The following is a 71,915-nucleotide window of genomic DNA, read 5'->3' on the forward strand; positions in this document are numbered from 1 at the left end:
TGGCCAAGCGCGGTGGCTCACGCCTGTAATCCCAGTGCTTTGGGAGGCCAAGGCAGGGGGATCTTGAGGTCAGGAGATCGAGACCATCCTGGCTGACATGGTGAAACCCTGTCTCCACTAAAAATACAAAAGTTAGCCAGACGTGGTGGCGGGCACCTGTAGTCCCAGCTACTCGGGAGGCTGAGGCAGGAGACTGGCTTGAACCCGGGAGGCAGAGGTTGCAGTGAACCGAGATCACGCCACTGCCCTCTAGCCAGGCGACAGAGCGAGACTCCATCTCAATTAAAAAAAAAAAAAAAGGTTCAGAAAAGGCAGAGATTCTTCTGGCGAGTTGTTCCTTTCTTTGGTTCTGTGACCCGCCATTTAGTAGCATCGTGCAGATGGACTGGCTTGTCCACCTGGTGGCCCTACCAGGGTATACCAGCTCTGCATGGAAAAAGCCTCTGCTCCTTGGATCGCTAATATTACCTTGATCATCATCATTACCTGACTACAGCACTAGACACAGTTTCATGAAGAGAAAGCAAACCCTTTCATCCTGAAATTTTAACTCAGTTGCTCCTCCCATGGGGTGATTCTTGGTGCAGGGGAAATATCTATTTGCAAATTGAGGGGCATTTGTGTCTACCTTCTTGACTTAGGTGGTTTCTATTTTGTTTTTCGTATGGTTGTTGGCTGTCCTTTCAAGATTGTTTCTAGGCATCAAATGTAAAAATGAAGGTCTGTGAGCTAATTTTAACATGTCAGGCATCTTACTGGAAATCACACATTTATTCTGAATGAGGCTACAACATACCAACTAAAACTAAGTTTATTTGAACTATTCAAACCATTGTGGTCATCTCATTGTTATTAAAAACTCTTTTTTGGTAAGTTTTATTCATTTATTCATTTTTATTAATACAAATGGGAAAATAAAGTGGTAATTCGTAGGTATGAATATTAAATGGCAAAATTTCTTCAACAGTTGAAATTATTAGTACTACCTGAGAATTAAATCAGGTCAAACCAGCATTTGGTAAATAGTAGTCACCATTTGTAGAATTAAACCATCAAAACTTCTCATCTGTCAACTAGGGCTAAGGACTTACAGACTTCAGCTCTGGGAACCAAAATGCCGGCTTCAGGAAGCATAACGATTTCAGCCTTCATATGATGATGGCATAATCAATCAAGTTGTATCCTGCCTCTTTTCTCCCACCTAAATTTGATTCATGTTATTATTTATTGCAGACAGTTTTGCAAGCTGACTTTTTTTTTTTTTTTTTTTTTTGAAGAGCGTGAGACGGAGTCTCGCTCTGTCGCCCAGGCTGGAGTGCAGTGGCCGGATCTCAGCTCACTGCAAGCTCCGCCTCCCGGGTTCACGCCATTCTCCGGCCTCAGCCTCCCGAGTAGCTGGGACTACAGGCACCCGCCACTTCGCCCGGCTAGTTTTTTGTACTTTTTAGTAGAGACGGGGTTTCACCGTGTTAACCAGGATGGTCTCGATCTCCCGACCTCGTGATCCGCCCGTCTCGGCCTCCCAAAGTGCTGGGATTACAGGCTTGAGCCACCGCGCCCGGCCTGCAAGCTGACTTTAATCCTATCTTGGAACAAGGTGGAGTATAAAAGAATACAAATCAACAAGCATGCTAATGTATTTTAAGAAGGAGATAGGAGAGTTTGGAAATTGGAAAGGGAAATTCTAAATTATGAGAATTGCTTTCTACTAAGCCATCATTGTCCAGGAATAAGACAGTAGCTCAGTTCTTAATTTCAAGTCAGAAATATTTTCCCAAACTTATCCTGGCCTGAAGGAACTGTGACACTGCTGACCACTGATACTTACCAAGCAATCATCTCTTTGAGGTTTGGTCTCCCACTTGAGTCAGAGAGAGAATGTATGGGGCAAGTTTATTTTCACTGCACATATTTTTCAGTGTAGATCTTGTTCATAATTTTAATTGGGGATTGGTTGGTGTGAGTCAGTCACATGAAACTGAAAAACTTGCCGGACACAGTGGCTCATGCCTATAATCCCAGCACTTTGGGAGACCAAGGCAGGCAGATCACCTGAGGTCCAGAGTTCGAGATCACCCTGGCCAAAATGGTGAAACTCCATCTCTACTAAAAATACAAAAATTAGCCAGGTGTGGTGGCGGGTGCCTGTAATCCCAACTACTTGGGAGGCTGAGGCAGGGGAAGCTTGAACCCGAGAGGCGGAGTTTGCAGTCAGCTGACATCACGCCACTGTACTCCAACCTGGGCAACAAGAGTGAGACTCTGTCTCAAAAAAAAGAAACTGAAAAACTCAGATAAGATCAAGTTTGCCCCTGTAAGTTGAGGATAGGATCTAATGTATCTTGGATAATTGTGCGACCTCCACCTCTCGAAACCCTTTCTGGGTGGCCATCTGGCCTTTTTGGACATGGTCCCCCAAATACATTTGTTAAGTTACAACTATTTCTTAACAAATATTTATAGGGGCCTATGGGGACTGGGAATAATAAAAAGGGTCCAATAGGTTGGGCAACCCCATCTCTACATCTCTACAAAAAATAAAAAAATTAGCTGGGTATGGTGGTGCCCACCTATAGTCCCAGTTACTTGGGAAGGAATTTTTAAAATTTTATTTAAAAAAAGGAAAGGGGCCGGGCGCGGTGGCTCAAGCCTGTAATCCCAGCACTTTGGGAGGCCGAGACGGGTGGATCAATAGGTCAGGAGATCGAGACCATCCTGGCTAACATGGTGAAACCCCGTCTCTACTAAAAAAAATACAAAAAACTAGCCGGGCGAGGTGGCGGGCGCCTGTAGTCCCAGCTATTCGGGAGGCTGAGGCAGGAGAATGGCGTGAACCCGGGAGGCGGAGCTTGCAGTGAGCTGAGATCCGGCCACTGCACTCCAGCCTGGGCGACAGAGCGAGACTCCGTCTCAAAAAAATAAAAAATAAATAAAAAATAAATAAAAAATAAAAAAAGGAAAGAAAAAAGGACCCATGATGATTAAAAGATTAGAAGCTACCAGTTTAGCTGATATATCTTCTTCAGACTTTAGAGATTTTGTCATTTGGATTGAACGCAGTTCCCACTAAAATTTATTTCGCCACTATCTCAAGTTGAAATATCACATCATGACAATTGTTTAAAAGTTTGGGCTCCCCTTCTCCTGCCTCCTCCTCAGCTCTGAGTATTTCCACTCCCATCTACTCATGGCAGTATCTGACCACTGCCCAGTCTCAGACCCGAAAGGGATCAGGAAAAGGCCAGAGTGTGGAGTGAGGCTGACTTCGAGAACGCGAGCTAGCTCAAGGCCACTGAGCACTTCCCTCCCTAGGGCTCACTCTTCCTCAAAACTGCTAGTGTTTTACAGATCCTCTCTCAGAACAAAAAAGGAAGTCAGAGGTGGAGCAGGGAGTGGTTTCAACTACCGGTTTTACTGGAAAAGGATTCCTGTCCCAGACCTCAAGAGCAGGTTCTTCGATCTTGGGCAAGAAAGAATTAAGGACAGGGCGCAGAGTACAGTACAGTTAAAACAGTTCATTAGAAACTACTCTATTACAGAGTAGGGCATCCTCAGAGAGCAAAAGGAGGAATGCCCCTACCTTAAATGTAATGCTTGCTTATATAGGATATTAAGGTTAAGAATAGTTTACTTTATTATAAAGGCTTACAATCAAGTTGTGACAGGCTACTAGTATTGTTATTCTCTGGTGTAACTATTGATTTCAGCAAGCATTTATGAGTGTAGTATTACCTTTAAAGTGAAACCCATTTTTATTTTTATTTGTTTATTTGCTTACACCTTCACCACCGCAAGAAACCCTCCCACCCATCACCCCCTCCCCCCAGCCTTTTTTTTTAAGACGGGGTTTCACTCTTGTCACCCAGGCTGGAGTGCTGTGGCGTGATCTAGGCTCACTGCAGCCTCCACCTCCTGGACTCGATCCTCTTCGATCCTCCTGGATTCTCCCACCTCAGTCTCCACACCCAGCTAATTTTTATTTTTATTTTTATATAGAGACAGGGTTTCACCGTGTTACCTGTCATGCATGTCCGTTTGAAGAGACCACCAACAAGCTTTGTGTGAGCAATAAAGTTTTTTAATCACCTGGGTGTAGGTGGGCTGAGTTTGAAAAGAGTCAGTGAAGGGAGATAGGGGTGGGGCTGTTTCACCGGATTTGGGTGGGTAGTGGAAAATTACAGTCAAAGGGGGTTGTTCTCTAGCGGGCAGGGGCAGGGGTCACAAGGTGCTCAGTAGGGGAGCTTCTGAGCCAGGAGAAGGAATTTCACAAGGTAATGTCATCAGTTAAGGCAGGAACCGGCCATTTTCACTTCTTTTGTGATTCTTCAGTTGCTTCAGGCCATCTGGATACTTGTACGTGCAGACTTGGGCTCAGAGGCCTGACATTGCCCATGGCTGGTCTGGAACTCCTGAGATCAAGCAATCTACCTGCCTTGGCCTCCCGAAGTGCCGGGATTACGGGTGTGAGCCACCATGCCATCGAAGAAACCCATTTTTAAAGTAAGAATGCCTTTTTCCATTGACTCATTTCCTCAACCATAAACATCTTGTGATTAACAGTGCCCAGTTTCCTGGGAAAGTAACCCAGCAGGTTTGGCTTCATCTGGCCTTTATTCAAGATGAGTCACTCTGATTACGACACCTGGAACACTGGTCCAAAAACCCGAAACAAAACAAAACTGCCTGAACTTACTCATGACCCCCTTCCTTACAAAGTCAGCAGACTTCCTTTTTGTAATTTCCTTCCCCTTCAAGTTTCCTTTCCCCTTCTTTTTTTTTTCCATTCCTTTTTCCTTTCCTTTCTCCTTTCCTCTTTCCTATCCTTTCCCTTTCCATTCCTTTTCTTCTTTTCTTTTCTTTCCTTTCCTTTCTCCCTTCCCTTCCTTCCTCTCCCCTCCCTTCCCCTCCCCTCCCCCTCCCCACTTCTCCCCTTTACCTCCTTTACCCTCCCTTTCCCTTTCCTCCCCTCCTCTTCCTTCCTCTCCCCTGCTCTCCCCTCCCTTCCCTTCCTTTATCTTTTCCCTTCCTTTTCCTTTCCTTTCTCTTCCTTTCCATTACGGAAATGTTTAAACATGCACTTAAGCAGAGAGAAGAGTATGATTAATCCCCAAGTACCCATTACATGCAACTTCAACAGTTATCAACATTTTGCCCATCTTGTTTCATCTCTTCTCCTTATTTTGTTATTTTTATGTATTTATTTATTGCTGGAGTATTTTAAAGTTAATTAGCAGTTTATTTTTAATGGAGTTTCTGTCTCCCCATGGTACAACTTGAGGCTGGGCAGAGGAAACCGAGCTTGATGAGTCCAGCACCTCCCCCTGCCTCCCTGGCTTTCCATTGCTGCCTCATGGTTGGAATCAGGTGCAAAAGCTATTCCACAACCTGATATTTATTCTTCTCATAAATGTTGTTGACTACCTTCATTGTTCCAGACACTTTGCTTGTCACTGAGGACAAGAAGAGAGATGGCATAGAAAGCTCCCAGCTCAGTGTGACAGAAGGTAAGTAAAAGGGCAATCCTGATAGTTTGGCCTGATTATTTCTACAGGTGGAAGAGTTTTATTTACCATATAGGCCTTCTTAAGTTTGCTTTGTAAATCTAGAGCCATATACTATTCACAAGGCCACAGAATGAACTTCTTTCTAGAAGTTTTCTTAAGAAATCTCAGACTGACTTTTAAAAGCCTCTATTATTTGCTATTGTGAGTTTAGAAAAACCAAGCTCAAGAATCTCTTTCCACTAGATTTTACCCACAGTACCGATACATTTGGATGAATTTCTTTCTTCTCAAGGTTCTCACATTTTCTGAAAGTTTCTTACCTGCCAAGAAGGTAAGGAACCAAGAACTAGGAATTGAACTTCCTGACCTTCTGCAAGGCTGGGACTCTGTAACCAGATCCCAGGTGGGTTTTCCTGAGAGGATTTTGTAGGCATTGGCTCATCAAAGCTGATTAAATGAGCACCATTCTCAAAAATGACATTCTGACCCACACCCTGGTTGTGTAACTGGTTTTCTGTTATATCCTGGTAAAAAAGAAAAGATTCTTGCTGAACCTATTCAGATAACTATACTGTTATAAAAAGTAAGAAGGGTGGTAAGAGTTTCTGAATTCTCATTTGGAATAAGTTCAGTAAGAATCAGATATCATTTAAAAATATTTATGGGCCGGGCGCGGTGGCTCACGCCTGTAATCCCAGCACTTTGGGAGGCCGAGGCGGGCGGATCACAAGGTCAGGAGATCGAGACCATGGTGAAACCCCGTCTCTACTAAAAATAGAAAAAATTAGCCGGGCGCAGTGGCGGGCGCCTGTAGTCCCAGCTACTCGGGAGGCTGAGGCAGGAGAATGGCGTGAACCCGGGAGGCGGAGCTTGCAGTGAGCCGAGATTGCGCCACTGCACTCCAGCCTGGGCGACAGAGCAAGACTCCGTCTCAAAAAAAAAAAAAAAAAAAAAAAAAAAAAAAAAAAAATATTTATATTTGATAAATATTTTAATTTACAAAAGCTGCTAACGTATGAATTAGAGAGATTTTTAAGAAGAAAAAAAACCTTCTTTATATATTCTGAATAGAACATTAAAACAACATCAACATGAAGGCAGAACTTTAAAACAATGTTCCAAACAAATAACTACAACGTCTCTTTATCAGTTCATTCAGTTTTATGTAATTAATTCTTATTCTGTTGAAACTTGAGTTAGCTGTCATTAGGCAGTTTTTGTTTTTTTTTAACTAAAATGAGTTTTGGAAATCTGGAGTCAGTCCACAGGTTTGATCTAAAACAATTTTTTTTTTGAGATGGAGACTAGCTTTGTCACCTAGGCTCGAGTGCAGTGGTGCGATCTCTATTCTCTGCAACCTCCACCTCCCCAGTTCAAGTGATTCTCCTGCCTCAGCCTCCCAGGTAGCTGGGATTACAGGCCCCCTGCCACCATGCCCAGCTAATTTTTTTGTATTTTTAGTATAGACGGGGTTTTGCCATGTTGGCCAGACTGGTCTCAAACTCCTGATCTCGGGTGACCCACCCGCCTCTCCCTCCCAGAGTGTTGGGATTACAGTAGGCATGAGTCACTGCACCCAGCCTGATCTAAACATTGTCTAAGTGATGTTACCTCAAAAGCCTATGTCCAAGTGTATGCTTTAAAGTATCAGTAGTTTGAAATAACTGGTACAATTGTTTTTCATGAGGCTTTGAGACTGTCCTTCTTTATTGAAGACACAAATTCTGGCCTGTAATTTATAGCAGAGCCTTTAGGCAAAATTAGAGTAAAGTAAAAACTATCTGTAGGTGACAGAGCATTAAAATGACTGTGGTTAGTTTATTACCAATAATTTTCAAATGTGAAAGGTTATGCAGGCTCAAAATAAGAATAATGCAACTTACAAAGAAATTTGGTTATTTCTTCAACATATGCAACCAGATAATAAAGTCATTTCCAATAATTTTTAGATGAAATATCTCTAAAGATAATGATTAAGCCTATTTCAAAGAAGGCAGTGAATATTACTTACACTGATAAAAATGTTTGAACATTTCTCTTTTTTTTTGAGACATTCTGTTGCCCAGGCCAGAGTGCAGCAGCATGGTATCAGTTCACCGCAGCCTCAACACCCTGGGCTCAGGTGATCTTCCCACCTCAGCCTCCAAAGTAGCTGGGACTACAGGCACGCACCACCGCACCCCGCTAGTTTTTGTATTTTTAGTAGAAACAGGGCCTTTCCATGTTGCCTGGGCTGGTCTCAAACTCCTGTGCTCAAGTGATGCACCTGCCTCAGCCTCCCAAAGTGCTGGGATTACAGGCGTGAGCCACTGCGCCCGGCCTGAGCATGATTTTTATCGAGGATGCCACCCAGAATATCTGAGAGCTGGCATCTTTTCTAGCAGAGGTATAGGCTGTGAAAAAACAAAGAACTTCTTGGCAGGAGTGATTCATAGGTTAGATGTGATTTTGGGGAGCTCCTTTTGTAGACTGTTGGTTCTGGAAGTTTCTGTTGCACCAGAGTGGTTGTGGTCTAACGGTTCATATGTTATTAGCAAAATTCTTCCAAGATTGCAGAAGCTACCCAAATCACTCAGTTAGAAAGAACAAGACATAATGTGGTAACGCCCCCAGAGAGTAATCCATGGACGGAACCCGTGGCTATGCAGGGCCTGAACAGGTAGAAAGCTAGATCAGAGGAACTACAATGATTAGAGAGGGGGAACAAGGATCATAAGAATAAAGTAGCAAGCAGAGTTAAGAAGGGTTGGGTTCTACAGATTGTGAGCGGGTCTGTGTAGTTCATTTTACAAATGTGAATTGTGATTCTTAATAATAACTAAAAATACCTATCTTATATATTCAAGATTGTTTTTGGAATCACTGGTAACCAATTGTTCTCTAGGTCCATGGAAATGATTTCAACTGGAACACATTATCAGAGTCTAGGTAGATGCTGAAAAAGAAAAAACAATGGGTGGAAGTCAGCAGATCAGGGCCTCATTCCTGTTCTGCCACCCGCTACCTATGTGGCCTCAGGCGAGTCACTTAACAGTTTTATTGTAAAACTAAAGAAGTAATTTGAGACTGTCTTACTTGGTGGGGAAGTTGTGAGGATCACACGAGGTTACTTATGTGAAAATGAACTAAAATGTAGAGCCGTCTGTTTAGGTCCCCAGAAAGCCCAAACAGCATTTTCGTATGAATGAGAAGAAAGGCTCTTCCTCCTGGTGAAGTCAACTCAGTGCTAGTTTGTACGGTCTGTTTATAGAGTATAGGTTAGGTTTTCATTTCTGTTTACCCCCTTTGCTGGCTACCCTTAAGCAAAGTGTAATCTTCAGAAATGTTTCTGTAAGAAGAATTATACTACATAATATCATAGGAAAGCCTGTACTAGGAAGATGTTAAATAGGCTAGGTCCCTTTGTGTTTGGTGGGTAGACTGACGCTGTGATCTGCACACAATCGAGCACTCTGGGATCCTGATGGAAGACGGTGTTTAGATACTGGGTCATCTCAAATAACATGAAGGTTTCTGAAAAAGTGGCCCCCCCTCCCACCACAGACTTTATCTGGTGGGCATGTGAATGAGAAAAATCCGTAGGAAAAAAGATAATGGCTTCTTTGGGACCCACAACAGAGACTAATTCCTTATTAGAAAAGCATTGCTCAGTATTCTTTCCCTTCTGCTGTTCCCATGTCTCACATCCCAAGAGAGACCTCATACCTGCAAAGCCTCCATCCCACAGCTGAGCTGGATTCTTACATCCAGTCAACTGGAGCAGCAGCAATTGAAGAATTAAGGAAAAACTCATGCGTACACAGTGTAGCAAGACCCTAACCATTACTGATTCTTCCAAACCACTGGTTCTCAACCACGTCACCAGATCCAACCTTTCATAGCAAACATGTTGTTTCCCTTTTACTGTCCTGAAGTGTAATTCATAGATAACATAACACATTTACACACATAAACCCAGGCAATCTATTCTGTCTGAGCACTCAAACTATTGCTCTAACAAATATCTTCTTTCACTCCTGCATTATGTTTTTCCTCTCTACTGTGTCTTTACTATCAACAAACAAGCTATTATTTCCCCCATCTTAAAAACAAACAAAACAAAGTTAAAAAAAAAATCTTCTCTTGACACTGTCATCCAGTCTCATGACTTCAGATACACAACCATATGCTGATATGTCTCAAATTTATATTTCCAGACTAGACTCTTCTGAACTCCGGATTGCTATATCTACTATGTCCAACTACCACTTGACATCTCAACTTGCAGTTTTCTTTTTTCTTTCTTGTTTTTTTTCCTGGTTTTTTTTTTTTTTTTTTTTTTTTTTTGGAGATGGAATGGAGTTTTGTTTTTCTTGCCCAGGATGGAGTGCAATGGTGCAGTCTCGACTCACTGCAACCTCCATCTCCCAGGTTCAAGTGATTCTCCTGTCTAAGTCTCCAAGTAGTTGGGATTACAGGTGCCCTCCACCAAGCCTGGCTAATTTTTGTATTTTTAATAGAGATGGGGTTTCACCATGTTGGCCAGGCTGTTCTTGAACTCCTGACCTCAAGTGATCTGCCTGCCTCGGCCTCCCAAAGTGTTGGGATTATAAGCCTGAGCCACCGTGCCCGGCCAACTTGTAGTTTCAATAGACATGTTGAACTTAACATCAACATGGGGTTGAGTTGGGTGGAGGAAGATTGCAAAGATACACATCAAAATGTAAATAACAGTAGGATGAGGGTCTTGTGTGTGTATTTGTGTGTTTCTATATACTATTATGTAAAACTTCTATAATGAGCATTAACACTTTGAAAAACTTTTTATTTTGAAATAATTATAGATTCACAGAAAGTTGCAAAGATAGTATAGAGAGTTCCCATGTACCCATCATCAGTTTTCCCCAGTGGTTTTATCTCAAAGAGTACAATATCAAAACCAGGAAATAAACATCAGTGTGATGTGTGTGTGTCTGTGTGTGTGTGTGTGTGTGTGTGTGTAGTTACAAGTCATTTTATTATCTGTTTATTCCTGTAACCACCACTGCAATCAAGATACAGAACTATTCCATCACCACAAAGATCTCCCTGGTGATACCTCTTTGTAGTCACACATATATCCCTATCCCAATGATCCTTGCCCCAGGAAACTATGAATCTGTTCTCCATGTTATGTAAATGGAATCATACAGTACATGGCTACTTGATGATACATTTTTTTCACTTAGTATAATGCCCTTGAGATGCATCTAATTTATTGTGTGTATCAATAGTTCATTCCTTTTTACTGCTGAGTCATACTCCATGGTACATGGTTTGCTTAACATGTCACCCACTGAAGAACATTTGGATGGTTTTCAGGTTTTGAATATTATGAATAAAACTGCTATTTTATTTCTGTACAGGTTTTTATGTGAAAATATGTTTTCATTTCTCTGGGTTAAATGCCAAGGAGTGCAATTGCTGGGTTGTATGGTAAGCACACACGGTTAGAAGGAGTAAGTTACAGTGTTCACTAGCACAGCAGGATAACCATAGTTATCAAAAATTTATTGTATATTTCAAAATGGTTAGAAGATTTGGAATGTTCTCAACATAAAGACATGATAAATGCTTGAGGTAATGGATATCCCAATTACTCTGATTTAATCATTGAACATTGTATGAATGTATCAAAACCCCACAAATATGTACAACTATTATGTATCAACAAAAAAAGGAATCTGACAAACTATTTTACAGAGTGGCCATAACACTTTATATTTTCACTGTTAATGTATGCATATACCCAGTTTCTCTGCATCCTTGCCAGCAATTGGTATTTTCGCTGTTCATTCTTTCAGCCATTCTGATAGATACGCAGTGGTATCTTGTCACTCCAGATCTCTGAAGTTCTCTCTGCAATTCTGTCCTCTCTGGTACTGTGCTCTGTGAACTCCAGTTGCCTTGGCTTCTTTGGTCTCCCAATTTTATCTCCTCAGCTCAGGAAGACTGGCAGACTCTGCCTGGGTCTCCCTGTCTGTGCCACAGCCTGAAAACTCTTTCTAGGAAATAAACTGGGAGAATTGTAGGGTTCAGTTTTAACATCAATCTTTTCTACTGCTATCTCTTTACACCTATCTATCTGTCTACCTATCATTTATCCACCATCTACTTATTTATCTGTCATAAATTTTTCTTAACTGCAAGTCAGGGGTTTTAGTATCAGAACTGCTATTAGTTATCTGTAGCATTTGGGATATTAACTTACTTGAGCCACTTCTTTATTTGTGAAATGAGGGTCATCCTATATCAGCCTTCTCATAATTCCTTCTATAAGATTCCAGGATACTGGTTGACTCTTCTAGAAGATCCAGTGAGCAGTGTTGGTAGCCACGGTCCTTAGCATGTGCTATTTCTAAACAGAAAATGATATTGATTGGGTGGGTAATGAGCATGTGTTGGTAATCACTATGTAAGAGCAATAACAACAACAACTACTACATTTAGCCTTTTACATGCAGTGTCTTATATAATATTTACAACAGCCCTGTGAAGTAAGTGCTACTATTATCCAAATTTATTCATTTTTTATTTAAACTGTTTTTAGTATTATAAACCATTTTATGTCCAAGAACGATTCAAATTTAGAAGATGAGAAAACTGTAGCCTAGAAAAAGAAAAAAAAAAAAAAGAAAATAAAAACCTGTCCGGTCTAAAGGTTATACTTATACAGACTTAGATTCTTTCTTTATATTGAATTAAAGGTTAATTTCAAATGATCTCTAGCAGTAACAAAACACTTTAGTTATAAAGAAGCAGGTGATGTGTGGTTGCTGAATCCATTACCCCTGCTGACCTTAAACTGCTACTGGGCTCAGTGAACAATTCTTGATTTTCTTTTCACATTGCAAATAGACCTCACCAGAATAAATGGGCAGAATAGACACCAAAGAGGGATAGCACAAGCAAATGTGAGGGTGAAATGCAGTAAGTGCCTTGAGCAAGGAAGTGCTCAATACTGGTAGTTGGTGTTAGTGTTCTTATTGTGAATTATAAACACCAGCACTGCAAAAAGTCAGCCCAGGAGACTTTGTAACTCACAGAGGTGGCTCCTAGACCACCATTTGAAAACTTCTGCCTGAAGGACTAAGGAAAACATCTTCTTTTATTTTTATTTTTTATTTTTGTATACCACAGTTTAGGAAAACATCTTAAAAGATCGTGTCTATGTCTACAGAGGTTTTTTAATAGTGCTTTAACAGTCTCCAGGGTGATTTTATTTTTTTTAATTTATTTGTTGTTTTTTTAAAAGGACAGCCAATAAGTCTTCCAACAGTTTATTAGACAGAATGTAGACATTTAAACCCCCCCCGCCCCCCCCCCTTCATGAACATAAACTGAGGTTTTCAGCCCTGGCATAAGCTGAATCAAAAAAATAAATAAATAATCCAATAGTGTATTAAACATTTTTCACTCATTTGCCATACTTGACAGTGCAAATACAAATCTGGTCTAAATGTACAGACTCTTAAGCAACAATGTACAGCTTTCTTCGTCCTCCACGCTAAGAGATATAAAAGCTTAAGGGTCAAACAATACCAAATGTATAGGCTTCAAAAACCATCTAAGTTAGGGCATTTTCTAGTTTTAGCTAAGATACACACTTACATAGAATGATGTGAAGGAAATTTTTTGAAAAATAAATTTTAGTGGAACAATCCTGAAGGGTAACACCAGAGGAATAGCAGGTTACCAGTAAGGTGTCAGCCAATTTGTTCCAGCCACTTTTGAATCCATGTTCTATAATCTAAAATTTAGTTCTCTTTCCCTAAGCTGAGAGCTTCCTATCATGTCAGTATCTATGTTATGAAGAAAAGGAGACTTAGGTGAGATGTATGTATTTATCACAACAGCTGCATCAATTGCCTAGGACCTCAACAGCTTCATGAAAGTCTGGGAAATGTTCATGCATAAGGTTATTGCCTTAGCTGACTTAAAATTGCCCCATACAATGGTACATATCAACCCTTAGTGAAGCCTTTTAAAAAACAAACAGGTTGAAAAATGGGTTAAAGTAGGCAAATACAACATCTGCCTTTAGAGCTATCAACTCAGGAATTCTCTCAATTAGGAAATCTTGCAAAGAAGTTATTTTCTTTCTCAAAATCCAAGTGATGACAATATTCCTTACTCCAGATGTGGCATTTTTTCATCATCACTGTCTTGTGAATCATCATCTGTTCCATCTACTTGTGGTAAATCTACATCCTCATCCCCACCCATGTTGTTCATCATTTCAGAGAAATGATCAAAATTAGACATGTCTTCATCTGAATCATCTTCCCAGTCTTCCCAATTATTGAAGTTGACACTAAGCCAATTAAGCTTTGCCCTTTATTTTGTTAACCTTGGCCATGACTGGCCAGATTCCCCTTTTCGTAAACAACATAAAATTGATCTGTCCGTTCTTTCATGCTTGGAATCATTTGGATCAATACAGTGAAAAAGATCAATTCCATTTAAATGCTTAAAATTATCACTTCCTCCGAGACACCTGAATGTAAGTTTGGATTTTTCAAAATTTACATTAACATCCTTACTGTCTTCAACACAAAATTCAATGAAGACATAGCCCCTTCGATCGTACCACTTTGCAGAAGCAGGCTGCACTGTGAACGGGGCAGGGAGACGGACGAACGGGTGGGCGGGCCTCTCTGGTGGCGGCTGCTGGTAGGGAGTCCGCTTCTCTCTAGCGGCGACTCCGCGTTTTCTCCCCGGTCCCGGCCTCTTCTCGCTTCCCTCAGGCAACGGCGACAGCGGCGTGCTCGACCTCGGTCCCCAGAATGCACCGCGCGGAAAGAGCGGCTCCTCCCGTCGGGGAGAAGAGGAAAGTGTCTCCAGGATGATTTTTAAAATATTATCTCATAATGTCAATTTTTGCTCAAGAAGTGAACCTTAGGATCAACATTGTAACCCTCCTGGTTTTATTCACCCAGACTATAGGGACTGATAAGGATAGTGCTGCTTTGGATAGTCTCCTATCTAGGGCTAAATGATCAGATTTGCAAAATCTGGATATTTTTATGGGAATGTGATTATCGGCTGGGGGAATGGAAAGAGGGAGTAGAGAGTGAACAACTGGAATAAAGGTATAGGTAAAGATATGTGAAAACTCATGATTGACTCAAATACTCTAAATCTTGTCATAATACACTTGTAAAGTGTGAAAAGCAAAATAATTATGTTGGAGAGATGGCCAAATAAAGGCCAAAGATCTTGACACTGCAGAAATTATAGGAGAGAATTAAAGGAAGTACATGTGTACATGTAGCAAATACAAGAAAAGACTAAACTTGAAACTCATGCACAAGATCAGGCTGCATAAACCACAGGATAGTGGGTGTAACTCAGGAGCAGAACAATTGATCCATGAAACAAAACTGTCTGCAATTTCCCAGGCTGGAGACATTTCCTGTCTTGGATGTCTGGATCTATCTCAGTGCCCAGATAGCCTCACTTCAAAGTGTTTATGGGAACAGAAACAATTGGCTGAGTGTGTTTGATCAGTGCTAGGCGGAGGAAGTGAAAAAGGGGGTGGGTTTAGGAAGTAAGTATGTGTTTAAGAGCAGGTGGACCACCGAAGATAACCACTTTTCTTCAGACTAGCAGCCAGGGCACTGCTCAGGAAGACTAGCAGCCAGGGCACTGCTCAGGAAGAAGGAAACCCTGGGAGGAAAGAACTTGGGGAAAGAGAGGACACAAGAATCTCTGCAGCTTCTTAGGTATGTAGGTAAGTCACAGAGGTGTTGGGTGCCTCAAGAAACAACATGGAGCTGCTCTCTCTTTTTAAAAATAAATACTTTTTAAAAAATATTTTCAACTTTACAGAAAAATTGCAATAATAATTCAGGGAACTCATGAATATTCTTTATCCAGATACATTATTTTTTTAAACTTCCCTTATTTATTTATTTATTTAGAGATAGATTCTCACTCCAGTTGCCCAGGCTGGGGTGTAGCAGTTGGATCGTGGCTCACTGCAGCCTCAACTTCCTGGGCTCAAACCATCCTCCCACCTCAGCCTGCCGGGTAGCTGGGATGACAGACACACACCATGCCAGGCTAATTTTTTTGAATTTTTTGTGGAGACAGGGTTTCACCATGTTGCCCAGGCTGGTCTCAAACTCCAGGACTCAAGTGATCTGCCTGCCTCAGTCTCCCAAAGTACTGGAATTGCAGGCATGAGCCACTGCGCCCAGGCTCCCCTATTTATTTTTTATCATTTTCTTTCTCTCTCTGTAAACACACACATGTATACACATCCATATATCTATATTCTGAAGCATTTGAGAGTATATTGCATACGTTGTGCTCTTTTCCTCCTTCATATTTCAGTGTGCATCTGCTAAGAAGAAGGATCTTTTCTTAAATAATCAAGGTACAGTTTTACATTCAGTATATCAAACACATATATACAGTGGTTCTCCCTACCCAGCTTCAGTTACCCATGGTCAACTATGGTCTGAAAATATTAAATGGCAAATTCTAGAAATAAACAATTCATAATTTAAAGTTGCATGCTGTTCTGAGTAATGTGATGAAATCTCTCACTGTCTCACTGCATCCTACCTGGGATGTGAATCATCCCTTTGTCCAGTGTATCCATGTTGTAGACACCACCCAGCCATTAGCGACTTAGTATCCATTATCAGATGCACCATCAAGGTATCTCAGTGCTTGTGTTCACCTAACCCTTATCTTACCTAATAATAGCCCCAAAGTGCAAGAATGATGATGCTGGCAATTCAGATATTCAAAAAGAACCCGTAAAGTGCTCCCTTTAAGTGAAAAGGTGAAAGTTTCTCAACTTAATAAGGAAAGGGGGGGAAGCATATGCTGCAATTGGTAAAATCTACAGTAAGAAAGAATTTTTATCTGCAAAATTTGAACAGTACATTGTTATAATTGTTCTATTTTATTAGTTGTTGTTAATACAGATTGTTTAATTTATAAATTAAACTTATGTAGATATCTATGTATAGGAAGAAAACAGTGCATATAGGGCTTTAGACATTCACTGGGGTCATGGAACATGTTCCCTGTGGATGAGGGGGACTGCCATAATACTCTTATCTACTACAGAGATTATAATTTTATCAATTGCCTCAATAATGTTCTTCATAGCAATTTTTTTTTTTTTTTTCTGGCAGGGAATGTCTCTCTTTGTTAAGGGGATGAGACTGGCCTAGCAGGACGAAGATGCATGCTCAGCTCTCCTTAGGATCTTTTTGTTTTTTTTTTTTTTGAGACAGAATCTCATTCTGTCACACAGGCTGTAGTGCAGTGGCACCATCTTGGCCTTCTACTGGGTTCAAGCAATTCTCGTGCCTCAGCCTCCTGAGTGGCTGGGACTACAGGTGTGTGGCACCATGCCGGCTAATTTTTGTATTTTTAGTAGAGATGGGGTTTCACCATGTCGGCCAGGCTGGTCTTGAACTCCTAACCTCAGGTGATCCACCTGCCTCAGCCTCCCAAAGTGCTGGGATTACAGGTATGAGCCACCAAGCCTGGCCTCCTTAGGATCTTTATGAGTAAGGGAACCCGCAGCAGGTCAATTGTTTGATTTTCTTTGGTTTCATTCTTATTCCATTTCTTCCCTGAGAGTACAAAGTTAATCAGCAAGACTACCCAGGTGTTAAGAGATCTTTAGTAGTAGAAGGAATCTGTCTTGACAAGATACAGCTTCAGCAGGGGCCTGAGATGTAAAATTGGACATCTTCCCTCCAGCCTCGGCTTAGGAGTAAGAATGGTCTGTGGTACTTTTTCTATTCCTTTTTATCTTTTGTGGAGAAGGTGGGTAGCAAGAAGAGTAATAGATACTTGAATGAGCAAAAGCAAATTTGGGATAAAAATAAAGAGCTGGTATTCTGTGGTAAATCTAGTCCTAGGTTGAGAATAAGGCTTTCTACAAGAATTTCCCTAAAGGAGAGTGTGACACTGTACATACTTGTCTTCTCAATCATTCTCTGGTTATTTGGAACGAATTTCTGTTTAAGAATCAATTGATGTCAGGAGCATGGTGGCTCACACTTCTAATCCCAGCACTTTGGCCAAAGTGGGATGATTAATTGACCCCAGGAGTTCGAGACCAACCTGGGCAACATAGCAAGACTCGTTCCAAAAAAAAAAAAAAAAAGAGCTGGGCATGGTACTGTGTGCCTGTGATCCCAGCTACTTGGGAGGCTGAAGCAGGAGGATCACTTGACCCTGGGAGATTGAGGCTTCAGTGAGCTATGATGGTGCCACTGTACTCCAGTCTGGGTGACAGAGCAAGACCCTGTCTCAAAAAGGAAAAAAAAAAAAAAAGAATTGGTTGATATCAACTTTCCTCACTGATTTACCATATGTAAATTACCCCAGAACTGCTTCCCCTGGTCATCTTCCTAGTCTTCAAGAGAAGGAACATGAGGAAACTTCCACATTTTATTACACAGCAACAGGGAATGTGGTGGGGAAGAACAAGAGAAATGGGAAAGGAAAGAGAAATCACTGCCTTGAAGAGGGTAATGTGGAGAAGGGAGAGGAGACCCCAAATACAATGCTGTAGGGCTTAGGGAGACTACAGTCTCTACTGGAGCCAATTTTGATCTCAAAGTCATGTTCTTCCATTTCCCGCTTCCTCTCCAGGCAAAATGAAGCTGAATCTGGTGCAGATCTTTTTCATGTTGCTGATGCTGATGCTGGGCCTGGGGATGGGCCTGGGGCTGGGGCTTCAAATGGCTGCAGCAGTCTTGGAGGAGAGTGATCAACCGCTCAATGAATTTTGGTCCAGTGACTCACAGGACGAAACTGAGGCCACTGAGGAGGGAGAGGGCACCCAAACCACAGAAACGCTGGTACTTGGCAACAAAGAAGTGGTGCAACCTGGCTGGCCGGAAGATCCCATCCTCAATGAAGATGAGGTTGGAGGAAACAAGATGCTCAGAGCCTCGGCTCTCTTTCAGAGCAACAAAGACTATCTTAGGCTTGACCAGACAGATAGAGAATGCAATGAAATGATGGCACACAAGATGAAGGAGCCCAATCAGAGTTGCATAGCCCAGTATGCATTCATCCACGAGGATCTAAAGACAGTCAAAGCTGTCTGTAACAGTCCTGTCATTGCCTGTGAGCTCAAGGGGGGAAAATGTCACAAAAGCTCCCGACCTTTTGATTTGACATTGTGTGAGCTGTCCAAACCAGACCAGGTCACTCCTAACTGCAATTACCTAACTTCTGTTATAAAAAAGCACATTATTATAACCTGTAATGACGTGAAACTCCAGTTACCAACTGGATAATGAAGCAACTCATCATCTTTTTACTCTTCACCTTCTCCTGTTCCTCTTCCTTTTTTACTTCTTCTTTCGCATGTAGTTCTCCTGGTCTTAGGTATTATGCAGATGTAATTCTTCCTTGCCTTGTGGGTCACCCAACTTGCATTTTGTTCCTAGGATTACAGATGGTAGAATAAGGTGATGATGCCTCGTTTCTCTCAGCTCTCCGTCTCTCCTTTGCCTTACCCTGGAAAGGAGTAAGTGAAGAGCTGCTGTAGTCCCTACTGTAATCCTGGCCATCGATTTGTCTCCTTTTCTAAGTTTGTCTCTGGATGTGGACTGGAAGAGTTTAGTGTATCCTTTACCCATGTTCTTCCCTGCTACCCACCCTGAGCCTCTACAACAATCACATAACACTCTTGGGTTTTGCACAATTGCACTTCTGTGTTGTGGATGCAGTTAAAGTGATTCTATCCGTGACGGCTTCTGGAGGACCATGTGGATCAGGCTTCCTTTTCTGAGCTGGCAAAAATTTAGGGACTAGGTTTGGGGGTCTGCTGGGGAGGTGGTATGCTGCTGTAGACCAAGATAGAACATGGGCTGGAGCAAGGATAGAACTCTTTTTTCTTGACCCTTCACTGCCCTTTTCTCTTTCTTCCCATCTTTTACTACCAGCCTCCTTGCTTTGCTTCTTGTTTTTATCTCTTACCTTTGCTTTTGTCCTTTGCTTCATTTCTTCGTTTATTTTTCCTGTTTTTCTTTTTTTCTTTTCTTTTTTTTTTTTTTGAGACAGAGTTTCACTCTTGTTGCCCAGGCTGGAGTGCAATGGCTCGATCTCGGCTCACCACAACCTCAGCCCCCCGGGTTCAAGCGATTCTCCTGCCTCAGCCTCTCGAGTAGCTGGGATTACAGGCATGCGCCACCACGCTCAGCTAATTTTGTATTTTTAGTAGAGACGGGGTTTCTCCATTTTGGCCAGGCTGGTTTCGAACTCCTGACCTCAGGTGATCCACCCACCTCGGCATCCCAAAGTGCTAGGATTACAGGTGTGAGCCACTGCGCCCAGCCTTTCCCTTTCCTCTTCTTTTTCTTTTTGGGCCTTCCCTTTTCTTTATCTGGGTCCTTTTAGAGATTTAGTCAGCTGATACTGATCACTTATGCTATGTTTGTCCTATAGTCAGTCATGTAAGCAGATGTTAGTCCTATAGTCAGAGTCTGGCACAGGGAGTTGGAAGAGGGTGGGTCAAGAGAGTGAGAAAAAGAGAGAGGAAAAGAGAGAAAGGGAAAGTGAGAGTGAGCAATCTTTTGAATTATGTCCAGAAGCAGAATAGTGCTTATATTAGGTGCCCAGTAGATGTGGAATGAATGGGATAAGAGACAGGCTTTTTCTCATTTAGCATTATTTCCGCTTTCTTGCTCTAAAGAACAAGAAAGTTGGTGAAAGAATAATTTCAGCAGAGAAGGTATCACACTTAATCAAGGAGAAGAGAAGCTGTGTGGCTGGATACGTAGAAGATGCAAGTGGCTGCCCTCAGCCTATTTCCTGTAAATTCAAATGAGAAATAGTGTAGTTAGTCATGCTTAGGGAGGAGAGGAATCTGAGAACATAGCTGTAAGGATTCACTGTGTGACTGGATTTTGAGATTTCCTTCCCTTAGAGTTTTTCTCTGCTTCACATTCCTAGACTATTATAGACCAAGTCAGGGACATACGTAAATGGGAGACTGAAGAGAAGAACGGTTTGCTTTACTCTGACCTGGCTTGCATTTTTCTGTTCTTTCTTTCTTTATTCTCCAGTTTACTTTATTCTTCCTGTTTTCACAGACAGGCAACCACTCTAGTAACCTCCTATACTTCCCTGATTCAATATATCCCTTATACCTCTGACTCACTTCCAGCAATAACCTCTTAGGAACAGTGTTGTCTCCCAAGTAATTCTAATAATAGTGGACAGGAAGTATGTGTCCATCTTGGGCTACCCTGATGTTTTAGAGGTGGTGATGAAGTGGTGAAAGGTGATGACTCAGCCAAGGCAGATTCCTGAGGGCGAATCCCTGTCTGGGGAAAGAGACAAAAGATTATCTAAGGCAAGGGAGAAAAAAATGAGAAATGGGATGGGAAGAGGGGAAAGAAGAATAGGCGTCAGAGAAAATCGGCCATGTTAGTGATCTGTCTGGTAGGTGAACCAAGGATTTAGGAATGAAATGTGAAAGGTCTCCATTGTATGGAGTGAATTATCAAGAGAATGGAATTAGCCAGGGATTAAAGCCTGTATTCTGTAGTATTCTGATGTGGCTCCATCCTCTTCAGGTTCCCTCCAGCTTCTCTCCCTAAGGGTTCCGGTGCTGTTTGATGAGTATGCTCATCTCCTCCAGGTCTTCACTTTGGGCAAATCTCAGTGGTCATGTGTTTTTTTGTTTTGTTTTGTTTTCATTTTTCTGTTTAATCTGACCATGTAGACTATCTCAGGAAAGCATTTACAAAATACAGGCCTCTAGTGGCTCAAGCAGGAAAATATAGCTTCCATGGCTGATAATAGGGTGACAAGGCATTGTGGGACCTCACCTCCCAGGGACAGAAAATTAACTCACTGTAGCTCAAATTCTGCCTCATTCACAAGACTTTTGCCAAGTCTTCTAATTCCAATGTCGCTTCCTCTCTATACTTCCAGGATCTATGTTGAGCCCATATGACAGATCCCCAGTCCCTTATCTACAGTACCCAAATCTCTAAAGCTCTGAAAATGGAAAGTTTTTTTTTCAAAGTGGCCCCCAAACTCATTTAGATATGACACCTGACTAGACTGACAATGTGAGGCTATTTATCTTCTTTATTTATGCTATGTGACCATTACATATTTCACTGTGGTTGTATCACTGTGTTTTATTATGAGTAGGCCCTTCTAAGAGTGTGTTAGTCATATATGATATAAACATACACACTTTAACATACAATGGTGCTTTTTAAAATCTGAAAATGTTGGCCAAAATGTATTGGCCCCAAAAGTTTCAAGTAAGAAATTGTGGGATCTATATATAACTATTTAATTAGCCCTTAATTAATTTGAGTATACCATATATGATCCTAGTTAGGCCACTAGCATCTTTGTGGAAGGATCTGTATTATAAGTTTCTTCTATATTCTTCTTTGACACATTTATTAATCAATGACTATCTACTTATTGGCCAAGGGATGTCTCCTCTGCTGTTTGGAAGACACTCAAATATTGTCTTCAGAACACTCTGTACAAGTTTTTGGTCAGGTGTGATGGCTTATGCCTGTAATCCTAACACTTTGGGAGGCTGAGGTGGGAAGAACACTTAAGCCCAGGAGTTCAGGACCAGCCTGGGCAACACAGGGAGATCTCATCTCTACAAAAAATATAAAAATTAGCCAGGCGTGGTGGCACATGCCTGTGATCCCAGCTATTTGGGAGGCTGAGGTGGGAAGATTGCATGAGCCCCAGAGATTAAAGATGCACTGAGCTATGATTGCACCACCGCACTCCAGCCTGGCTGACAGATTGAGACCCTGTCTCAAAAAAAAAAATGTGTTTTAAGTTGTTCTGAACTTTGCTGCTTATTAACATTACTGGCCAGGCATGGTGGCTCACGCCTGTAATCCCAACACTTTGGGAGGCCGAGGCAGGTGGATCACCTGAGGTCAGGAGTTCAAGACCAGCCAGGCCAACATGGCAAAATCCCATCTCTACTAAAAATACAAAAATTAGCCCGGCATGGTGGCGCAAGCCTGTAGTTCCAGCTACTCGGGAAGCTGAGACAGGAGAATCATTTGAACCTGGGAGGTGGAGGTTGCGGTGAGCCAAGATTGCGCCATTGCACTCCAGCCTGGACGACAGAGCAAGACTCTGTCTCAAAACAAGCAAACAAACAAACAACAACAAAACATTACCTTGGGGAGTTTAAATTTTTTTTAATTAAAAACAATTCCAGGGCCCTCTTCTAGCAATATTGGTTATTTAATTAGTCTGAGTTGGAGCCTAGACATCAGGTGGGGTCCAGGCATCTTGGAGCCTACCAGTTTTTCTGTGAATTAATGTTTCAAAACTGTTAACAAAGATGTTGAACTGCTCAGGTTATTAACTAATCTGATGTGGTGTGCTGTAGGAGAAAAGAACCAATTCTTGGGATAGATGTGAGAATATCTCAGCTTTGCCCCTCGAAAAAAACCAGTTGTGACTCTGGGAATTGCCCTCAGCTCTCAGAATCTGAGGTTTCTTATCAGTAAAGTTAGATAATGATCATACCTATTTTATAGGGTTGTTGTGAGGATTAGATGAGATTGAACAGCCCACGGTAGGGTTCAGTGAATGGCAGCTGCATTTGGTGGTGATGTTGCAGGGCTCACTGCCCATGGTATTTTGACGGAGTCCTTCTGGAAGCTGCACTGTAACACGAAGGGCAAGACCGTCAGCACAGGTTTGAGTTTCAGGTTGTTGGCAGTATGCAGATATGTGGGATCTTTTTAAATTTCATTCCTTGGATGGCCACAAAATTTATATTCTAGGGCCAGTAGAGTCCTTAGACTTGAGCAAGCAGGGCCACTGCCCTCAGGGCTCCCCTATACTTTGGAGTGCCTTCCACATAGGAAGTTCCCCCGCTACAGTATCTGGGACTGGCTGAGGTTGCCCTGCTATAGTATCTGGGACTGGCTGAGGCCAGCAGCCATGTGGTTAGGTTGCTCTGAGCTTAGCCTGGATCGGTGTGGGCCCGGGTCCCATTTCTCCCCTTTGGAGCACTGTCTCCCCACTGCCATGTGTGATCAACTGGGTGCCACAAAAGAGTTCTGAGATTTGGTCAGGCATGGTGGCTTATGCCTGTAATCCCAACACTTCGGGAGGCTGAGGTGGGTGGATCACCTGAGGTCAGGAGTTCGAGACCGTGCTGGCTAACGTGGTGAAACCACGTCTCTACTAAAAATACAAAAAAAAAAAAAAAATGCTGGACGTGGTGGCGGATGCCTGTAATCCCAGCTACTTGGGAGGCTGAGGCAGGAGAATTGCTTGGACCTGGAAGGCGGAGGTTACAGTGAGCAGAGATCTCACCACTCCTCTCCAGCCTGGGTGATGGAATGAGGAGGCTCTGTCTCAAAAAAAAAAAAAAAAAAAAGGAGTTCTTAGACTTGCACCTAAGAGGGTCCTTCTGGGGCCCTAAGGCCAGGGCCTGGTTCCAGGAGGGGGGCCTGGTAAATGGATTTCTCCTTCTGGCTGGTGTGGTATTTTTTTGTGTGTGAGATCACCAGAGTGGACCATCAGAAAGGTGCTAACACTTGATTTTGGATGATTCAAATATATCCTGGACACAGGATGCATCCAGGACTCTGGGCCACCGGTGACCATTTACTACTGATCTTAAGGCTTGAGCTGCATGTGTGGAGGCTTTTGCTGTTTTGCTGGCTTTTGCTAATTCTGGTCTATAGCACCCAGGGGTAGTAGCAGTACATGTTCTTACCCTGTGAACTCCCCACTGCTGACACGCAAACAATTACTTCATTCCTTTTGTAAGATACATACCATGTGGAGGTGTGGAGTGACTACTCCTGTCTTCTGTAAGGATTTTGAGACTCTGCTCCTCAGTGCCAATGAGGAATTTCTTCTTTTTTTTTTTTTTTTTTTTTGAGAGGGAGTCTCACTCTGTCGCCTGGGCTGGAGTGCAGTGGCACCATCTTGGCACATTGCAATCTCTGCCTCCCAGGTTCAAGCAATTCTCTGGCCTTGGCCTCCCAAATAGCTGGGATTACAGGCGCATGCCTGGCATGTACAGCTGGACATGACACCATGCCTGGCTAATTTTTGTATTTTTAGTAGAGACGGGGTTTCACCATGTCTGTGTGTGGATACATACAGGCCGGTCTGTATGTATCCTGGCCTCAAGTGATCCACCCACCTTGGCCTCCCAAAATGCTGGGATTACAGGCATGAGCCACCGCTCCCAGCCCCAGTGGGGCATTTCCTATCAATGTTCTCTCTTGCCTCCAACTGGTAGGTGATAACATGCTCTCTTGGGTTGGTCTTAATCTGTGCAAGATGAAGGATAATCACTCCTTGCATGAACGGGATGCTTTTTTCACTCTGCTAACAGGTCCCTTGCTGGTGGCGATGTGTGGAAGGTAGGAATGTGATTAGTTGTGAAAGAGGTCATGTTCTAGGAATGCAGTAATTATGGCTTAAAAAGTTCAAGAGAAAATATGATTAGAAGATATGTTTTATGTTTATACTACAAAATTCCAAATGGCAAATTCTACATTGCCTGAAAATTAATCATCATTCTCATTTTCTTGCATATTCTGGATAAGACTTGCATATTCTGGATAAGACTTGCATTTGTGATCATCATCAACAATGTAAAGTAATAAAGTAACCTTTGAGAGAGTCATTGGGAGTTGGTATTTAGGCCATACAGTGGATAATTCCCTGTCATGGGTAACACTATAACCGGCATTAAATGGCACTAGGAAACTACAGAGGCAAGAAGATACAAATTGTTTCAATTTAAATAGGTTTTGAAGAGCTGTAGCAGTGCTATACACTTTTTTCTTGTGGTTGGAGACATGAAATTATTCAAGAATGGTACTTTTCACAATAAAGAGCATGAAGAAATGATTCCTAGATTTAACAGGAAGAGATGATATCTGGACACCCCAGAGAATCTCCATATACACTGATTGGACAATATAGAAATATATATAGTATCTCTTCTTTTCTCATTATTCTAAAACTTCATTGACAAATCATGATACTTCACTTGAGCTCATAAATTTTGTAATATATTTAAACATGAAACAGTTTATATAGATAGGGCCCTCTTCCTCACCCTTCCGCCAAAAAAAATTTAGCCCAGGGCCACACACAGTAGAGGCAACTCTGGTTGTGGCTGTATCCAAGGTAATGTCTCATGTGTTATGTCCTTATTAGGCCCTCGACAAGAACTCACCTCCTTGCCTCCCTCAAGTGCTCAGTCTACCAAGCAGGGTAGACTCAGTTAGTTCTTTTCAAGCCTTCTCCTTCCCATGGAATGAAGTTACGTTATCCAGCAGAGATTCATTGCTGGTGGGGTCAAAAGGAACTCCAGGGCACAGAGTTGCTGTCATTTTCAGCAATGCTTTGATTTAGTGTGGAATTTGTTGATGTTCCTGCCTGCATTCCCTGTATCCTACCCGTAGACCTGCCTTTCTCTCCTCTTCACATTTTTGCACTGGGCTGCACTTCGTTTTCAGAAAGTGGTTCACATCCCGGAGATGTCACTTCCAGGAGCAGCTGGGCTGATTCTTTATAAGAATTATGATTCAGAAACCAGGTAAAGTTTGGATTTAGGGGAAAGGTAAGGGGAAGAGGAAAATGGTGGTATTAAGGCTAAGCAACAGGGGCAATGAGGGAAATGTGAGTCTCATGTTGAGACCTAATAGTCCATTTACCTATGGAAATAGGATTTCAGGAGGTACTGGGATATCCCAGTGTTTGAAAATGTCAGCTCGCCAGCACTAGCATGAGGTTAGTGTTTGGAATTATATCCTTCTAAACTTATTGCATAATCCTATACACAAGGATATAAAATTATTAACTTCAAATAATGGAATCTTCAGCACATTTATAAGGTGACAAGAAGAAGAGAAAAAAGCAAAATAAGCCTTATTCTATGAATGCTTTTGCATGCGTTTGGCACTGTGCTACCTACTTACTGAGTACACAGTCATTAAAACAAAACAAAACAAAAGAAACAGGCTTTGCAACATATCCACAAATGAGATCCAGAGGGGAAAATTGTGATAGGAAGAAGGAAGGCGATGTGATTAGAGCCAGCCCTGGGAACTGCGCTGGAAAGCTGGTCTAGCTAAGGACCAAACATACAGCAAGCAACCGTATTAGAAGACTGGGGTTAAAATGATATATTTGTAAGGTTGAGAACAGTTGATACATACAGATCTCCCTTACCAGGGAGGTGCAGCCATCCCGCAGCTGCTGACTGTTCCCTGTCAAAAATTCACAGGTGCATTCTTCTCCAGAGCATAGCCTCCAGCCTATGGGGGTCTCCTTGTTGACAATGCCTAAAAGGTTATGTCCTTCCCCAGGAGTAGCCCACAGCCAATGACTGGCTGATATGGATGTGTAAGAACTTAGACCTCTTACCTCAATCTTATGGCATCTGTCATGTTTTAGAGCTCCCCATGGGGTCAGGCTTGAGACGAACCTTTAGCTAAAATCACTTCTTTGTTTAGCTTTTTACGTACAGGTTTCTCCTAAGAGCACTCCTTCAATAAATCACTAACTCAAGAACATGCTCTAAGGAAGGAATAGGGAATTCATTTTTCTTGAAGCCCTCCAAGAGCTGAAGGTCAAGGGCCCAGGTTGGAGATCAGTTCAGGCAGGTGGGCAGGGTAGACTCTAGAATGTTAGGATAGCATAAGGTTAAGCACATGGAATCTGGAACTTCAACTGAAAGTTCCAGAACTTTCATTGAAATTGTACTTCTAACATTTACTAGCTTATCTTAGGTAAGTAACTTCGATTGAAGATTCCAGAACTACATTAAAATTGTAGTTCTAACATTTACTAGCTTATCTTAGGTAACTTCTCTGGTTATACCCAGTAGAACTAACACAATGCCTTGTGCATTGTAGGTGTTCAATGTGTGTATATCTAGTTGAATTCACAATTTTTTTTTCTTTTTTTTTTTTTTTACGTAGCCTATTCTCATACATTGACTAATATGCCTTTTTTTTTTTTTTTATAGAGTCTCGCTGTGTTGCCCAGGCTGGAGTGCAGTGGCACAATCTCAGTTCATTGCAACCTCTGCCTCCCTGGTTCAAGCGATTCTCATGCCTCAGCCTTCCGAGTAGCTGGGATTACAGGCACCTGCCACCACGCCAGGCTAATTTTTGCATTTTCAGTAGAGACGGGCTTTCACCATGTTAGCCAAACTGTTCTTGAACTCCTGACCTCAGGTGATCTGCCTGCCTTGGCCTCCCAAAGTGCTGGGATTACAGTGCCACTGTGCCCGGCCATGACTTGCTCTTCCCTGGTCCAAATATTCTGGTCCCTGAATCAGTGATGTTTTCATTACACTATGTTTCCAACTTCCTTTTTCTAAATCTAAATTTAAAAAATGTTTTAGCCTGGGCATGGTAACTCATGCCTATAATCCCAGCATTTTGGAAGGCCAAGGCAGGAGGATCACCTGAAGTCAGGAGTTCAAGACCAGCCTGGCCAACATGGCGAAACCCTGTCTCTACTAAAAATACAAAACAATTAACCATGCGTGGTGGCACATGCCTGTAATCCCAGCTACTTGGGAGGCTGAGGCAGGAGAATCGCTTGAACCCCCGAGGCGCAGGCTGCAGTGAGCCAAGATCGCACCACTGCATTCCAGCCTGGGCGACAAGAGCGAAACTCAGTCTCAAGAAAAAAAAAAAAAAATCTTTTAGAGATGGGGGGCTTTCTATATTGCCTAGGCTGGCCTTAAACTCCTGGCCTCAAGCGATCCTGTTGTCTTGGCCTCCCAAAGTGCTAGGATTACAAGAGTGAGCCACTGCACCTGACCTTTCTTGATCTGTGGTTAGTTGGCCATCTGTCATCAACATCTGAGACTACAGAAGCTCTTGATGAGAGCTTCATGTTTTTTAGCTATTATGGTGGCCTTAAAATGTGTCCACACCGTCACTAATGCTCTTCCCTTCAAAAGGTGAGCTTAGTCTCTCTCTCCTTCAGTGTGACTGAACTCAGTGAGAGAATCTGCTAGAAATGAATTCACTTCCAATAAACAGAATGTGATCAAAGTGATGGCATGCCTCTTCTGAAATAAGTCCAAAAAAGGATTTGGCTTTCTCCTTGCTCTTAAGCTCACATCACTTGCTCTGGGGGTAAGCTAGGTGCCACATCATGAGAACACTCAAGCAGCACAATGGAGAGACCCATGTGGGAATTGAGGTCTTCTGCCAACACCAGGAAGGAATTAAGACCTCCTCCCAAAGGTCATGTGGGTGAGCCATCTTGCAAGCAGCTCCTCTAACCCCAGTCAAACCTTCAGATGACTGCAGCCCTAGCTGACATTTTTACTGCAAGCTTATGGGAGACCCTGAACCAGAACCTATCAGTTAACCTTCTTCTAAACTCTTGACCTTTAGAAACTGCAACATGATACATATTTGTTGCTTTAACTGCTAAGTTTTAGAGTAATTTGTTTCACAGCAATAGATAATATAGTTATGAAATGCAAGATTTTCTGGTCTGGAATGGCTCATTGTAGTGTTTTTTCCATCTCTCCACTTATATCATTTTTTCTTTATCTAGTAACTAAAGAATTATTTTACTTCCTCTCCCCTTCCCCATCCCCAGGCTAATAATTGACCTACTAACTTAGTTAAAAACCATAGACTGTTTATCATTTTAGGACATTTATAAGCTTATGAAATGTATTTGCTTATCCAGTTATCTCCAGGAATATTAAAGATTACTGCTTATTCTGATTATTTTAAGTTCCTCACATAGAAAAGAGACACTATTTAACGTTGTCATGGGTTAAGGTACTAGGCTGGTAAGAATACATGCTGATACATACGCTTCCTAGAGGGCAATTTGATAATATGCAGCAAAAGTGCTTAATATATATTTTTTAAATCTTTGGCCCCAGGATTTTACTTTTCATAATTTATCCTAAGGAATCAATTTGGCAAATGCATAAAGTTGTATGAATAAGAATGTTCATCATAGCATGATTTATAATGGTAAAAGTAAAAAAATTCTAAGTGTCCAACATCAGGGATTATTTAAATAAATAGTAGTTTAACAATGAAATAGTATTCAATCCCTAAAGGGATAATAAAGGCCTAAATTTGTTGACATGAAAGAATGTAGATGAATTCAGTGAAAAAAATTTATGGTGTATTTATTACGGTTTCATTTTGTGAAAATACATGCCTACCTTTGTAAATAAAGTTCTATATATATTTTTTCTAATGTATATTTAACTTTCTTATACATGCATATATATATGCATGTAAAAAATCCTGGAAGCATAGATGTCAAAATGTCATCGGTGGTTAACTTTCAGTGATGAGATTTAGAGCAATTTTAATTAATTCATTATTTTCAAATTTATTTGTATTTTCTAATGTTTTTCCTAGTGATTTAATGACTAAAAAGAGCAATACAATTCATTGTAAAAAATTAGGAAAATACAGACGAAAAAGGACAAAGTCATGGTCAAATGTAGTCACACTATTTAAGATTAATCACCCTTGGCCGGGCGCGGTGGCTCAAGCCTGTAATCCCAGCACTTTGGGAGGCCGAGACGGGCGGATCACGAGGTCAGGAGATCGAGACCATCCTGGCTAACATGGTGAAACCCCGTCTCTATTAAGAAATACAAAAAACTAGCCGGGCGAGGTGGCGGGCGTCTGTAGTCCCAGCTACTCAGGAGGCTGAGGCCGGAGAATGGCGTGAACCCGGGAGGCGGAGCTTGCAGTGAGCTGAGATCCGGCCACTGCACTCTAGCCTGGGCTACAGAGCGAGACTCCGTCTCAAAAAAAAAAAAACAAAAAAAAAAAAAACAAAAACAAAGATTAATCACCCTTAATATTTAGGTGCATACTTTTAGTTTTCTATGTGCAAATATACATACAAACATGTATATGTTAAAAAAAATTGGAATCAAATATGATTTACAGGGTTGCTGTATCATTCTCAACTGTAATTTTAAACGTTTGAAGTAACATCAATCTCACAGAAAAACTGCAAGTACAACACAAGTAACTCTTTTTTAATTCCGGAACCGTTTGAGAATAAGTTACTGAATGCGCCTCCACTCCTGAATACTTTGGTGTGCCTTTCTTGTAACAAGGATATTCTCATATATAACTATCAAAATCAGGACATTACTGTTAACATTTACATTATGCTACCATCTAACTCAGACTCTACTCAAATTTTACTATTTGTCTCAATAATGTTCTTTAGAGCAAAAAGATCCAATCAGAATCATGTGTTTCATTTAGTAGTCATGTCTCTTTATTCTCGTTGGGTATCATACAGTTCCGTAGGCTTTCTTAGATTCATGACTTTGACTCTTTTGAAGATTCCAGTCCAGTTATTTTGTAGAGTGTCTCTCAATGTGGGTTTGTCCTGATTAGATTTAGATTCTCCATCTTTGGCAGAGGTGTCACAAAAATGGTGCATGTTCTTCCCACTGCATCCTCTAAGTTTCAATTCAATTTCAATTTAAGCCATTTTTGATTATGTTTACTTTGTTCACCTGATTAAAATGAAATCTGCCAGCCTTCTCTACTGAAGTTATTATTTTTCTCTTTGGAACTACTCAGTATTTTGTAGTGGATGCATTTTGAAACTATGTAAGTATTTCAGCTGGGCCCGGTGGTTCAGGTCTGTAATCCCAACACTTTGGGAGGCTGGGGGTTTGGGAGAGGGTGCAGATCAACTGAGATCAGGAGTTTGAGACCAGCCTGGCCAACATGGCAAAACCTCGTCTCTACTAAAATTATAAATATTAGCTGGGCGTGATGGCAGGCACCTGTAGTTGCAGCTACTCAGGATGCTGAGGCAGGAGAATCACTTGAACTTGGGAGGCGGAGGTTACTGTGAGTCGAGATTGCCTCACTGCACTCCAAACTGGGTGACAGAGCAAGACTCCATCTCAAAAAGAAGGAGAAGGAGGAGGAGGCAGTAGGAAGGAGGGAGAAGGAGAAGGAGAAGAAGAGGAAGAAGGAGGAGGAGGAGGAGGAGGAAAAGAAAACTATGTAGGTATTTAAATCCTTATTGTATTTTAAAAGTATCCATTTATTTATATAAGTATGGATTCATGGTTTCTATTTTATTCACTGAGTTATAATTTGTCCCAGATTAGCCAGTGGAAGCTGTTTTATAGGGCTTCTATGTGTTTTTGATGTATCCCTATTCCTCCTCCTCCTCCTCCTCCTCCTCCTCTTCTTCTCCTTCTCCTCCTTCTTCTTCCTCCTTTTCTTCTTCTTCCTTCTCTCTTCTTCTTCTTCTCTTTGCTCTGTTGTCCAGGCTGGAATACAGGGGTGTGATCATGGCTCACTGCTTTCAAACTCCTGGGCTCAAGCAGTGCTCCCACCTCACCCTCTTGAGTAGCTGAGACTACAGGTGCGCATGACCATGCCCAGCTAATGTTTTCTTTCTTTTCTTTTCTTTCTTTCTTTTTTCTTTCTTTTCTTTTCTTTTTCTGTAGAGACAATGTCTCACTATGTTGCACAGGCTGGTCTCTGAACTCGGCCTCCCAAAGTTCTGAAATTACAGGCATGAGCCACCATGCCCAACCTCCCCATCATTATTTAGGTAGTTCTTTGCTTTTAGAAACTACAAGATGGCCCAAGCTCATTTTATACTTTCCTTCTCCTGGAACCAGTCGTTTTTCTAAGGTGAGCTGGTTGTGTTTAGTGATGAACAGTATTTTGCAACCTGGATCTGGGTGCTAGGTAGTGCTCATTGCTGATGGGGTGAGAGAGCTCTAAGGCTGTCTCAGTGGACATAGTTGGGAATGTGGCAAATAGCCAATCACACACACACTCACACTCACATGTATTTGCATGTATTTTCTCTTTTTTCTTTTCTTTTCTTTCTTTTTTTTTTTCTTATGAACCTTTTTTATTTCTCTTATTTTTGAGAAAATCTGATCCTTCTGAACCTTGAATAAAGATTTCAAATCTATATGCAGCTACGCATAGGCATTATTGTTTTGCGTATGGAAAAATGAGGGTTCAAGTCATAGAAATATATGATGGCAGAGCAGTGAGGAAATCCTGGGCTATTTTCTAACATGATAGAATAGGGTTTCAGACCTCTTGAATTCAGCAGGGATGTAATTTACAAGTAATTACTCCCTTGAAAATCAGAGTAACCACACTTGTAGTGAAATTCATTCCTGATGGTGCTTGCTGCATTCCATTCTGGTGCTGGAAGCTGGACTGGAGACCGACCATGTTCCTTCAAGGATCCTCAGCAATGTACAAGGGAAGCTCCTTTCTGAGGGAACTGTGCTTGCATGTAGACCTTCACAGTAGTGCAACATAACTTCTCAGAGATCAACATGCCACCATTCAGTGAACCTGGGAATTTCAAGAGGAGGCCAAGTGTCAGCACAGCGGCTACTGAAGGGCAATGCCTGCTTCTTAGGGAAGGCAGTAACTCACTAGAAGCAGGCCCTTCAGATCCACAGGTGGACTGAAATGAGGATTATTACTCAGCCAGAAAGGACTGGTTGAGTGATTGGAAGGTACGATGGGTCATCATCCTCTTGTTTAATAGCAACATATGGGATTTCCTGTCCCTGGGAGTCTGGCAGAGCAGAGCACCCAAAGTACAAGTGGTGACCTGGCCACTGATGTGCAGTTTCCCATAGATCTCATTAAATCTGGCCACAAGGGCAGGCACATCCTTCACTTTTCCTTCACTTTGGCCAGCACTTCCTCTGAGAATTCATGTCTTTTAACAAATTTTAATAAATTTCCTTCTGCAGCATTTTTTAGTATCTCTATCAGGGTTTCCAACATTATTTGACTGGACATAGATTATAATAGTTAAATTAGTGCAGGCTATGCTTTCTGGATTCATGATTTGAGAAAAAAATGGACATAGCTTTTGCCACCTGGTTCTGATTCAGAGTTCACGCCACAAAGAAATGGGATGCTTTCCTGGAGAGAACCTGTCCTTTGAGTAGGGCTTCTTCTCTTAATGTAGAACAGATTTTGAAAGACTCAGGGCTATTCAGTTTGTAGCAAACTGCAAAAGTAAGAACATAGGTATCTTTGGTGAATTTCACACTTTGATTTTTCATCTCTATCAATACTTCCAAAGCACTTTTATATTTGCCTTTGACAACTAACATATCCATCAAAATATTGAATGATGTGGACTCTGAGAAGGAACCTCATAAATGCTGGTCTTTCATGAGCTCCTGAAGATCCAACCCATAACACAGACTTATGACAAATGGTCCAAACTTATACTCCTCCAAAGTGATATTTCCGTTCTCTGCATGGTACCTGTAAATGACATTTTTAGCCAGCTTCACATGGTCCTGGGACCCACACAAATGAAGTAAGGTTATCGACTCCTCCTTCAAGATGAGCTTGTCAATTTTTCTTCCAAATTTCTAAAATAGGTTTCTTTAGTGCCAGGAAGATTACATGCAACAGCCACCTTCTTATGCTGAAATTCTTTTAATTTCACAATACTATCTGTAAGTAGGTATCTGTTAGCAGCCACAGGCAGAGCTGGAACCTCCCACCCCAGGATACACTGAAATCTGCAGTACTTGCAGAAGAGCTCGATTCAAGGGCCTAAGTGCAGCAGCCATACTCACATGTATTTTCTTTATGTAACTATATTGAAAATCATACATTTATACCAATATCTCAATTCAAATCCAACCCCACAACCTCATATTAGGTTTTCTCTTTCCATATTTGTATCTTAATTTTCTCATTTATAACTTTTTGATTTGTACATTTCTTCTCCCATATTCTTTAATATAGTTGCTTATTCCATCCATCTTCAGTATGTAACCAATCTCACCTTGCTGCTGTCGTTCCCCCTCCCATGTGGATGCCCTTTACCCACTCTGGCTCTGACACTCTGTGCCAGGGCTGCCCCTCTACATAGGTGTCCGCCATTTGGGCCTGGATATCTCACACTAGGCAACCCCTCTGAGTGGATGTCTCCTTTACTTGCTCAGGCTGTGACTCTGCCAGCTGGGTTCCTCTCTCAGCCCCCTCAGACATCCCCCACCATGGACACATCTTCATCTTTCTTGGGTTCTGACTTCTTATTCCCATGCCAGACGGCCCCTCCTCATCAATGTCTATGACCTTGCTCTACCCCACCTGGTGGCTTTAGGACTAAATTGTTTAGAAAGGGAAGGAAGGGAAAGAGGACTTATATCTTTTGAAAATTCTGTTATATAATAGAATTTTCCACATTGTTGAGTAGTCATTAAAAAGTTTTACTAGATATATTTTATTCTATTAATGTAATGTGATAATTATTTAAGTATTCCCTCTTTTGAACATTAAGGTGATTTCCAAGCAAAAGTAATTTGGGCCACGCGCTGTGGCTCATGCCTGTAATCCCAACACTTTGGGAGGCTGAGGCGGGTGGATCACAAGGTCAGGAGTTCGAGACCAGCCCAGCCAACATGGTGACATCCCATCTCTACTAAAAATACAAAAATTAGCCGGGCGTGGTGGTGACTGCCTGTAATCCCAGCTACTTGGAGGCTGAGGCGGGAGAATTGCTTGAACCCAGGAGGCAGAGGTTGCAGTGAGCTGAGATCGCGCCCCTGCACTCCAGCTTGGGCGACAGAGCAAGACTCTGTCTTAAATAAATAAATAAATAAATAAATAAATAAATAAATAAATTGCAGGCTGTTTTCCCTCACACAAATTCCCTCTAGTGGAATTTGTTTCCCCCCACCACTGTTTGACTCCATTCCAAGTCCTAAGAGGCACTATTACCTCTTGCCTCAGTATCTCTAGGGAAGGTGTCCTCTACTCACTAATTCATCAAAGGTCTGTTGACTTTATAACATATTAAGGTTTAGCTGAACTCCACCTCCCTCCCCTCTTCTACTCCTAATATAGCTATATTTCAGTTCTCTTGTTTACTTTGCTAACTTAATACTATACTAATCATTTTAATATCTTTTTCAGGTAGGCACTGTGTATTTTGAGTTCCTACTTTGTAAAATAAGAATATTAGCATCCTTATCTTTTCCTTCACTCTCTTTTCCTCTACTCTCTTTTCCTCTGTGTCCCACCTTCAGTTAACTATACTTTACTTTTACATTGACTTGACTGTTAATATTAATATTTAATTCTGTAACCAAAATTAAGACTTAAATTTACTGACTATAAAAGTTGAAAATTGATACAAAATATTTATATTCTTTTATTATTTATTTAATTTTGAGACAGGGTTTCACTCTGTCATCCAGGCTGGAGCATAGTAGTGAGATCTCAACTCACTGCAACCTCCACCTCCCCAGCTCCAGTGATCCTCCCACCTCATCCTCCCAAGTAGCTGGGACTATAGGCATGTGCCACCACTCCAGGCTATTTTTTGTGTTTTTTTGTGGAGACATGGTTTTGCCATGTTGCCCACACTGGTCAAACTCCTGTGCTCAAGCGATCCTCCCCGCTCAGCCTCCCAAAGTGCTGGGATTACAGATGTGAGCCACTGTGCCCAGCCTATGTTATTTTATGTTTAGTTTTTAATTTTTGTGTGTATACATTTAGTTTTATTGTAACAAAGCAACTTGTACACTTTTAACATTTAAAACTGAGCATCATCTTTTCTTTTCAGTGAAACAAAAAGAAAATTTAAAAATAAACAGGAACAAAATTACAATCAAGAATGTCAATTCCAAATAAGATCCTACAGGTTCTGCTGATTCTCCCATTGAGGGGTAGGGCTCAGGTCATCATGAGAAGAGAATTTTAAAAGTGTCATCTTAAACTGCAAGGACATCTGTCAAACATCACAAACAGCCCAAAGGGGAAGCCATGCTGTCAAAATGCCCACTTAACCTGGCCAAACATGTCAAAACCACCCTTTGCTGACCTTCTAAAACCCCATTTTTTAAAAGCTTTTTTTTTTTTCTTTTTTTAAACGAAAGAAAGTAGACAGATACGTGTTGGTAAATGCTAACTGTCCACATTCACATAGAGACACAGTGTACTCTCTGAGCCCAATATATTCAGAAAGTAGGAAAGAAGCTAGACTTCTGTGCACTGCCATGCAGGGCCCTCGCACCCTCCAGCTTCCAGCAGAGCAAAAGGAGCAGGTTTTTCTTTTTTCCAACAGAGCTCAGTGGTGTTGATTCTATACAGTTTTTGCTCACACAGGAAGGGATAAAAGTGAATTTAGAATAGAAAGGGGATAGAGGCTCTTCTCCCATTGTATTCTGCTCAAGGTATTTCCCCCCAAAATGTTGAAAACCATGTAGTAGAGAAAAGGGACCACAAGAACAGGGTTACTGAGCACAAGAAGCGGGGTGGGGCAGGGGGAAGACTGCAACTTGCTCCCAGGAACTGGAGAAAATTTCTTTAAAAGGAAGGTTGGAAGCCATCAGTGTTCTATTAGTCATCTTCTCCATCCTCCTCTCCTTCTTCTTCATCACCATCCTCATCTTCTTCACTTTCATCCTCATCTTCTTCTTCAGTATCTTCTAATTCTTCCTCCTCCTCCTCATCATCATCGTCTTCTCCTTCTCCATCATCCATATTGGGAACCAAGTAGTACTATAATGGGTTTGGCCAAATATCATCTTTGATGACCTCTCCTAACTCATCAGCACCTTCATCAGAATGGTCAGTAAACCAGGTAGAGAAGCTCTCTGGTGCCTCATGCTGCCTCTTCCTGCTGACTTTATTCTGCATCTGACCTCAGTATTTCGTCAAACTTTTTCCAAATTTCCATTTGATTTCAGTGGACTTTGCAGATGGATCACCACTCTTATTCAGATGAAATTCTTTGGAGAGAACTTTGTTTTCAAAGTAAGCATTTTCATCAAAATAAAAATCTGTTCTGTAATCTAATTTAATATTTTCAAATTCTGTCATTTCAACTCTGATCAAATAATGCAGTGCCTCTTTGCCCTCCTCCCCAAGCAGTGCAGACACTTGGAGATGATTGACAAATGTTGTTGCCCCAAAATTTGGGATCTTGACAATCAATTTTGACCTCTTCTGAAAAAATGCTTGGAGGCATTTTTATTATTTCTGTTCTACTTTCAAAATCTCCTCACTGGCTTGTTCATTAAGTCTACTTCTTTTTGTACTTCATCAACATGTTCAATTGCTTCTTGCTGTTCTTTTTCTCCCTTCTCTGGCAAGCCTACAGAGACTGATGTCTCCTCCAGTCTCAGAGCAGGAGGTAGTCTTGATTCCTTCTTTTAAGGTGGGAGTGGAGACTGGCATTTGGGGGCCATGCTGCTAGGGAAGTCTAAGAACCAGACCACAAGTCTCCTCACTTGTCAGGAAGCATGCAGAAAACTGTCTACATTATTCGAAATATCCAAACAATGTTTTCTGGAAGTCCAATAACACCATACAGCTTAAAATAACATTATGTGTTTCCCTTTTTTTTTTTTTTTTTTTTGAGACGGAGTCTCGCTTTGTTGCCAGGCTGGAGTGCAGTGGCGCAATCTCTGCTTCACCGGAATCTCTGCTTCCCAAGTTCAAGCGATTCTCCTGCCTCAGCCTCCCGAGTAGCTGGGACTACAGGCGCCCACCACCATGCCCGGCTAATTTTTGTATTTTTAGTAGAGGCAGGGTGTCACCATGTTGGCCAGGATGGGCTCAATCTCTTGACCTCATGATTCCCCCTGCCTCAGCCTCCCAAAGTGCTGGGATTACAGGCAGGAGCCACTGCACTCGGCCTATTGTTACCTTTTTAATTTTCTTACACTGTAAGAAAATTGTGCAAGCTGTGTATCCTCAAACTCATCTATCTTCTCAATAAAGTTGTCTTTCCCATTAGGTACTTGCGTTTTTCCTAGAGATTTTTGTCCTTCAGCCTCTGCCTCAATAAGTCTGCTCTGCAGCTATAATCCTGTAATCAGTGTTACCCAGATCCCATGTTTTCCTTTTCTTTGGTCTACTCTTCTCTGTTTATTCCTAATTTTTTTGGAGCATATCCCCAAGTACATTCATAAGAAAGTGTGCTTGGGAGGTACATTTTGTGTGTTCTTCCGTATCTGAAAATGTATTTATTCTATTCTCTGATTTGATTGATAATTTGCCTAAGTATGGAATTACAGAGTTACAATTCCTCTGCAGAATTGTGAAACCGCATTGCTTTAGAGTCATCTATCATCCAGTTCTATTGTTGAGAAGCCTGATGCCATTTTGAATCTTTGTAAATGATGTTTTCATTCTCCTAGAAAGCTTACAGAATCTTTATATGTCTGTGTTCTCAATTTTCACAGTGACGTGCTTAGGTATGAGTCATTGTATCCTGCACTGGGGATGGGAGTGGGGTTAATTTGGAAACTCAAATTTTCGGGTACGTTAAAAATTTACTTCTGTTTCCCTCTCTCCTCTTTTCCTGGAACTCTATTAGTCAAATATTGAATCTCTTGGATTGCTCTACTATATTATCTTTTCTTCTGTTTTTCTCATTTGGAAGTCATTTCTTTGACTTTATCTTTTGAACCTAATACTAATTCTTCCAGTCCTGACATTTTATATATTTTCGAGTATTTGTTCTTTTTTGGTTTCCTTTTACAAGTTTTTATTTGTTTGTTTTGAAAACAATAGTTCCCCAAATAACTTAGAATACTAGAGGTTATTAATAACTAGAGGTTATTAATGCTTTTATCCTCTATTCTCTACTTTGTGATGTTTCTTTCACTTTGTGTTTTTAAATTACAATCTTCAAATAATTATGGAGACAGTTGAGTATGTGCAGAGAATGGACCTTGCAAACAAATAAAACCAATTTTGTAGACTTTGACCAATAAATTTCTCTTTAAGGTAAAGATAACTCAATGTTGTTAAAATTATATACACACATACAATTCTAAGCACATGGTAGGGGCTGAATTTATGGTAGGTCCAGTATTTTCTCTTTTATTAATCAATTTCTCAAAAATATTAAAACTGGCCAGTGCAGTGACTCACACCTGTAATCCCAGCACTTTGGGAGGTGAAGGTGGGCAGATCACCTGAGCCCAGGAGTTTGAGACCAACCTGGGTAACAGGAAGATTCTGTCTCTACAAGAAAAAAAGAAAGAGAAGAAAGAAAGGAAGAAAGGAAGAAAGAAAGAAAGGAAGAAAGAAAGAAAGAGAGAGATAGAAAGAAGAAAGAAAGAAAGAAAGACAGAAAGAAAGACAGGAAAAGAGAGAGAAAGAAAGAAAGAAAGAGTAAGAAAGAAGAAAGAGAAAGAAAGAGGGAAAGAGAGAGAAAGAGAAAGAAAGAAAGAAGAGAGAGAAAGAAGGAAAGAAAGAAAGAAAGAAGGAAGGAAGGAAGGAAAGAAGGAAGGAAGGAAGGAGAAAGAAAGAAATGAGCTGGCGTGGTAGTTCATGCCTGTGGTACCAGCTACTTGGGAGGCTGACGTGGGAGGATCACTTGAGCTCAGGAAGTTGAGACTGCAGTGAACTATGATTGTGCCCCTGCACTCCAGCCTGAATGGCAGAGCGAGACCCTTGTCTTAAATGATGATGATGTTAAAACCTCCAGTATCTACAGTGTGTGTGAGATGTGCCACCAGATGGCGCCATAATTGAAATTGTAACATGGAAGAACTCCAACTCCTTTAATATTTCTGCAGATTTCTGGTGAGGCTTTTGTCCTTGTGATCTGCTCTGCTTTCGGGATACTCTTTTTGCATGTGAGGTCCCATGTTGACCCCATTCCTGAAACCCAGCTCCTTTCTTAACTCTCTTATTTATACCTGCCCCATTCTGCTACACACACCCCAACTTAGGTAAAGTCTTCAGTAGATTTGGAAGTTAAAGAGTAAAATGAGGGTTTATATTTTTGTGTTGAGAAAACTTTTTATTTTAACCAGATTCATTGCCACAGTTCTGGAGGCTGGGAAGTTCAATATCAAGGTGCCGGCAGATTTGGTGTCTGTTGAATGCTCACTCTCTGCTTCAAAGATGGTGCTATCCAGCTGTATCCTCACATGGCGAAGGGGCAAACAATTTCCTTGAAGATTCTTTTCTAAGGGCACTGATGCACTCATGAGGGAAAGCCCTCATGAACTGCTTATCTCCTAAAGGCCCCATCTCTTAATGTTAAATTGGGTATTAGATTCCGACATATAAATTTTGGGGCAACACCAACATTCAGACCTCAGCACTACTAAACAATGGCTATAAAGTATTCAATAGATGATAATTATTACTATAATGAGATTCTTTGACTCCATTTTAGCCCTAAGATCTTTGAATTCTTGACGAGGAAGAGATATAAAATAAAAGAAGTAGAAAGCCTGGTGACTGACTTCTCAATTTTCATTCTCTGCTTATTGATCTAAACCAATCATGACAATCCCTCACAATAGTCAGTAATTGGTTTAGGGATAAGAATTCGTAAGCCAATTTGGGGCAATGAAATGTAGAAAACGCTTAAAAAGAACTTTTACCAAAAAAAGTTCCCTTCTAACTAAGGGCTAGGACTATGAAAAACCCATTTGTATGTTGCTAGACACAAAGACTCATGTTGTCTTGGTTACAGCTAACAGTCATTTCATGACTATTAAGGAAATTCACTTATTACTTAGTCTTCCTCTTTGGATGGATTTCTGAGGGTTTTCTACGTAAATAATTATATGTCATCTGTAAAATAATTATTTTCTAAATTATATGGTTTTTTTTAAAAAAAATGCTATAATGAACTGGCTAGATCTATAATGCAATGTTGAATAGAGGTGATAAAAGTGAATGTGTTTACCTTGACTTCAATCTTAAAAGAGCATTAGTTGAGGTTTTTTGTAGATGTCCTTTATCAGATTGAGAAAATACCCTGTCATTCCCTGTTTGATAATTGTTTGTAGAATAAACCAGTGTTCATTTTGACAAATGGGTTTTTTTTTTCAATTTTTAAAAATTGTGGTCAAATACACATAACATTTACCATCTTAACAATTTTTTTTTCTTTTTTTTTTTTTTTTTTGAGATGGTGTTTCGCTCTTGTTGCCCAGGCTGGAGTGCAATGGCACGATCTTGGCTCACTGCCATCTCCACCTCCAGGGTTCAAGCAATTCTTCTGCCTCAGCCTCCTGCGTAGCTGGGATTACAGGAGCCCTCCACCACAACTGGCTAATTTTTTTGTATTTTTAGTAGAGATGGGGTTTCACCATGTTGGCCAGACTGGTCTCAAACTCCTGATCTCAGGAGATCTGCCTGCCTTGGTCTCCCAAAATGCTGGGATTACAGGTGTGAGCCACCACACCCAGCCGGTATTAGATACATTTATAGTGTGTAACTATCACCACCATCTATTCCATAACTCTTTTCATCTTAAGAAACCAAAACTGTATACTCATTAAATAGTAACTCCCCATTTCCCCCTTTTCCCAGCTCTTGGCAACCACTATTCTACTTTCTTTAACAAAGGACTTTTTCTGTATCATTTGAAGTGGTCATATGGTTTTTCACTTTTATTCCATTAATAAAGTGGATTATATTGATTCATTTTTATATGTTAAATCAACTTGCATTCTTGAACGAATTCTCTTTTCTTTTAAAAGGCAGGGTCTCACTCTATTGCCCAGGCTGGAGTACAGTGGCATGATCATAGCTGACTGTAACCTCAAACTCCTGGGCTGAAGCGATCCTCCTACCTCAGCCTCCCAAGTAGCTAGGACTATAAGTGTGCACAACTAGGCCTGGCTAATTTAAAAAAAATTTTTTTTGTAGAAATGGGGCCTTCCAATGTGGCCTATAGGCTGATCTCAGACTCCCAAGCTCAAGTGATCCTCCCGCATAGGCTCCCCAAAGTTTTGGAATTACAGGCATGAGCCACCTGTCTGGCCCCTTGGGTGAACTATATTTGGTTATGCTGTATTATCCCAATAATATATTGCTAGATTTTATTTGCCAATATTTTATTAAGGAGTTTTGCCTCTGTGTTCATGAGGGTTGCATATAATTTCCTTTTTAAAAAATGTGTTTGTCAGGTTTTGACATCGGGTTATCCTGGCTTTGTAAAATGAGTTGGGAAGCATTCCCATTTCTATTTTATAAAAGATTTTGTATTGAGTTGGTTTTATTTATCTCCTAAATGTTTGAAAAAATTCACCAGTAGTGCTATCTGTATCTAACTGTTTCTTGTTGGTAAGCTTTAAATTATGAATTTATGTAGTAGATATATACCTATTCAGATTTTCTGTTTCTGCCTGTGTCTATTTTAGTAATTGATATCTTTTACAACATTTGTATATTTCTTTTTATTTCTTACAATTATTGAAGAAGTTGTGCAAATGTTGTTCCTTGAAAAATAATATGCCTTCCCCTCCATACTTTTTTCCCTCTGGCTGTTTTAAAGATTTATCTCTTTGGTTTTTATTAGTTTTCCTACGATGTTGTTAAATGTGGTTTTCTTTCTGTGTGGTTTTCAGCCTTTTTTGAAACTATGGCTTCATGTATTTCTACAGTTTAGAAATATTTCAGCCAATTTTTTCAGCCAACTTTTCATAGACTGCTTCTTTCCTATTCACTCTCCTCTTTTCTCTGAGACCTCGATTCCATGTATGTTGGATATGCCCCATATGTCTCTTACTTTTTTTTCTCAGTATTTTTCATGCTTTAAAAAAAAAATTACTGGTTGTTTTATTCTAATCAATTTTCCAGATCTCACTCTTTTTTTTTAAAGTTGTGTCTATCTGTTTTTAAACCCATGCACTGGGCTTTTTATTTCAGTTGTACTTTTTAGTTCTGGCATTCCATCTGTTTCTTTGGCATTGTTTCTTATTGCCTGCCAAAATTCTCAATCTTGTTACATTAGCTATTTTGTTACTGCATACCAAATTACCACGAACTTATTGGCTTAAAACAACACATATTTATTATCCCACAGTTCTGTGGGTCTGAATTTTGGGTGCAGCTCAACTGGGTTCTCTGCCCAGTATCTAACAGCTGAGTTGCATTCTTATCTGGAGGCTGTGGGGAAGAATTTGCCTCCGTGCTCATGCAGGTTGTTGGCAAAATCCAGTGTTTTTGGTTATAAGGCTGAGGTCCTTGTCTTTTAGTTGGCTGTTGGCCAGGGGTCACTCTCAGCAACCTGAGGCCATCAGCTGTTTCCTGCCATGTTGTCTCCTCCATCTTTAAAGCCATCAATGGAGAATCTCTTTACATCAAATCCCTCCCACACTTCAAATTATTTTTTTTTCAGCAGCCAGTCCACCTAATTAGGTCAGGGTCACCAAGGATAATATCCTTTTCTTAAATTCAACTGTTCCATAAATCATAATGTAATCATGAAATAACTATCCCATTATATTCACAAGTCTTGCTGCACTCAAGGGGAGGAGATGATGTGGGCACTTATAACAGGAGTGGGCATTTTGTAGGTCATCGTGTAGGAGCAGGACCAGACTGCCACATTGGTCTTTCATGTATTTCAACATGGTCATTTAAAAATTCTTGTCTAATAATTGTTTTCTGGATTATGTGGACATCATTTGTTTTCACTGTCTCTTGTTCTTGGCTTTCATCATGACTTTATCTTCTTATATCTTTGATTATTTTTCATTGTATGTTGAGTGTGGCATATATAAAATTATAAAGATATTTGAGGACCTGAAAGACGTGATTTTCTTCCATGAAGTTTCTACCGCTGTCCCTGCCCCACCACCACTACCATCCACTGTTGCCCAGGCTGGAGTGCAGTGGCACGATCTCAGCTCACTGCAACCTCCACCTTGTGGGTTCAAGCGATTCTCTCCCAGAGTAGCTGGGATTACAGGCACACGCTACCATGCCCAGCTAATTTTTGTATTTTTTGTAGAGACAGGGTTTCACCATGTGGCCAGGCTGGTCTCGAACTACTGACCTCAGGTGATCCACCCGCCTTGGCCTCCCAAAGTACTGGGATTACAGGTGTGTGCCACCGCTCCCAGCCTCTCCATGATATTTTTCTTTTGAAGCTTGGACCATTAGCAATCCTAACTGAATTTATTCATGAGAATTTTACATGCCACAGGGCTGGGATTTATTCTCTGTGATGGTAGGTCTTTTTCTGGCTCCTTCTTACTCCTAAGATATAGCTGTCAGCATTCTAATTAAAAGCCTAGGACACTATCAGATGTCTCCTCATTCTTGTGTCTTAAACTTTAATTTTTGTTTCCTCAGCCCTGTGGTTCTTATCAAAGCTCTTGTCAGTTTCTTATTTGCCACTTTTGAAATTGACATGGACTTGAAGTGGGGGAAAGCGACCCCAAATACCAGGCTCAGCCTCCCCGCTCCTGAATGCTGGTTACTCAGTTCATCATTACACTGGTGCCCTCTCATGCCTTCAGAAAGATTCAAAAATATTTGTGTTCAGCTCTTCATTATTGTAGCAAGAAGCTGGTATGAAACAACCTATTCCACCATGCCAGAAGCTGCAATAGGAGAATTTCAAACTAGTGGTGACTATACTTTAAAAATCTATACTGACTATACTTTTAAAAAAAATTATTTATACTATACTGACTATACTTCAAAAAAAATTTTAAAGGGCTATACTTTAAAAATGAATAGTGTTGGATTTTTACCTCATATCACACACTAAAAAATATCTCATATGAATTAAATATTCAAAACATAAAGAATTTAAAAAACGTTATAAAAGCACATGCAGAATAGGTTGGAAAATGTATTTGTAATGTTAAGCGATATTGCAAACCATTGTTCATAATTTATTATATAAACTTTAAGACTTCTAAGGTGACAAAAATATTACAAATTTGTAAAAGAAACACCTGAATAAGACAAATATTTGCAGCATCTACTAGAAGAAGAATTAATTTTTATTGTATGAGTGCTCTTAAAGTCAATAAATATATAAAGACATGCAAAAGATATGAATATGAAAATCACAAAAGGAAATAAATTGCTAGTAAACATATGAGACATTTAATCTCATTAATAACCAGACAAATATAATTTTATATCTACTAGAATGGAATATGATATATCTGATAATGTTAGAAGGATTTAGAGATTCTGTTAGACTATGTTTTGATACAGGTTTTTGGAAAAAGATTGTCAATATATATGAAGTTTTAAAATGCAGATTTGCTGATTCCAGAACAATTTTTTTTTTTTTTTTGAGATGCAGTCTTGTTTTGTCGCCCAGGCTGGAGTGCAGTGGCATGATCTCGGCCCACTGCACCCACTGCAACCTCCACCTCCCGCATCCAAGCAATTCTCCTGACTCAGCCTCCTGAGTAGCTGGGATTACAGGCACACACCACCAAGCCTGGCCAATTTCTGTATTTTTAGTAGAGACGGGGTTTCACCATCTTGGTCAGATTGGTTTCAAACTCCTGACCTCGTGATCTGCCCACCTCAGCCTCCCAAAGTTCTGGGATTACAAGCATGAGCCACTATGCCCGGCTGATTCCAGAACAATTTTAAACATATTGAAACTGAAGTATAACACAGTTATAGAAGAGTACACAGAACATACATGTACATTTTGGTGACTCTCACTAATCAAATACTCACATAACCCGTGAAGTTTGTTTCTAGGGCTCTATCCTTAGGAAATATTTCCAAAGGCAAACAAACAGGCTTATAAAAAGCTGTTACCTTCAGCATATTTAAGTACTGTTTGAATGTTTTTAAATTCCAATTTTATTGAAATTTAATTTCAAAGACTTTTTCTTTTCTTTCTCTTTTTTTTTTTTTTTTGAGATGGAGTCTCACTCTGTCGCTGAGGCTGGAGTGCAGTGGCGCGATCTCGGCTAACTGCAACCTCTGCCCCACTGGTTCATGTGATTCTCCTGCCTCAGCCTCCTGAGTAGCTGGGACTACAGGCGCATGCCACCACACCTGCCAATTTTTTGTATTTTTAGTAGAGACAGGATTTCACTGTGTTAGCCAGGATGGTCTCGATCTCATGACTTCGTGATCCGCCCACGTGATCTGCCTGCCTCGGCCTCCCAAAGTGCTGGGATTACAGGCGTGAGCCACCGTGCCCAGACTTCAAAGACTTCCATTTGATCCCAGCTCTGTTCTGAATAATGAAGGGAAAGATGTAGTCTATTCTTGTTAGAACTTTATTCATTTATTTATTTATTTTTAACTTATTTTAGGTTCAGGCTACATGTGCAGATTTGTTATACAGGTAAACTTATGTCATGGGGGGTTGCTGTATAGATTATTTTGTCATCCAACTACTAAGCCTAGTACCTAGTAGTTATTTTTTTTCTGCTCCTCTCCCTTCTCCTACCTTCCACCCTCAAGTAGGCCCCAGTGTCTGTTGTTCCCTTCTTTGTGTCCATGAGTTCTCATCACTTAGTTCCCACTTATAAGTGAGAACATGCAGTATTTGGCTTTCTGTTCCTGTGTTAATTTGCTAAGGATAATGGCCTCCGGCTCCATCCATGTACCCACAAAAGACATGATCTCATACTTTATTTATGATAGCTTAGTATTCCATGTGTATATGTACCACATTTTCTTTATCCAATCTGTTATTGATGGGCATTTAGGTTGATTGCATGTCTTTGCTATTGTTAATAGTGCTACAATGAACATTTCATGTGCGTGTGTGCGTGTGTGTGTTTAGATGCAATCTTTGCTCTATTGCCTGGGCTGGAATGCAGTGGTATGATATCTCGGCTTGCTGCAATGTCCGCCTCCCGGGTTCAATTCATTCTCCCACCTCATCCTCCCAAGTAGCTGGGACTACAGCTGTGTGCCACCATGCCCAGCTAATCTTTGTAATTTTAGTGGAGATGGGGTTTGACCATGTTGGCCCAGCTAGCCTTGAACTCCAATCCTAAAGTGATCTGCCCGCCTTGACCTTCCAAAGTGCTGAGATTACAGGCATGAACCACCGTACCCAGCTGCATGTGTTTTTATGGTAGAATGATTTATATTCATCTGGGTAAATACTCAACGGGATTGCTGGGTTGAATGGTAGTTCTGTTTTTAGCTCTTTGAGGAATCACCACACTGCTTTTCACAGTGGTTGAACTAATTTACACTTCCATCAATAGTGTGTAAGTGTTCTCCTTTTCTCTGCAATCTACTCAGAATCTGTTATTTTTTGACTTTTTAATAGCTATTTGAAACCATATTGTGTATTAACTATAGCCATCCTACCATCATATAGAACACTAGAGCTTATTCCTCTTCTCTAGCCGTAATCTTCTTGAGATATAGAAGTCCAAGGGAAGCAGCAGGGACCTCTCACCTGAAACAGAGGCGATGGGTGATGCCAGAAGCAGCAGCTCCTGTGGTAACAGGCTCAGGACAGTTATGGATATGACCTCTGGACAAGGAGCGCAGCAGGAAGAACTCAAAGGGCCTGTACGGATGCATGAAGGTAGCAACCCCAGGAAATTCATAAGTTACCGAAGGACGTTAAAGGAAAAGTACATTCCTATCTGGGGATATGGACGTTTGAAGTCTTTAAGTGTTTTTTAAATGAAGGTGTAGCCTTATTTTATACTTACAAGCTGTTGAAGCCTGGACATGTTACTTTCATAATTTGTGTTCTTACTGTGAGAATGAGGTCAATGTGTAATGGACTGCACATATTGGAATGTTCCATATCTCTTACATAATTTTTCTAAACTATGATTTTATTTATTTATTTTTATTATGCTTTAAGTTCTAGGGTACATGTGCACAAAGTGCAGGTTTGTTACATATGTATACATGTGAAATGTTGGTGTGCTGCACCCATTAACTCGTCATTTACATTAGGTATATCTCCTAATGCTATCCCTCCCTCTCCCCCCACCCCACGACAGGCCCCAGTGTGTGATGTTCCCCTTCCTGTGTCCAAGTGTTCTCATAGTTCAATTTCCACTTATGAGTGAGAACATGTGGTGTTTGGTTTTTTGTCCTTGCGATAGTTTGCTGAGAATGATGGTTTCCAGCTTCATCCACGTCCCTACAAAGGACATGAACTCATCCTTTTTTATGGCTGCATAGTATTCCATGGTGTGTATGTGCCACATTTTCTTAATCCAGTCTATCACTGATGGACATTTGGGTTGGTTCCAAGTCTTTGCTATCGTGAAGAGTGCCACAATAAACATACATGTGCATGTGTCTTTATAGCAGCATGGTTTATAATCGTTTGGGTATATACCCAGTAATGGGATGACTGGGTCAAATGGTATTTCTAGTTCTAGATCCTTGAGGAATCGCCACACTGTCTTCTACAGTGGTTGAACTAGTTTACAGTCCCACCAACAGTGTAAAAGTGTTCCTATTTCTCCACATGCTCTCCAGCACCTGTTGTTTCCTGACTTTTTAATGATTGCCATTCTAACTGGTGTGAGATGGTATCTCATTGTGGTTTTGATTTGCATTGCTCTGATGGCCAGTGATGAAGAGCATTTTTTCATGTGTCTGTTGGCTGCATATATGTCTTCTTTTGAGAAGTGTCTGTTCATATCCAGTGAGATGAACCCGGTGCCTCAGTTGGAAATGCAGAAATCACCGTCTTCTGCGTTGCTCACGCTGGGAGCTCTCCTCTTACATAATTTTTTTAACTGATGAACTCTATCCTTTGATCATGCCCAAGCTGTGCCCCAGGGGTTCCCTTGAGTCTGTCAGTAAGTTCTATAGCCATCATTGTATCCTTCTCGGCCCTCAGCCAAAAACAGAAGGCCCAGGGCTGGCTCCAGGGCTAGGATCATGGGGATTTTTCTCTAAACTGAGCACTGAGCAGCGATTGCGGACATGCTGATGTTATCAGGCTATTGCAGAACAGAAGATGCAAAACAGAAGCGCTGGTGTGAGTTTTCTGGAGCACTCAAAACAGTTTTTCGGAAAGCCTATTCAGAAGTTTAGTTTGGTTTCAGCGATTGGAATTCAAATTGGTTACAATTTAAAAACATAAGCCACATAGTTCTTCCTTAGGCTTTTAAATTAATTTGCAAATTTTATTGTTCAATTCACAAATTCGGTAGATATCCGACTGCATTTTGTGTATCTCACAAAGCTTTCTTGTGACCTGTGTTGATAAATCATGATGGATACTGAGGACACCAAGCACTAGGAATCTCAGTTTGGGTCTTAGCTTGGGGCTTAGACAGGCAGAGGGCTGATTAAAGGGCCTCACTTATGCTTGCAAGAGTTTCAGGACTAAGAAGAATAATCTGAGGCTAATGAAGCATAAATTATTTCTGCAGTCCTCCTGGCTCATAAATAAGTCATAAATAAGGGAATCCCAAACTGTAATTCTCAACTTAAGAGTTGTTCCTAGGCCGGGCGCGGTGGCTCAAGCCTGTAATCCCAGCACTTTGGGAGGCCGAGATGGGCGGATCACGAGGTCAGGAGATCGAGACCATCCTGGCTAACACGGTGAAACCCCGTCTCTACTAAAAAATACAAAAAAAACTAGCCGGGCGAGGTGGCGAGCGCCTGTAGTCCCAGCTGCTCGGGAGGCTGAGGCAGGAGAATGGCGTGAACCCGGCAGGCGGAGCTTGCAGTGAGCTGAGATCCGGCCACTGCACTCCAGCCTGGGCGACAGAGCAAGACTCCGTCTCAAAAAAAAAAAAAAAAAAAAAAAAAAAAAAAAAAAAAAAAAAAAAAAAGAGTTGTTCCTTTAGGCCAGCCACGGTGGCTCACGCCTGTAATCCAGCACTTTGGGAGACCAAGGCGGGTAGATCACGGGGTCAGGAGATCGAGACCATCCTGGCTAATATGGTGAAACCCCGTCTCTACTAAAAATACAAAAAATTAGCTGGGCATGGTGAGGGGCGCCTGTAGTCCCAGCTACTCAGGAGGCTGAGGCAGGAGAATGGCATGAATCTGGGAGGCAGAGTTGCAGTGAGCCAAGATGGTGCCACTGCACTCTAGCCTGGGTGACAGAGTGAGGCTCCATCTCAAAAAAAAAAAAAGTTGTTTCTTTAATCCATAAAATTTAATTTTGTTGTTGTTGTTCTCCTCCCATGCCAGAACATTTGAGGTAAAGAATGCGGATTGGACAATAACTAGAAGAGGTTCACAATTTCTCTAATGTAGCCTCAGCTGTTATGCCTCTGTTTTTATGATTATCTCATTACATGTAGTGCTAGAAATTCACATCAGGCCTAAAGTTGGATAACCAAATCTTCTCAGGCCTCACCAGTCTGGAGTTACTGATGGGACACTTTAATAGTAACCTATATCTCACGAGTTTATTACCATCTCTCCAATTCCTGTATGTATTAATTAGAATTGGTTTGGCAATGGCAGAAACTTCAGGTAGCAGTGGCTTAACAAAAAAGTGTTTATTTCTCTCATTTCTCTTTATTTTATTTTTTAGAGATGGAATCTCAGTCTGTCACCTGGGCTGAAGTGCAATAGTATGAGATCATAGCTCACTTCAGCCTTGAACTCCTGGGCACAAGGGATCCTCCTGCCTCAACCTCCTGGACAGCTGGGACTACAAGTGTGTGCCACCACACCTGGCTAATTTAAAAAATGTTTTGTAGAGATGAGGTCTCATGCCCAGGCTAGTCTCAAACTCCAGGCCTCAACTCATTCATTACATGAGTGAGCCACCATGGCCAGCCTTTACACTTTGTTTTCTAAAGTCCAGGGATAGTCAATTTAGGTCTGTTATGGTGTTCCATGGTGTCAGACAGTCAGGCTCTATCTTGTTGCTCTGCTGAATTCAGCATGTGGCTTCCCCATCACGGTCCAAGATAGCTACTCTAGCTTCAGACATGTCCATTCCAAGGAAAAAGAAAAGAAAAAGCAAATACGGCATTCTCCTTCCCTTCAAGGACACTTCTCAGAGCTTTCACTCAAATTTTCCCCTTCAAGGATATGTCCCAGACTCTCTTTTTATTTTGGATGGCTATGTGCTCAGGTGAAATTGGAGGTTTCTGTTACAACCCACAAAGGAAGAAAAGAGTTGCAGACGCTTAGAGACAGTGGGTAATGTCTACTTCATCCCTTACAGGTCTCCTTAAAGTCTCACCTGTCTCATCTCTGCCATATCTAGGATTCTCCAGGGGAGCCCTCAAAATGCTCCCAGACAAGTAGGTCAGGTGTATCAGATGGTGTCTTTGATTCTCTTTTTCTTCTGCTTCAGTCTTGATGGTGCCCTTTAGTAACAAAGATACCTGTGGGAGCCTGATCGACATCATGGCTCCATGAAAACAATAGCATCTGCGCCAAGATGTACTTTCATCCAACAGTGCTGAAACTGTTTAGATGAAGATCTTAGAATTGGGTGGGTTTGGGGGATGGGAATCAAGTGGATACACTATGCCTTTATCACTCAGTGCTGCCTTTTATCCCCTGAGCACCAAAATAGTATTGTTTGTTTCTCTGTTCTCAGCATCTCTCATAAAAATAACTCCACCACATTCTACTTAAAGCTCCTCCTTCCATAGTATTCAACATTGGTCAAAAAGGCAAGGTGCATGTTGTTAGTGTGTATGTGGTGTGTGGGGTGAGGAGGTGGATGGATGTGAAACACCATTCTTGCTTCTCTGCCCCACTATTCATCTTTCTTTTATTTTATTTTATTTATTTATTTTTTTGAGACGGAGTCTTGCTCTGTTGCCCAAGCTGGAGTACAGTGGTGCGATCTCCACTCACTGCAAGCTCTGCCTCCTGGGTTCATGCCATTCTCCTGCCTCAGCCTCCCGAGTAGCTGGGACTACAGGCGCCCACCACTGCGCCCGGCTAATTTTTGTATTTTTAGTAGAGACGGGGTTTCACCATGTTAGCCAGGATGGTCTGGATCTCCTGACCTCGTGATCTGCCCGTCTCAGCCTCCCAAAGTGCTGGGATTACAGGCGTGAGCCACCATGCCTGGCCATCATCTTTCTTTTCTATCATGCAGAATCCTTCCTCTTCATCAATTCTTTTCATGTAACTGGAACCCTTCCAAACACTGCCTCATCAGTTAACTATGCATACCTGAATCTGTTTGAACTCTGGTTTTAGGAACAACTTAACCTTGAGCCAAGTACCCACATTTTACTTTGTGTGCCCAATGCTGGCAAAGCGACTGGCATGCATAGATACAAAATACATACTTGTTGAATAAATGAACGAACATGTGGTTAAGTAGTGCCAGAGATGGTGTCGTTGAGTTTAACTATGTCTTACTGATTTTCTACCTACTGAATATGTTCATTTATGATACAGCAGTGCTGAAGTCTCCGACTGTAATAGTGGATTCATCTATTTCTCTTTGCAGGTCTATCATTTTTATCTTACACATTTTGATGCTCTGTAATTACAATGATGACTTCTTGGAGAATTCTGATGTCTTTAACATGTAACAACCCTCTTCATACCTGATAACTTTCCTTGCTTTGAAATCTGCTTATCTAAAATGTATATGGCCATTCTCAAATTCTTTTTTAAAAATTAATTATTTTAAATTGACAAAAATTATACATATTTATCACATACAATATGATGTTTTGGAATATGTATGCATTGTGGAGTGGCTAAACTGAGATAATTAACCTATGGTTTTTGTGATAAGAACATACAAAATCCACTCTTTTAGCGATCTTCAAGAATAAAATACATTGTTGTTATTATGATTATCATTATTATTTTTGAGACAGAGTCTCACTCTGTCACCCAGGCTGGAGTGCAGTGGCATGATCTCGGCTCACTGCAACCTCTGCCTCCTGGATTCAAGCAATTTTCCCTGCCTCAGCCTCCCGAGTAGCTGGGATTACAGGCGCCCGCCACCATGCCTGGCTAATTTTTGTATTTTTTAGTAGAGATGGGGTTTCGTCATGTTGGCCAGGCTGGTCTTGAACTCCTGACCTTAGGAGATCTGCCCACCTCGGCCTCCCAAAGTGCTGGGATTACAGGCATGAGCCACCGCACGCGACCAATAAATTGTTATAAACTATAGTCACCATGTTACACAATAGATCTCTTAAACTAATTATTCCTGTCTAACTAAAATTTTGTACCCTGTGACCAACATCTCCTTCATCTCCTTACCTTCCCAGCCTCTGGTGACCATTTTCTACTCTGTACTTTTTTTTTAAGTAGCTTTAGGGGTACAAGTGGTTTTGGTTACAGGAACAAATTGTATAGTGATGAAGTCTAGAATTTTAGTGCACCCATCACCTAAGTAGTGCACATTGTATCCAAAAAGGTAGTTTTGCGTCTCTCATCCTCCCCATTTCTCACCCTCCCCACTCTCCCCTCCTCTGAGTCTGCAGTGTCCATTAAGCCACTCTGTATACCTTTGTGTACCATAGCGTAGTTCCCGTTTTCAAGTGAAAACGGGCGGTATCTGGTTTTTGATTCTTGAGTTACTTCACTTGAAATAATGGCCTCCAGTTCCATCCACATGTTGCTGCAGAAGACATTCGTCTGTTCTTTTTTATGGCTGAGTAGTGTCCTATGGTATATGTACTGTACATATCGCATTTTCTTTATCCATGCATTGGGTGACGGGCACTTAGGCTGATTCTATATATTTGCAATTGTGAATTGTGCTGTGATAAACATACATGCGCAGATGCCTTTTTGATATAGTGACTTCTTTTCCTTTGGGTCACCCAGTAGCGAGATTTCTGAATCAAATGGTAGATCTACTTTTAGTTATTGAGAAACCTCCATACTATTTTCCATGGAGGTTGTCCTAATTTACATTCCCACCAGCTGTGTATGAGCATTCCTGTGTATGAGCATATCCGTGCCAACGTCTGTTGTTTTTTGATTTTTTGATAATGTCCAGTCTAGATGAGGTAAGGTAGTATCTTATTGTTGTGTTAACTTGCATTTGCCTAATGATTAGTGACATCAGGCATTTTTTAATATGTTTGTTGTCCATTTGTATATCTTCTTTACAGAAATGTCTATTCATGTCCTTTGCCCGCTTTTTATTAAGAGTTTTTTTCTTGCTGATTTGTTTGAGTTCCTTGTAGATTCTGGATATAAGTCCTTTATTAGATGTATTATTTGCAAATATTTTCTCCCATTCTGTAGGTTTGTTTGTTTACTCTGTTAAATTTGTCTGTTTACTCTGATAATTATTTCTTTTGCTATGAAGAAGGTTTTTAGTTGTAATTAGGTCCCACTTATTTATTTTTATTTTGGTTGCATTTGCTTTTGGGGTCTTAGTCATGAATTCTTTTACTAAGGCAATGTCTAGAAGAGTTTTTCCTAGATTATCTCCTTGAATTTTTGTGATTTCAGGTCTTAGATTTGTCTTCGATCCATCTTGAGTTGATTTTTATATAAGGTAAGAGATAAGGATCCAGTTTCATTCTTTTACATGTAGCTCTCCAATTTTCCCAGCACCATTTATTGAATAAGGTGTCCTTTCCCTTATTTATGTTTTTGTTTGCTTTGTCAAAGATTAGTTGTTTGTAAGCATTTGGCTTTATTTCTGTGTTCTCTAGTGTGTTTCATTAGTCTCTGTATCTACTTTTATACCAGTACCATGTTGGTTTGTAGTATAATTTGAAGTCAGGTCATGTGATTACTCCAGATTTGTTCTTTTCGTTTAGGATTGCTTTTCGCTTAAGATCCTGAATAGGAGAGCTATTCAGGCTCTTTTTTTGTTTGTTTGTTCCATGTTATTTTTAGAATTGTTTTTCTAATTCTGTGAAAAATTATGTTGATATTTTGACAGGAATTACATTGAATCTATAGATTGCTTTGGGCAGTATGGTCATTTTACAATATTGATTCGTCCAATCTATGAGCATGGGATGTATTTCCATTTGTTTGTGACATCTACAATTTCTTTCAGCAGTGTTTTGTAGTTCTCCTTTTATATCCTTGGTTAAGTATATCCCTAGGCATTTTATTTTTTGTAGCTATTGTAAAAGGGATTGAATTCTTGATTTGATTCTCATCTTGGTCATTGTTGGTATAACAGTGCAACTAATTTGTGTGTATTGATTTTGTTCCCTGAGAGGTTACTGAATTCATTCATTGGATCGAGGAGTCTTTTGGAGGAGTCTTTAGGGTTTTCTAGGTATAAGATCATATCAAGGTATAAGATCATATCATTGGAAATAGAGATAGTTCAATCTCCTCTTTTCCAAGTTGAATTTCCTTTATCTTTCTCTTGTCTGACTGCTCTAGCTAAGACTTCCAGTACTATGTTGAGTAGAAATGGTGAAAGTGAGCATCCTTGTCTTGTTCCAGTTCTTAGGTGAAATGCTTTCAGCTTTTCCTTGTTCAGTATGATGTTGGCTGTCATTTACGCTTTTATTATTTTGAGGTGTGTTCCCTCTATGCCTAGTTTGTTGAAGTCTACTCTGTACTTCCATGAGTTCAACCTTTTAGATTTCTAGGCTCCTGGGCTCAAGGATCCTCCTACCTCAGCCTTCTGAGTAGCAGGGACTTTAGGGACACATTATCATGTCCAGCTTTGATATTTACTTTATTCTGAGTTAAAACTCACAGCAGTGTAGACTTCATGAATGTTTATTCTATTCTGAGTTTACATGCAACACTGTTTTAAAAATGTGTTTATTTACACTTAATCTCCAATGTGATGGTATTTTAAAATTTATTCTGGTGCTAAAATTGTTCCAGCTTTGGTCATTAAGTGCTCCTTCAGGCCCTTATCCTTTTTAGAATATTTCTGTATTTTCTAGAATTACAAGATAGTATAGGCTCATCTCACATTTTCCTTCCCTAGTCCTGAGATTAGTTTCTGTCAGGAAAAAATCTGGCCAGGCACAGAGGTTCATGCCTGTAATCCCAGCATTTTGAGAGGGATTACAAGGAGGGCAGATCACTTGAGCCCAGGAGTTTGAGACTAGCTTGGGCAACATGGTGAGACCCTCACCTCTAAAGAAACAGAAAAAAAATCTGATTTCTCAATTAAGTTTGTAGAAAAACTTAGGATAGCTAGGCCATGCAGTTTACTGTTACTTGCAAGTAAAAGAATTTGACAAGGACAAGCAAAAGAACACTTTGCCCCATTTCCAGCCAAAACCAGAGGGATGACAATAATGAGAATAGAAGGAGAATATGAGAGCAAAACCATTAGGCATACATCTCTCAATTTCTTCTGGTGAGGCTTAGTCTTGGAGAATGAAAAGTTTCATTAGGTAAACTGGAGATGACATTGAGGAAAAAGTCCTTAGGTTACACCCTCATCAGAATAAATGATGAGGCACATCACAGACCGTCAGAGGGGATGCTCAGACTTCTTGAAATGCTTTCAGGCTCCATGTAGCCTAGATGATAAGTGGAGAGGCAGATAACCTCTCCAAGATAACCTTGCACAATGGCGGCTGAATTGGACTTCCAGATGCAGTCATGTCACCTATAGGGTGAACCAGACTGCCATAAAGACTCTCATTCCTTGGTTATTTTTGTTGTTGTTGTTGTTGTTGTTTTGTTTTGAGATGGAGTCTCACTCTTAATGCCTGAGCTGGAGTGCAGTGGCATGATCTTGGCTCACTGCAACCTCTGCCTCCTGAGTTCAAGTGATTCTCCTGCCTCAGCCTCCTGAGTAGCTGGGAATACAGGCGTCCACTACCATGCCCAGCTCATTTTTATATTTTTAATACAGACAGGATTTCACCATGTTGACCAGGCTGGTCTCGAACCCCTGACCTCAGAAGATCCACCAGCCACAGCCTCCCAAAGTGCTGGGATTACAGGTGTGAGCCACCGCAGCCAGCCTCCTTGGTTATTTGTAATAGTTTGCTTAATTTCGACCAGAGCAAGGAGAGCTAGCTAGATGTAGAATGTTAATAGCTATTGTCATGCATCTGTGATAGCCTGATGTATACATCTTTAGTAAAGGAAAGTTCTTTTTTGGATATAATATCTTCTTGATGGCTCGTTTTAGTATTAGACTTCTGGCATGACGCTAACCAAAGATCCAAAGCTCTGGCTGAACCTTTAATTGTCTGTGACACATAAAAAAATACAGACGGCTAGGTCTTACCCACACATAGTGAATTAAATCTCCAGGAGTGGGCCTGAGCTTTGGCATTTTTCTTAAAAGTTTTACAGGAGACTCTGGTTAATTAGGCGAAGTTCAGAACCAGTGAACCAAGCCTTTGCACTCAGGTTTCAGCAGTCACTCTCGGCAGAAATTGTTGGCAATGGATTCTGTACTTCTGTTGCAGTTGACTGAGATAAGACCTTGCAAAAGTAGCCAAGACTCTATTTCTCACTAGCAGCCTTACATAGAGTTGCACAGACTAGGAGGCAGTAGAGTAGTGAGTGTGTTCCCAGAATTCCTGCAGAGGTCTAGAGTGGGTCTAGGCAGATGCTTAAAGCTGAATAACAAACAATAAGAAAAAAAATTTCAGCCAGGCATGCTGGCTCACGCCTGTAATCCCAGCACTTTGGGAGGCCAAGGTGGGTGGGTCACCTGAGGTCAGGAGTTTGAGACCAGCCTGACCAACATGGTGAAACCCCGTCTCCACTAAATATAAAAAATTAGCCAGGCGTGGTGGCACATGCCCGTAATCCCAACTACTTGGAAGGCTAAGGCAGGAGAATCACTTGAACCCAGGAGGTGGAGGTTGCAGTGAGTCAAGATTGTGTCACTATAGTCCAGCCTGGGCAACAAGAGTGAAACTTCGTGTAAAAAGAAAAAAAAGGAAAATTAATTTTATTAGGTAAGATGAAATGTTTGACAGACTGGTAATTGTTTCCCAGGATACATATTCTTCCTTCTAGAACCAGACTAATTTCCCAAACTCCCTACCTTAAACATGTCCATGTCACTATACTCTGGCCAGGTTGATGTGAGTTGAAAAAATGTGAGCAAATTCTTAGCTATGTCTTCTTTAGAGAAATCTGGTTTCCCTCTACTTTACTTTTTCTTATTCCCATGCACTGAAAGGCAGATAGATCTGTGGTGAGCTGGCTTCAACCAACCAGACCGAGATACACCTCAGAACTGGGAAATGGTAGAATCACAACCTTGATAAACCCCAGTTCCTCAATGATCACATGGAGAAAAGCCAGCTTCCCACCATGACAGATTGCCTTTCCCTGGATTGTTGTGTAAGGGAGAAATAAACATCTTTTTTTTTTTTTTTTTTTTGAGACAGAATTGCCCAGGCTGGAGCGCAGTGGCACGATCTTGGCTCACTTACAACCTCTGCCTCCCAGTTTCAAGTGATTCTCCTGCCTCAGCCTTCCAACTAGCTGGGACTACAGGCACACACCACCATGCCCAGCTAATTTTTGTATTTTTAGTAGAGACGGGGTTTCACCATGTTGGCCAGGCTGGTCTTGAATTCCTGACCCCAGGTGATCCACCCGCCTTGGCCTCCCAAAGTACTGGGATTACAGGCGTGAGCCACTGGGCCCTGCTGATAAATAAACTTCTATTTGTTTGAACTACTGTGTTTTGGAATCATTGTTGCATTAATTTTTTCTACATTTAATTACTACAAGCTACAGGACCAGTAGTCTCAGATCTTCACTTACTTGTTGAACTTCTTTCACTAGAAGCTTCTCCAAATGCTGGGCTCAAAATTTCAACAAATGATTCACTAATAAGCTTTCAATGTCCGTTTTTCTAAAGATGCAACCTATATCTTAAGTTGGAATAGATTATGGCAACTATTAAGTTTTCAGTGCCCCACCAAAAATTAACAAGTGGGCATGTGTGCTATTGGAACACAGGCCTGGGACTTTCTTTCTCCCTCTGCCCTCCCCCGTGACCACCACATTCTCCGTTCAGAAAGGGGCAGGAGGTTTGAAAGCGCAGACATTGGGTAACACTCACTATTGCCTTAGTTCCCACGTACTAGCAGTGCCCCTTTACTGACCTTACTCTTCTTCCTGTCATAAACATCTCTTTAGAGGTCTTTTCATGTCCAACCCTTGGTCATCTTCTATCCTGTTTCTCAAGCAGGGTAAAATCCCTCATTTTCTTACTCTCATTTTCTCTTGAAATTCTTCCCTTTCATATTCTTAATGTTCCCTCCTCCTTAGAAGCCCACTTTCTATTTTGACGTTTGCTGCGCAGGTTTCTAGACCAATGTGGAAAATCCAAAAATGTGCTGCTCTTCCCTTTGTTGATCTCTAACCTGAACAGTGAACACAGTGCATGCTGTGGAATATGCGTAAAAAATTAGTTCATCAAAATGTTTATACAATTGAAAATTCTATATTATATGTAATGTATTCATTCATTTAAAAATACTTATTGAATATTAAGTGAAAGGCACTAGGCATTGAGGATAGAAAAGAATGAGAGAATGCCAAAATATTATGCGTTTCAATATGGAAATACTCGGGCATTATTACCCTAGGGTATATATTGAAGTGATAAGTCGCTTATACCCACTTGTAATGAACATATTTTAAAAACAGAAGGAAGAAAAACTTTGACAGTGGAATAACATCAAATATTTGATTTTTTGAATTAAGTAAGGCAGCACGTTGTATATATACCCATCACTGCGAATGTTCTTGTTCACTTGAAGTTATAATCTAGTGGTTGGAAAACATGTAAGTGTCATCATTCTATCTTATGGGAAATGCCCCTGAATTTAAAATCTCACTTGGTTAAACACTAATTTACCTTCAGTTTGATAGGACTCGAGGCACGCTCCAGAGGCTCCAGCTTGCTGCAGGTATCTCCTTTGATCTTTTAAGAAGAACTTGATATTGATGACTAGCGCTCGTAATCTTTCAACTATGGAAACTTAGGTGGAATATTTCTTCTTGTACTCAAAGCAAATGATGCAAGAAATGCATCAAATGTGATGAGGAGGGGATGGGCCATTGCTTCCTTATGTTTCCAAAAATATGACAGTTCACAGATGTCATGATCTTATGTCAGAGACATGTGAGAAAGATCCATCTTAGAGAGAGAAAGAAAAGAAAGATTTGGATAAAATATGTGATTTCATTTTTTATCCTTATTTGTTGTGAGACTGGAAAAACAGGAAACAATGGACAGAGAATATGACCCCCTTACTTGTGACACAAGAGGTAATGATGAGCAGTCAAAGGGTGTATAAAAAAACTTCAAAAATTTTATATCATAAAGAAGATACAGTGTGAGGTATTGTGACTGCTACATATATATATATACACACACATATATATACACATATATATACACACACATATATATATGAATAAAAGTTATTGGCTCTGAATTTATCAGGAATATGAATTCAACCTTGTACCAAAATATTACAGGGCAAATGAATAGGGTTCAATTTAGTGTCATCGATTTTCAAGGAGCAGCACAGGGATAGTTACTAGCTTTGGTTTTATTCTTTTCCTAATGTCATCTAAGAATATTGTGCTAGAATAGAAAGGTGTGAATGGTTAAACTAGGTGTCAGCTTGATTGGGTTGAAGGATGCCTAGATGTCTGGAGAAGCATTGTTTCTGGGGATGGCTGTGGAGGTGTTTCCAGAGGAGAGTGGCAGGTGAGGCAGTTTCCAGAGGAGACTGGCAGATAAGACTGAGAGAGAAAGACCTGCCCTCAATGTGGGCAGGCACCATCCAATTGGCTGCTTGCTCCCCACAACCTCCCCACCCTGTGGCAGCTCTGAGGCCTTCAGCCTCAGACAAGCTTCTCTAACAGCCTGGCTTGCTACCAGCTTCTATCATTCTCTAGCTTGCATATGGCCCGTCAGCCTATTGTGGGACTTCGCTTTTAATCATGTGAGCCCATTCTCCCTAATAAATTCCCTTGCATATATCTATTCTATTGATTCTGTTCCCCTGGAGAATACTGTCAACTAAAGAAAAAAAAAATCCAACTTTTAAATAATTAACGTTAGTTTTATTCAGAAGTCTTACTGAGGTCTGCAGGCTGGGAGGCCTATAGCTCAGCATCAGCTCTTTAGAGGGGCTCTATCAGACGGCTCCAATGCAGTATTTTAGTTCACAATTTATAGGAGGTAACGATTCAATATATGCAAAATCACATCAAAGTTGCTCAGAAGTTACATTAAAGCAGAATCACTTCAAGATTTGGATGTAAGAGTACAGCTGGTTATAGATTACAGAAGTATAATCACTAACCTGGTCAGACCTTATTTTGTGAGTAAGAAAACACAAAGACTGGTGTCATTTTCATTGAAATGTCTGAGTGAATAAGGTACCATCCAACTTTTAGAAATCTCCATGACACCTTCTGAAATCCAACCTTTTGTACATGAGCTGAAGAAATTCTGCACATGGGCTAGCCTGGCTATGTTCTACAGACCACAGGAATATAGTGAGTTAGGTAAACAGATATGGAGCATGGGGACCGTGTGCTCTATTCTGAAGTATCTTCAAACATTCTTCTCAAAGAGCTGCAGGTTGTCATAGAGTGAGGGGCTTTGTGAAATTACGCTGGCATGCAGAAATGAACCAACATGGCATTTACTACTTTGTCTCGCAACTTCCACTAACACAAGAGGATAGGAACGACTGTGCTGTCCGTTCATTGGACTAGACTTTTCTCCTATTTATTTATTCAATAACATCATATACATTAGAAATTTTCAAAGAGAATACCAGTTGGGTTTATTTTGGTTAGGAAACAAAATGCTGTGTTGATAGTTTTTCTTACTCTTGGGAATGCCTTGCCTACATTCTTTCACTGAGTAAGTATAATTTAAAATTAATATTGCATCACCACTTCATATCCATTGAAATTGCTATTTTATATATATATAAAAGAAGTATTGAGGGTTTCGAGCAACTGGAACCCTAGTGCACTGCTGATTGGAATGTAAAATGGTTCAGTCGGCCGGGCGCGGTGGCTCAAGCCTGTAATCCCAGCACTTTGGGAGGCCGAGGCGGGTGGATCACAAGGTCAGGAGATCGAGACTATCCTGGCTAACATGGTGAAACCCCGTCTCTACTAAAAATACAAAAAACTAGCCGGGCGCGGTAGCGGGCGCCTGTAGTCCCAGCTACTTGGGAGGCTGAGGCGGGAGAATGGCGTGAACCCGGGGGGCGGAGCTTGCAGTGAGCCGAGATCCGGCCACTGTACTCCAGCCTGGGAGACACAGTGAGACTCCGTCTCAAAAAAAAAAAAAAAAAAATGGTTCAGTCACTGTGGAAAACAGTATAGTAGTTTCTTAAAAAAAAAAAAAAATAGAATTACTATATGATCCAGCAATTCCACTTACGCATACATACACCAAAAAAAAAAAAGAAAAAAAAAAGAAAGCAAGGACTCAAGCAGATATTTGTATGTTGTCAATGTTCATAGCAACAACATTTACAGTAGCCAAATGGTGAAAACAACTTAAGCATCCTCAGTGGATGAATGGCTAAAAAAATGTGTTATATACATACAAGGGAATATTATTGAGCCTTTAAAAAGAAGAAAATTACGACACATGAGTAAAACCTGGAGACATCAGGCCAAGTGAAATAAGCAAGTCATAAAAAGACAAATGGTGTATGAGTCTACTTATATGAGGTATTCGGAGCAGTCAAATTCATAGAGACAGAAAGGAGAATGGTGGTTGCCAGAAACTGGTGGAAAGGTTGAAAGGGGAATTATTATTTAAATGAGCAGAGAGTTTTAGTTTTGCAAGATGAAAAAAGTTCTGGAGATGGATCATGGTGAAGGTTGCACAACAATGTGAATATACCTAATGCTATTGAGCTGCATACATAACATGATTAAAGTGGTCAGTTTATGTCAGGTATATTTTACTACAATTGAAATAATTAATGGGGTATCATCTCAAGGAATGCTAGCATAAATAATAAATTGTCATGTGAGTCAAAGTCGTGTACGATGTTCATTTTAATAATGAAGTTCGATATTATTGAGGATACAGTGTTAATATATGTTGGACAATGACTATTTGAAATATTATAATCAGTGAAGCTGAAATTACAGCTTGGACTTATCATAGGGAATCTGGTGGATACGGGCCAGGGTCTTGGTTTCTTGTGCAATATTAGACTACAGGGGAAATCTGTGCAAATGAGCCTTATTCTATTTCTACGATTCTAATTCTAAAAGGCATTTGGATCAGATTTTCTATTCTGGAGAAAGAAAAGTTCATCGTGATTGTTTTCATGTCTTAGTTATTGTACTATACCACACTCTTTCTTTTTTTTTTCTTTTTTTTTTTTTTGAGACAGAATCTCTCTCTGTTGCCCAGACTGGAGTGCAGTGGCACAATCTTGGCTTACTGAAACCTCTGCCTCCTGGGTTCAAGTGATTCTCCTGTCTCAGCCTCCTGAGTAGCTGGGATTACAGGCATGGGCCACCACGCCTGCCTAATTTTTGTATTTTTAGTAGAGACAGGGTTTCGCCATTTTGGCCAGACTGGTCTTGAACTCCTGACCTCAGGTGATCTGCCCGCCTCAGCCTCCCAAAATGCTGGAATTACAGGCATGAGCCACTGTGCCTGGCTGTATTCTTATAAATATATTTTATGTTGTATAACCTCCAAGATAAATGAGATGAGCACGACCCAGAGAGATGGTCTGTAGAACACAGCCAGGCTAGCCCATGTGCAGAATTTCTTCAGCTCATGTACAAAAGGTTGAGTTTTAGAAGCTGTCATGGAGATTTCTAACAGTTGGATGGTACCTTATTCACCCAGACATTTCAGTGAAAAGCCATGTGCCTCCAAATGAAGACTGGTGCTGTATCAGTCATGGTTCTCCAGAGAAAAAGAACCAATAGAGCATATATCGATACACGGAAAGAGATTTATCATGTGGAATTGGCCCACACAATTATTGAGGCTGAGAAACCCCACAATTTGCCATCTGCAAGCTGGGAAGCTGGTGATGGAGTTCCAGTCCAAACCCAAAGGTTCGAGAATCTGGAGAGCCAATGTCGTAAGTTCTATCTGAATATAAAAGCCCAAAAACCAGAAGCACTGATGTCCAAGAGCAGGAGAAAGTGGATGTCTCAGTTTAACCAGAGAGAGTCCATTGGCCCTTGTTCCGCCTTTTTGTTCCATTTAGGCGTTAACAGATAGGACGATGCCCACCTGCATGGGTGAGAGAGATCTTTATTCAGTCTATGGATTAAATGCTAACCTTTTCCAGAAACACTCTCACACTTAAACTCAGAAAAAAATGTTTATGTGAGCATCCCCTAACCCAATCAAGTTGACACATAAAATCAACCATCACAAGTGCCTAGAAGCTTGAATTCCTGTGTTCCTCCCTTAGACACTAAAATGGAGTCTAGCAGTCCTTAGTTTTAGGCCCTTACTTACATCAACTTATTGATAAATTAGGAGCTCAGCTCTGAGTGTAAAGACAGGGGTAAGGAATGGGAGGAGACTAACAGACTGGACTTGGGTAAAGCATGCAAAGAGCATTGGACACCTCCCTACCATCCCCCATCCCTACTATTTATCCCTGTTTCAGAAAGTTTTAAGCAATAATAGTAACATGATGTTAAGAAGTTTGAAGAAGGCCAGGCGCGGTGGCTCATGCCTATAATCCCAGCACTTTGGGAGGCCGAGGTGGGTGTATCACCTGAAGTCGGGAGTTCGAGACCAGCCTGACTAACATGGAGAAACCCCATTTCTACTAAAAATACAAAGTTAAGCAGGCGTGGTGGCACATGCCTGTAATCCCAGCTACTAGGGAGGCAGAGGCAGGAGAATCGCTTGAACCTGGGAGGCGGAGGTTGCAGTGAGCCAAGATAGCGCCATTGCACTCTAGCCTGGGCAACAAGAGCGAAACTCCATCTCAAAAAAAAAAGAAAAGAAAGAAAGAAAGTTGAAGAAAAGGAGATAATTTTCTCCTTTTCTTTCATCAGGCTGATCCTCCAGCCGCTCTCTTGAGGTGATGTATTCTCAGAGGCAGCCACATCTACTAGAAAGTGAGGAAAATAATTGTAGATAATTGTGACTATTTCTAAAAGTGAGAAACTGTTTGTAATTTTGTAAACACAAACATCTAACCTAAATTAAAGTAAAGATGTGGGAATTCACACAAATAACACTGGACGACAGAAATGTCCTTTGGGGAGTTTGCCTTCCTAAATATAGAAAGGCTTTATCCTGAGCTGCCCACATCTGAATCTACGTATTGCCCTGTAAGAAAGAATAAGACAAGTGAAAGCGCCACACACACAGCCCTAGAAAGATGTATTACATAAATGGCTGAAAGGGATTTGAGTTCTGTTGGTGCCAAATTGTGTTACAAGGAAGAAAATTCCAAACTGAGAAACCCCACATCACCATCCCAGAGCCACTGCACTAGATTGAAGCACTTTTTATTCTTTCTGCTGAACTAGAGAATCACATGGATGTGTCTTCGGAGCACATTTCAGGCAACCATTTCCTTTTCCTCTTGGTGCCAGTCATCCTTCCACTGCAGGCATCTGTATCCATAACACATTCAAGGCATGCTAACTTGTGGGACCTGCATGAGACCACATCTCAGAGCACTGTCTGTGAACCGAGGCTATGGTGCTTTTGTGAGGTGTTGGGAAAGGAAGAAAGGAAGGTGGGTGATTAAAGTGAATGGAAACAAAATTACCATTCTCAACTTTGATCTATAAGGATCGGTATGGAGAGGATTATTCCTCCCACCCTAAGCTCTCAGAGAACACTCTGCTAGGGCGGTATGACAAAGACACCATCCTCATTGAGGAAACTTCTGTGTTTAGGTGGCTCCACGAGATCATTTATAGTATGAGGAATAAGTTTGTGTATTTCATTTTGCCATGTACAGGTGATAAGGACATAGCCCCTCCTATAAAATGATTCATATCTACACCACGGTATTTCAAATGCTTCTGTTAAATTACAATACACTCCTTCTACAAGACCCTTGCTCCTGTTGCATTTCCTAACTCCATTCTTACATGGCACAAATCTGTTGTAACAGATTTTTTGCAGCTCGTCATATTGCATCAGGAGGAAGTAATGTTCTGTCACACAACGCTGTTTGTGGTAAACATTTTTTCTCATGATTTCTTCATTACAGTAGTCCCTATCATATAATGGCATTCCAGGTTCGATAATGACACGTCTTTCGACTTTTTCTTTGGTAGGTGGTCTGGTGGGCCCTGTCCTATGAAATTCTTCCAAATACTCTTCAAATTCTTCCATATCATCATCTGGGGAATCAAAATCTGTATCCACCTCTTGAAACTGCACTGGCTGCAGCAGCTGCTGCAGCAATAGAAGCAGGAGCAGTGGGTGTGTGGTGATCGGAGTTCTCATCATTTTTCCTGTAGACACTAAAAGAGATAAGGAGATATGTTCTGTTGTGATAATGTGCTTGCTTCACATTTCCTGTGAGGGGCACATTTATGCCACATATTGCTGTTCTGGGCTCTAAGATTTTGGAGCATTTCTACATCGCCAACTCATAATCGATCTGAATACTTCTAAATTATTCACAGAAATGACCTTACTAGGCCTACAGTTCAGCCTAGAGCTGTGGTAAGAGAAGAAAAGGTGAAGGAAGGAGAATGAGAAAGGGAGAGAAATAAAAGTAAGGAGGAAGAAAAGGAAACAAGGAAGAAATGGAGCAAGAGAGAGATTAAAGGCCGGGCGCGGTGGCTCACGCCTGTAAACCCAGCACTTTGGGAGGCCGAAACGGGCGGATCACGAGGTTAGGAGATTGAGACTATCCTGGCTAACATGGTGAAACCCCGCCTCTACTAAAAATACAAAAAATTAGCCGGGTGAGGTGGCGGGCGCCTGTCGTTCCAGCTACTAGGGAGGCTGAGGCAGGAGAATGGCGTGAACCCGGGAGGCGGAGCTTGCAGTGAGCGGAGATCGCGCCACTGCACTCCAGCCTGGGCGACAAAGCAAGACTCTGCCTCAAAAAAAAAAAGAGATTAAGGAGAGAAGGAAGGAGAAAGGAAATCAAGACAGCAGTGAGGAGAAAGGGAGGGAGGCAGAGAGGAGGCTCACATGCTTCTTCCGTCTGAAACAAATACATCTTTTTCCGTTTCCAGGAGTTGAGAACTTGCTCTGAAAAGAGCCACCCTCCCCTTTCAAACATTCCACTTTGATAAGAAAAAAATTCCTTAACCGTGTCTTTCTTTGTCCTCTTGCTCTTTCCTGACCATAGATGCCCTTGGGAAAGGGATCAAGGAAGGTTCAAGTTTGAGCAGCTGGGATAAAAATACATTCTTGAAGTCACCCTAAACTAAAAACAATGATACACAGTAATAGCTAGCATAATGAGGAGTTACGTGCCAAGCACTAGACTAAGCACTTTAAGTATATTATCACCATCATCCAAATAACCCTATAATAAATATATTATTTTTAGTATTGTTGTTGTTATAACAATGAAAGTTGCAAAAAGAAGGTAAAGTTATTAATATCTCTCTGTGAAGGGAAGTTGCTTAAAATCTTACATTAGATCTGGCAGACTCCTGGTTCAAGCCTATTTTTGTCTAATTTCCACATATCTGTTCTTAGCTGGTATTCTATGGCCTCTATCAGTCTGGTTTCCCCTCCTAAGGCTGGACTGTATCTCCCTCTCCAGGCTGTCAAACACAGTGACTACTGAAATGGCCAATCTTAAAACTGAATTTGAGCCCCCAGAGAGCTTTGACAAACTGGTCCACACTCCATGAAGAACCAACTGTTTTATTGCAGAAGCAATCTCCTGAGTTTTCTCACCTTACCAAGCTCTTTGTAAAAGAAGTCCTACTTGGTGGCAACCTGAGTGATTCTCTAACAGTCGTTCTCTGGAGACCTTGATCTATCAGTGATGGACATGGAAACCTCCTGTTCTAGGCTGGATACTCAGTTTGTTCATATGTGTGTAGAAAGGTTAGAGAATGATGGAATTAAAGAGAGGTGGATGTTGGGGGACACATCAGAAAGTGGAGACAATATGAAAGTTGAGCATAGGAGTGCAAAGAATGGAAAAGAAAAGAAAAAGCTGCGTAAAATAGTGATGTGAGAATGGGCACTCTGGGGTGGCCGTGTGCCACACCGTCCCTCCCCTCCCTGCTTTTCCTCCCATCCCTGCTTTCACACTCTCATCAGTGTCCTCCAGGAAGTCTCTTCAGAAGAGTGATCCCATGGTGACAGGCCAGAGAGCTCAGAACATATTCTCAGGAGAACGTGGAGCCTCTGCAACATCTTGATCTGGAGAGAACATGGACAGTACACGTGTGAAAAGCAGAATTCAGGCAGCTGTGGCCCTGCCCTTTCTACTGCCCGAGAACATGCATAGGGCCTGTCCAGAACACTCTCTTCTTTTTTAAATCTGCAACCTTCTTAATTCCTGATTTACGAATTCAATTGTGGTTTCGTTCTTCTCAAAATCCTTTCTCATCTCAAAGTATGTGTATTTTGTTTTGTACTCCATTCTGTTACTCTTACAGATTTTTAGAAATCTTTCAACCATCTGGAATTTATTTTAATGCATAGTAAGAAGTTAGTGTGGTCTTTTTTCACATGGTTTATACATAATCTCAGCATCAATTATTTGGGAAAAAACTATTCTCTCATGTCTAATTTTAAAAGCTACTTTCTATATTTCATAATTCTGTTTCTGAACACTTTTTTCTGTTTTGATGTGCCATAATATGCTGTTTTACTTATTATAATTTTACTGTTTCTTTTTAAGAGTCACGGTCTCACAATGTTGCCTCGGTTGACTCAGAACTCCTGGGTTCAAGGAATCCTCCCACAGCCTACCAAGCAGCTTGGACTACAGGTGCACTCCACTGTACCTGTACTTATTATCATTTTGTGAAACATTTTGATATCTCATAAAGCAATCTACACTCATTCCTCTTCTTATTCAAATGTTCACTACAGAGACAAATAGAAAGTAGTTTATAGGGTGCCTGGGACAGGTGGTAGAAATGAGGATTAACAGTAAATGGGAGAAAGAGAGACAGAGAGAGAGACAGGGTAGCAGTGAGGGAGGGAGGGAGAACACAGAATAAATAGTGTTGAAACAAGATCACTCAGTGTTTCTGAAGTTTTTGCCTGGTAATCTCACACAGCAGAAACTCCTGGCCTACCTGGGGAATGTAGGCGTCTTGGTTTTTCCTGGGTTCTCACTAATTGAAATTTCTGTGGATGAATCCAGAAATTTGCATTTTAAACAAATTTAAAGGTGATTCTTAGTTCACTAAAGTTGAAGAAGGAATTTCTTAATAGGCATTAAAATGAACTTGTGAAAAAGAAAACATCAGAAAACAAAATGTTTGGCCTTTTCAGCAAATGTTCTTGGAGGAAGAATGGGATGAGTCGCTTCCTCCTTTGGGCTATTGTGAATCATGTTGCTATGAACATGGGCACACAATTACCTGTTCAAGTCTCTGCTTTTCCTCCCTGTTTTTAAACTTGCTTGGAAGGTTTATTGCAACTTAGATTTGCAGACTGAGAAAGGCCTTGGAAAGGTTGTCTATCTAGTTTCTCTTCCTAAAATGCAAGTTCTGAGCCCCAGATCAGAACTCTGTATTTAACCACACACATAAGAAGTTTACAGTAAAAAGAAAAGATTGGAATAAGTAATGGGCTTGTAGGAGGACCAATGTATTTCAGAAGGATTATTAAGTGGTATTTTAAATTTTTAAATTTAAGATTAAAATGTAAATTTAAAACTGATTTAGATTAAATTAATTAAAAAAATTTTTTTGAACACCTTATATAATGAAGCATCAATAAATCACAATCATATAATAATTATATAGCCTTAATCAAAAAAGGAAAAACTAAATTAAATCTTTTAAATTGACAATAATTGTAATAACTTACAAACTCAGTGCTGATGAAAGTGTCATGAGATGTTTCTGTCAGAAAGAAATTGTTATAATTTTTTGGAAAATTTGAGAAATACAATAAAAAGAATAGCTGATACTTTCCTCTAGCATTTCAATAGCTAGAATTCTAAGTTGCAATAATTTATATTGAAAGACAAACAGCAAATTTTACTTAAAAGGGAAAAAAACTGAAATTTTAAAATATAAATATCCAAGAAGGTAGGAAAGGGAAAGGTTAAAATGAGTCTGATGTGTTTATAGAAATGACAATAAACATTGCAACAATAATTATTATTATAAGAGCTAATATTTATTGGGACAGTCAGTATTTTATGTTCATAGAATTGCATATTCTTAGAATGGGCTATTTTTCAGAATTTACAAATTTATTAATCAATAAAATTTTAGATCATCTGAGAAACAAAGAGAATAGACAAAAAGAAAAGAATTAAAAATTTTAGAGATATTAAATATTTTGTGATATAATATTATATTAGTAGGACTCCCTGGTTGACAGTGAGAAAAATTCCAAACAAATTACCTTAAATGCAAGGGGCACTGTATTGACTCACAGAAGTTGGAAGTCCAAGAGGTAGGGCAGGAGACAGAAATCAAATTCTTGACTAGACTCTTGTTTCTACTCTCTCCCACTCTACTCTTCTTTGTACATTCACTTTATTCTCACGTAGTGAATATGCGTAATGACTGCGTCATTACAGGGAGAGACACTGCCCCTTTGTGGCCTTATATTTAGGGTCACAGTAGGAAGTGCCATTTTCTCCCACCTTCACCCAACATGGAAAATAACTTTTCTGATTGGCCGTGCTTCTGCCACATGAATAAATCCAGGGATGTGGGGCACTCTGATTGGCTACCTGAAACACATGTCCTCTTTCAGAAGTAAAGGCAAAACTACACAATTAAAACCCAACAGAATTCCAGTTGTCCACAGAAGGGCTGTTCCCTATTACACAAAAAAGGAATAGAGACCAAATCCGAAAGTAATAAACGTGCTTTGCTGTTTATATTACTTAGCTGGGGGAAAATCAAAACACTCCATCTATAGCATGTTCCCAATTAACAGAAATATAGATTACATGGGAAAGAAAAGAAAAAAATAAAATAGAAAATAAGTTGTTATTTCTGAATGATATATTTCTGGTTAATTTTTTATTCTAATCTTTAAAATAGACAATTTTACAAATTCAAAAAAATAACAAAATGTCACTGAAGAAATGAAGTTTTAAGATCTGGATTGGGCATGTTCTTAAATATGAAGTGCTATTTTTCCAGACTCCCACATGTTTATGTCAGTAAAGTCAATTTTCATCAGCATCAGGAAAATTTATGCCTTAGTTTAAGTGGTTGAGAAAAGACAGATTATAAAACTTCAAAACTTAGAATTAGACTAACCTTTGTGAATAAATCCCAGAGTGTCTCTTAGTTAAATCCAGTAGAAAAAATATAGGTTTTAACCAGCTTTAAATTTTCACAAACATTTTGAGGCAATATTTATGTCTCAAACCTTTACACCCATGATTGAACTGAGAATGGTACCTGTCATGCGCGTCCGTGTGAAGAGACCACCAAACAGGTTTTGTGTGAGCAATAAAGCTTTTTAATCACCTGGGTGCAGGCAGGCTAAATTGGAAAAGAGAGTCAGCGAAGGGAGATAAAGGTGGGGCCGTTTTATAGGATTTGGGTAGGTAAAGGAAAATTACAGTCAAAGGGGGGTTGTTTCTGGCGGGCAGAAGTGGAGGTTACAAGGTGCTCAGTGGGGGAGATTTTTGAGCCAGATTAACCAGGAAAAGGACTTTCACAAGATAATATCATCGCTTAAGGCAAG

General features: G+C 40.7%; 3 protein-coding genes and 2 pseudogenes across 8 annotated transcripts; 1 reads left to right on the plus strand and 4 right to left on the minus strand.

Annotated features, from left to right (window-relative positions):
* Positions 1-12,861: 12,861 nt before the first annotated feature.
* LOC112628361 (prostaglandin E synthase 3-like) lies at positions 12,862-17,904 on the minus strand. Its single transcript, XM_025391123.1, has 3 exons — positions 17,881-17,904; positions 13,950-14,360; positions 12,862-13,850 (listed from the first exon to the last, which is right to left on the minus strand). The coding sequence occupies exons 1-3, from the start codon at positions 17,902-17,904 to the stop codon at positions 13,653-13,655; spliced, it is 633 nt and encodes a 210-aa protein (XP_025246908.1). The 3' UTR covers positions 12,862-13,652.
* A 253-nt stretch (positions 17,905-18,157) lies between these two features.
* RNASE10 (ribonuclease A family member 10 (inactive)) lies at positions 18,158-19,485 on the plus strand. The gene has a single exon (XM_025392604.1). It carries the CDS (start codon positions 18,158-18,160, stop codon positions 18,803-18,805), a length of 648 nt encoding a protein of 215 aa, XP_025248389.1. The 3' UTR covers positions 18,806-19,485.
* A 13,523-nt stretch (positions 19,486-33,008) lies between these two features.
* Positions 33,009-34,128, minus strand: LOC112629286 (annotated as a pseudogene).
* A 2,779-nt stretch (positions 34,129-36,907) lies between these two features.
* LOC112629207 lies at positions 36,908-37,782 on the minus strand (annotated as a pseudogene).
* A 27,792-nt stretch (positions 37,783-65,574) lies between these two features.
* RNASE9 (ribonuclease A family member 9 (inactive)) lies at positions 65,575-70,668 on the minus strand. 6 transcript variants are annotated; one of them, XM_025392565.1, is made up of 5 exons: positions 70,611-70,668; positions 70,065-70,099; positions 69,326-69,377; positions 68,328-68,438; positions 65,575-66,562 (listed from the first exon to the last, which is right to left on the minus strand). In XM_025392565.1, coding segments are annotated over exons 4-5 (630 nt in total). In that variant the 5' UTR covers positions 68,329-68,438; positions 69,326-69,377; positions 70,065-70,099; positions 70,611-70,668; the 3' UTR covers positions 65,575-65,933. The 6 variants fall into 6 exon arrangements, with proteins under 6 accessions (XP_025248350.1, XP_025248351.1, XP_025248352.1 ...); XM_025392566.1 differs by lacking the exon at positions 70,065-70,099; XM_025392567.1 differs by lacking the exon at positions 68,328-68,438.
* Positions 70,669-71,915: the final 1,247 nt, after the last annotated feature.

The sequence above is a fragment of the Theropithecus gelada genome, chromosome 7b (genome assembly GCF_003255815.1).
Source record: "Theropithecus gelada isolate Dixy chromosome 7b, Tgel_1.0, whole genome shotgun sequence".
NCBI classification, from domain to species: domain Eukaryota; kingdom Metazoa; phylum Chordata; class Mammalia; order Primates; family Cercopithecidae; genus Theropithecus; species Theropithecus gelada.

Coding starts and splice junctions, on each gene's coding strand:
- LOC112628361 (XM_025391123.1), bottom strand. CDS start 17,904: ATGACCAGGGGAAGCAGTTCTGGG. Junction 14,361..17,880: donor CCAGGGGAAGCAGTTCTGGG/GTAATTTACATA, acceptor ATCATCCTGGAG/ACACTTTCCTCTTCTCCCCG. Junction 13,851..13,949: donor TTCACTGTATTGATCCAAAT/GATTCCAAGCAT, acceptor TAAAGGGCAAAG/CTTAATTGGCTTAGTGTCAA.
- RNASE10 (XM_025392604.1), top strand. CDS start 18,158: ATGAAGCTGAATCTGGTGCAGATCTTTTTCATGTTGCTGATGCTGATG.